Here is a 60,948-nt window from a genome sequence, read left to right as displayed (position 1 = left end):
CCAGGCCACCAAGATTGTACGGCTTGCCAAAGATACATAAAGAAGATACACCTCTTCGTCCCATTGTCTCTACTATCAACTCCCCCACTTACAAACTGGCTCGTTTTGTGTCTGAAATCCTACGGCCTTTCACTGGAAAAACCACCTCTGCGGTACAAAACTCTACTGACCTGGTATCGACAATCAAGGGGATTTCCCTGTCCCCAGACGACCTGCTTGTCAGTTTTGATGTGGTTTCCTTGTTCACCAAGGTTCCTGTGCCTGACACCATCGCAATCATTGAAGACTTGGTTCATCAAGGACTGAATGCTGGGGTACCCCCCCTGGTGAGACACTGCTTAACCAATACATACTTCACCTGGAATGGAACCTTCTACAAGCAAACTGAGGGTACCCCAATGGGCTCCCCCCTATCTCCGGTTGTAGCCAACATTTTCATGGAGAAATTTGAGACTGACGCCATCCAGACTGCCACTCTACACCCGACCTTATGGAAGAGGTACGTAAATGACACTTTTGTCATCTGGCCACATGGCCGGCCTGCTCTAGACAAATTTCTCGACCACATCAATTCCATACACCCAGCCATCAGATTCACCATGGAAGTCGAAAAAGATGGCAAGCTACCCTTTTTGGATGTCATAATTAAAAGGAGACCTGATGGTTCAATGAGCCATTCTGTCTACAGGAAAGCCACCCATACGGATGCCTACCTAAAACCGGATTCCCACCACCATCCATCCCAGAAGAACTCCCTCATCAAGACTCTATACCATAGAGCCCAATGCATCTCCGACCAGGAACACATTGCCAGTGAACTCAAACACGTACGCCAAGCTCTTAAGGCTAATGGTTACTCCGACTACACAATCCGCAAGGCCATCACTCCAACCGTCAAGAAGGATCCTGCTGAGGAGCCTTTCAAAACCATCACCTTACCCTACATTGCTGGGGTCACAAAAAAGATCTCCAAAATCCTGATTAAACACAAGATTCAGGTACGATTCAACACAGTACATAAAATCCGTGATCTGGTTCCGTCTGTAAAAGACGTGGTTCCAGACATACAGTACCCTGGCGTCTACAAACTAAGTTGCCTCTGTGGTAGCAGTTACATTGGAGAAACCAAACGACATGTCTCGGACCGCATCCGTGAACATAAATCTGACCTGAAACACGGTAGGACAAACACCTCAGCCGTGGCAGATCACTGTTACAATTCAGTGGGTTCACATGACATTGACTTCTCCAAGACAGAGGTTCTCTGCAAGCCATCTGGCTACCATGAGAGATTCGTTCATGAGGCGATCCACATATACAAACACAGAGACAATTTCAACCGAGAAGATGGATTCTGGCTCAGCAATCATTGGAAGGACGTAATAAACCACTTCGGATCTTAACTGATTGTTGTTCACGTTTATGGTGACTTTCAGACCGCAGTCCACTCACTGGCATTAACTGTGTATCTTGTGTTCTCCACAGGGAATGCATTATTTGCTCCGCTGCGGATCTCCTGCCACCGTTTTCCCATTCACATGTTTCATTGCTTCTACATACTATTAACATGCCCTTCCTTTGTTAATGCTACCCCCCCCCTCCCTTTGGTGCTGCTGATCCTGCATAATGCATGGGCATAATATGACTTTGAAACCCCCCCGCCCACCTCCTACGCATTTCCCATGAATATGCTAAATTCCTCTTGATATGCGCATTATTTTGTTAAGGCTCTCTTCTTCTTCCACCTCCAACTCAGCTTATATATAAGCTCCTAGCTTGGCAGTGTCTCATTCTTCACCTGAAGACGGCTGCTTGCGTTGTAGCCGAAACGTCGTGAGAATTGTTTTATTATGTTTTATTATTTTATTACTTCCCTTCTACGTGACTTTACCGAAAGAACCAAGAAGATTCATAAAGCATGCTACATTGAACTAAAACTATATTGCTCTAATAGGAATCTTGTAAAGCACGTTATTATATTCATTTTTTCACGAGAAATGTTAATGTGGTGCAAAGCGTGTAGAGCAACAAGCAATGTTCGTCACGATTAAGACAGCACCGTTTTCTTTACAAGCTACAATGTGGAGATGTATTGTGTATTAATTTTAGCTTTCTTAAGAAATTAATGTCGGTTAATTCTGCTTCTATTTTACTAGCACAATTCACGAATTGTGTTTTCCGCCCATCGTGTGACCGCACAAAGAGTACTGTGATGTACACGAGACAAGTCAGCTTTAAGATGTAACATTAAGTTATAAAACGTGAATGCAAAAGGTCTCCGTTGTGTCGAATTTCACGAAAAGAAAAGTGTAGAATGGGCACTTAACATATACACGTTAAGGTCTCAGCCGGTTATTGGGGAGTTAAAGATCGTAGCTATGGTCAGCTGTTGGATTAACCGCTTGCAGACCCCTAAAGCACATTCACTACTTGCAGTCGCTAACTGTACAGGACAACTTAAGAGTTGTGAATATTAAAAACAATTGAAAAATAATCATTTGCGCCGCGGTGGAAATTTTATCTCCCTCGCCTGGTAAGCAGGAGGTCATAAGTTCAACACCGAAGGGTGTATATTTGGAATTTTTATGTTCTCCCCTTGGACGCGTGGATTTTTCTCCGGGTCCTCTGGTTTCTCCCTCCACATTTTAGAAACATGCGTTCAGATGATTTGGTTGCTATACATTTCCACATAAGCAACTTTGAGCTACCATTTGTGGCATCGATCGCTTTTGAAAAAAAGAAACAGAGCAAATATCCCAGTGGGCATTACCTGGTATATCCAAGTTTGGTTTAAGTTTATGTAGTTGTAAGGAATGCCGTCCACCAGCATATGGGCCCCCACAATCACAATTCAGATGTTCTTCTCACCATGTGTAAGAGTACAGTAGTAGTACTCATGGGAGCAGGCACAACTGCCAATGTTTGACACTTCTGAAGTTACATTTCCTCTTAAGTATCATGTGCTGCATCCAGTTACTTGAATTGCAGAATTCTTCTGTAATAAGCAGATTCTGCAGCATCAATTCAACTTTCACAATTTTATTGAAGACATTTTAGCCAGGCAGTACACTTCTACTCCATCATGTCTACACCATAAAATAACAAGTAAAATGCATAAATTAATCAAAAAGGGTAATTAGAAAACATTGGTTTGTTCAAACTAGATTAATTCTTTAAATTATCTCAATATAGCAGTGAAAAAGTGTCAGCGTACGTGTAAAGGTTCAGCATAATACAATGCATAGTCAATCAGGCAGCTCAACGTATGGGTTGTCATCAACAGGAGTTTGAAGCATTCAAAGAAAACATTAAACCGTCCTCCAAAAAAATTAGAGGATTTAAGTTTCATGTAACTGCAAATGGCCTGTGTTGATCTCCATTTAGAATATCACACTACAGGTATGTCCATCTCTTAGACCGGATGTACAATTAAGAAATGCCCAGAGTGCAACTGCCATCGCCATTCTCAAACCAAGTAACACATGGGAAGTCTACCGATAATAAGGGTGTTGCTTTATCGTCACAGGTGTAGATTATATACCAACGCCTACATCACGGGATAATTATAAACATGTAACTGCATGAATTGTATTAGATTACTTTGGATGCATGTGCAACACACACAGACTGTGCAAATTATGGGGGTTGAGGGAAATTAGTTGATTGTCCCAATTTTCTTGGGAAAATGGGGGATTAGAGGGCTGGGTGGAACCCCAGCAAATGGGGATTCACACGAGAGGAGGCCGTGTTATGAAGACTGCTTTTCAGCCTGTTCTTATGTTTTCAATAAACTTTGATATTTAAAAAATTATAGAAGGCAACTATGCTTGGCCACACTACAGTAGCGCCACTACCGAATTCTTTCGTGCAGGCAGGCTACTCCTGAAGCCACCGGCCAACCTCAAAACACTAGAATAAAACCTTGTTAATACATTCTCCTGCAACACCACCTAGCCAGTGAACTGGAACATGTACACCAGGCCCTTAAGATGAATGGATATTCGGACCGCATTATCCGCAAAGCTGTTTCTCCAACCATGGAAAAACAACCCCCTGAGACGCCGATCAAAACCATCACGTTACGATACATAGCAGGCGTTACCAAAAAGATTTCCAAAATCTTAAACAAACACAAGATCCAGGTCCGATTCAGTACAGTACACAAAATCCGTGATCTAATCCCATCTGTGAAGGATGTCATTCCTGACATGCAATATCCTGGAGTCTACAAACCAAGTTGCACCTGTGGTGATTGTTACATTGGGGAAACGAAACGTCATGTCTCGGACCGTGTTTGTGAGCACAAGGCAGATCTGAAACACGGCAGAACTAATACCTTCGCCGTGGCTGACCATTGCTATAACGCTGTGGGCTCTCATTGTTTTTTCCGAGACCAAGGTGCTCTGCAAACCTTCGGGCTACTATCAAAGGTTTGTTCATGAAGCCATCCAGATATATAAACAGACATAACTTCAACCGGGAAGATGGATACAGATTGAGCAATCATTGGAAGGATGTTATTAACCAGGTAAAACCATAACTGCTTTTGGTCTGCCTTCATATCCGCATCTCCAGTTTCCTAACCCTCCCACTCCCAGCCCCGCCCACTTCCCCTCCTCTCCCCGGCATTTTTTGCCGTGCTTGTGTCCTCCACTCCCCCTACCCCACGCTCCCACCACCCCACACTCCAACCCTCCCTGTCTCTCCTCCCTGGCTCCTAACCCTCCCACTCCCAGCCCTGCCCATTTCCCCTCCCCGGCATTTTTTGCCGTGCTTGTGTCTTATTTGCAGCCTCCACTCCCCCTACCCTACACCCCCACCCTCCCTGTCTCTCCTCCCTGGCTCCTCCCCCCCTTCTCTTGCCTATATGGCCTCTTGTTACAGCAGCCCTTTTGCCCACTTCAGCAATTGTTTCTTGCCGTGATTGTCCCACCTGATGACGGATGCTTGTGTTGCACCTGAAACGTCGTGATTTAATTTATATTATTTCATACCTACGTGACTTTACCGAAAGAACCAAAGAGTATAAATGATCCTGCCATACGAAAGAAGATTCCACTGTGAAGCAAACATGCGGCAAAGGCAAGCCCTTTTTTTAAATCAACCTCCACCTCCCACTCATTTAATTAGAGGTTTGATTTTCATGACACTGGACTTCAACGAGTAGGGAGCCACCTTGCTGAACATACGCCATCGCACAAAGGAAGCCCATCCAATGTGGCTGCCCTTGGGATGCCAGTCGCCGTTCAGGTCGGCCGCACCGCAGTTGCTGTACCACCAGCCTGCTTGCGTCCTCTCCCGGCTGCAGCTGTCAACCGCGATGTCTCCAAAGATGCAAGGGTTGCAGGCATCGCTATCACTGTCCATGGTGCTGAACTTCTGACCGTTCTGGTCCTCGCCCTCGCGGTCGCCCTTGAACGAGTCGCCTGAACGCAAAAAGTGCGGACCGTGAGGATGCCTCGATCGGGGAATGTGCCTCCCTCCACACACCTACGCTCAATGTTGGGGAAGGCCTCATCGAATGTTGGCAATTGATGCATTTCATTTTATCTAAACGATTGCTCGCGATTTGGTCACCAGCAATATTTGCTACGTTTTCCATTCCAAAATCAGTTGTCAATTTTGCACATTCATCTTGCCGTTCAGTTCCCCCCTAATGGCTTCCTTTCGTGATTACTTCATTCAGATAGCTCCTGCTACAAGGTTGTATTGCTCTGAAGACCCATTATTGGTCAACTTAAAAACACATTTTCTAAATGATAATGTATCACATTTGCAAAATCATTCACGACAATTTAAATTACAGGAGCTGTCTATTGAGACTGCTTGTCTTCAAAGTGAATTCTGGATGCTCTATAATTATATAAGAGATGTTAAACCCTTCAATATATCATTGACTAACAGAACATTTCTCGTGTAAATGATTAACTTTTAAAATCCCTTCCTAATTTTAATGGAATATCGGCGTCATTAAAATGAATCCATTCAGTAATCTTAGAGCGTACCGAGTCCGAACAAAGATATATTTTGTAGGACTTCCCCAGATAAATCCTTTTACTTGTATATTCTGCATGCAGTAGAGAGTGCAGTCACTTTTCCAACACTCTGCCTAAAAGGCTGTTTCCCAAGTAAAAAATGTCATTCTCAGATCTGGAATTCACTAAAAGAACGGCAAGTCCAAAACAATAATGTGCTCATTGGTGACCCAGGTGAAACCAATCAACTTCCCTACAATTAAAAAACTACTTTAAACAATAAATGGTCAAAATCGAAAAATTTGGATTTCAAGATCGCTCGTGCTCAAGTGACCAGATCTAAACACCCTAGATTCCTAAAAAATGCGTTTTTTTAACCTCAATTTCAGAGGTCAACCTTTTGCATGTAAATAATATATGAAGCTAGCTAGTGAGTACTCTTAGGTTTTTTCGGTAAGGTCACGTGGGTTAATACAGTAAATTTGGCTGTGACGGTCCCATCTGATGACGGAGACTTGTGTTGCCTCCGAAACGTCGTGATTTATTATTTTATTTCTATTATTATTTCTATTTTTTTTATTTTTTTACCTACGTGACCTACCGTAAAAACCTAAGAGTATGAATCCTTGCAGTCACGAAAGCTTCAAATCTAGAATAGCTAGTGAGTAGCGCCAAGAGGCATCAAGCTTCTTGCAGTATGTCTGGATTTGTACGTGTCTGTAGAGATGAGAAGTCTGTTGCCAACAGAGCAACCGCGAGGGCTGAACTGTGGGATTCGTTTTAAACGCTTTAACATTCCGAAACATCTGCAACTTGCAGGGTGGATTCCGTTATCGGAAAGCGCAAGTGGTTCAGCTTTAATTGTATTTAGAGCAGGCAGTGCCGTTGTTTTTAAAGACGTACTCACCACAGATAACTCTAACGACACGACCGGACTCAAGGATACCTGGTATCAAACTGTGCCACACACCCCCTGCATGGCCTTGTGAGATCCTTGGTACCGATTCAGTTATTTTAGTTTTCCTTCTGTTACCGTTCTGATAACTCACCCGTACGTCATCGAAACGAGAAAGGGTTAACTGCCGGATAAAAGCCTCCCTATACCATGTCTGTTATGAGCTTCCAACCGGCTCCTTACCAGCGTCGCCGGAATACGAGCCAACGTGCAGGGCGTAGCCGTCATACTCGCCATCCACGCTGAATGTGGCGTAGTTGGCATTCCGCTTTTCGCCTTCAAAGTCCTCCACCTCGATGCGCAGGGTGTAGCTAATACCCTCCTGGTGGGTGAGCGCGTAAACCTTCTCCAGTCCAAGCCAGTGTTCACCTTCACAAAACCACCGCATTCGCAAACACGAGTCATTTCAAGTCTTTCACCGCGTGGCTTTAACGAGAGTACACTCCAAATGGCCTCCCATACCCTCCCAGCAGCAACATATACAGAGCCAATAGTGTGCGCAGCCAGGAGGAGGTTTACTCTTGGAGATTTGGGATGCTAAGAGCAGAAGCCAGGTGTATGTCAATGGTACAACATGATTCAGTTGCAGGAACCAAGTAATGGGGAGCTATTTTGGTAGTTAGGATATTGACAGGCTAATTCAATATTCGTCAGGTCAATTGACCATGTCACAGCCCAAACCTAAAATGGACTCAATTTTCTACTAAACATGTAATGTCTATGCAAAACAAACAAGTTCTCAAAGATGCTTCTTGACGTAACAATACGAACATTTTTCTTTTTTAAACCAATATTCCCATCAGACAACCTATAGCAGCACAAAGGGGGCAAACCTTCCAAAGAGCCAAAGCCATTCTTGTAATCGCTCCATTTTGTTCCAAAGGAGACGGAGCCATCAAAGCGGCGCTGAAACACTGTCCACGCACCGTCGGCTTCAAATGAGCAGTACACCTGGAAAAAAAAAGAGCAGGACACACCAAACGCAACTTTGCAAGTGCTCTGTTGTGCCGTGTAGCTCCGCTGTGTTTCTGGGTTGTCCCAAGTGACTGCACATGCGAGGAGCTTCTTCAGTCACTAAATTTTGCGGATAATTTTTTTTCCTGCAGGAGAACTCACGTTGAACTTTTTTCGCACTGCAGGTAGCCAACCGTGCTAAATCAGAGATTTGTTATCCGTTAACCCACGACTCCTATTATCTGCAGCACAAACACTCCTATTTTACCGCGCAGGCCAATTCGTATTATCTACGATAAGCTGCTTCCTATTATCTGAGATTTTCTTTGTCAATAAGTGTCAATGTTGCAAATTCATCTCATTGCTCATCCGCGTTTTTGGTTGCAAAAAAACCGTTTATTCTTTAAGCCTTAAAATAATGTTCATAATGCACAGTATTAAAAGATTATTTTGCAATGAACATCAACTACATGACTTTGGTGGGTGGCCAAAGTGCACAAAAACGGGTGTTTGGAGGTGGTTGCAAGGCATTGAAGAAGTCGCCATCTCCTGGTTTGGCCAGGGTATGGCAGTACAGCAAGTAGATTTATTTACATCTAAACATTGACCATTTCCTGCTCCCACCTTAACCGCCCCAACCACTCCCATGTGTAGGTTTTCTCTGGGTACTCTGACGTTCCTTCCACCTGCACAAATTCCAAATCTTTTAGGCAATTATTGTTGCAGATTCTAGCTAATTTCCTGCTTATCTGTCGTTTCTCAAGGTCTTTTGAGCATAAACTAAGCAAGTTACAAAATGTACAATACCGTGCATTGTGATTATACTATTGTACCCGCCGTGATACGCGTTTGAAGCACTCCTAGTATTCGTGCAGGTTCAACAAATTAAAAATTCTGCGATTATTCTCGACATAGGTGGAGTCTCACGGTAAAATTCATGCTATAATCTGCAATTTTACTCCGGATATACGAGGAGAGAAAAATCATGGATAACCTCACGAAAATAAGTCGTGCAACATGGGTACCCCATATTTCCACCGACGGGAGGCGTTCTGCTGTACCAAGTAAATTTTAATTTGGAAATTCTGTTCCGACAGCTGTTCCCAACACATGGAGAAAAAAAAAATAGACATGCCAAACACGCAATACAATATGAACCGCAGAATGTATTATCACAGTCTGTGCATGCATGAAATGTACACAATTGAAACACATCAATATTTAAATGCCCAAAACATTTGTTTAATTCACAAAATGTCAAATCTTTTGAGCAAACACGTTCCGGCATGTTACACAATATACACACAGCGAACCACATGGAATATACAGAGTTTATTGGGTTGGATTGCGTAAATATAAATGCGCCGTTAAACCCGCCACCATCCGACATGGCCAATTAGTAAGGTTTGTCATGTAAACAGAACATGCCAATTCGTTACTAATACAGTACACCACTTGTGTTGGAGAGTAAACCCACAACATTTACAATGTGAGTACGACGTTTTGCCGATAATTACAACCAGCATCATCAGGCCACAGCCATAATTATGCATGGAATTTATTGAAGAAGTCGGATTAAAACTGTTCAATGTGTTTTGTGTATAAGCATGCAGTACTTTCAAGGTGGACACTTCATATATTTCTTAAACATCATTGGTACTGGACTTGATGTTACGTTCGTTTGAAATGCTGACAGATGTGCAATACACACCTCGAATGTAGACTGTGCACCTTGTGGTTGAATCCTATAGACTCCACTTTTGGCAGAGGCGTGCGTCTCCCTCACTTTGCTGCAGTCTTGTACGACTAAAATGTTACAGAACAATTGTTAAAATTGTTAACATGGTCTATCTGCAATAGTAATTTAGAGGAGAACATATGGGGTTCAAGTTTTAAATGGGGCACAACAATGATCAAAAACGCATTGCGGCACGAATACAAGCACTTATACTCGTGTGGAACAAGTCCATAGCATAATCACTGGCGGCACATTAAGATTGATTGCGGCACCAAAAGAAAATCAAGTGACAGTACGACAATGGAGAGAAATCACTCGACAGAAGGATACAAAACACAAATCTGCCTTCTTACCAGTTCCGTCCTCATCACAAGTGGAACCTTTCTCCTGGACACGTGGACAATGCAGAGGCATAGTTAGGGGTACAAGATAATATAAATACGAGAATACTGTTTACATCATGGACATTAACACTATGATATGCACCACATTTTAGCCCCTTTAATACAAACAGGCCGATGTTTACTACGAATGCCCCCCATGCTGCAAGCGACACACGCCGTGGAAAGGAAGGCCTTCATTGGGAATTTTATTTGGGTTTTCAAAAAACATTTCCTGCGATTAAAATAATATATGCTTGAGCCTCTATCCCTATACTCTCGGATAAAAAATAATTTACGGATCCTAACATAATAATCTGACTACATGAAAAAGACTTACCAGGGGTATATATTGTGGAGCACCCTGGCCAAACTTGTTCCGCATGTAGTCAGACACGGCAACCACGTACTTCTCCAGGTGATTATAAGAACACTCAAGTCCTGCCGTGAAAACATCCCACAATTATCCTCATTATGCACGGTATAATGTGCACATTTAAAATCGCAGTTCTTTCGTGACCCACTGCCCCCGTTTGTTCGGGATTTGCCAGTAAAAAGAAAATATTTAGATAGCCAGACATTCCTTCAAAGTCTGGGGCAGAACACCACTAGAGCACCAGTTAAATTTTAACTGCAAAACACATTTGCTGTAAATCGCAAAATCGATGCACACGCATTATCTGCAACTTACCTTGGAAGTGATTCTCATGCTGTTCGAGTCTCTTCTCAAGCCCAGTCGGACCACCGTCAACACCGGGATGCTAGAGAGAAGAGGAATAACAACGTTGCCATTGAGGATATGTAGGGAGGGTATTTCCTTCCAACGGAGGCCATGTCAGCTCAACAATCCGAGCTTGTGCGACAAAATAATTAACCATTGCTTGCAATGCAAGCAAAGCGAACTTGTATGGACATTATTTAGACAGTCTCAACGAATAAAGCGTTTATAGAGTACTTCCACATTTGGCATTACCTGTACATGCCCAGTCTTTGACGAAAAAATGGCAGCTGCAAATAAATGCCACTTGTGAATGTTAATTCACGAAAAAAATGCTCCACTAGGATTTATTGTCCCATTGTTGGCGCGCGATGCACTGTCATCACGTACACCCCCCGTATGCGGGTGTAGTACCAGCCCTAGCGGGGCTTGGTGTGCGCTGGATTAGCGTGGGCACCACGCATAGCGTGTGGTGGAGGCTCCCACAAGGGGGAGTGGGAGAGTGTCCGCCCCGGGGCAGGGTTTCCACGGGCCATGTCACTCTGGTTAACCCTGTAGACACGTGATCCGGAGTGTCCACAGAGAGGCTCCCATGTGGGGGGGGCTAGGGGGCGATCACATATCCGGGGAGAGCTCTCGAGAGGGATCGAGAGAAAGCTGGAACGCTCGAGAAGGCGGGCGGGGCTAAGAGCGGAGCAGCCTGACCCAGGGGGATATAAGGTGGGTCCCTGAGAGGGACCGGGGTCACTGCATCCTAAAAGCTGAAGCTCTACGTCCTACAAGCTGGAAGCTCTACAGGCATCAACACGTGGTCGGGACCCGTGTGAGGGTCAGACCCTTCGTAGCTGTAACTCCTCCGTATAGGGTAGTTAGCTGGGTGGCCACCACCCTAGGCTGTATCTGGTGAAGGGGCAATTACCCCTTTGTGTTACGTGTTGATGTTACAAATAAATGTGTTGCCTCTAAAGAACAACGTCTGCGACTCAGTTGGACTCACTACACATTTAACAGACTGTTGATGTAGTGCTGTTAGTGAGCACCCTATGAAGGCCGGCACGGCACACGAGGGGGTGTGGATAGCCAGCACCACGCTCGGCCGCTTCTGTCTCCCTCGTGGCGTTAAGGCTAAACAACGCACAAAGGGAACTCATTTGAGGCCGAGTCAACTTAGGGGAGACTGAGGACCGGTTTCGATAATCATCACTGATGTTTTCCCAGTATATTTATCCAATCTAGAACATGCACGACACATATGTAGGATGGACAACAGGAAAATTTCAAAGTATGTTGTTCAAACAAATGGAAGGAACCGGAAAAGAGAGGAATACCTAACAGAAAATGGCTTGATGACGACATAAGAGATTGTTGCCAGAGAAAAAGTTAATGCCACGACCTGAGCGTATTGTCACAAGATAGAGGAGAGTGAAAACAAATGAACCTCATGGCGGTAACCCTGGAGCATCATGGTACCACGGCTCTCGCATAATGTCCGTGATGCAGTCATTTTTAGTCTGTTGATGGTCGGCGATGCAGCAATCGACTCATCTCGACGAGGTGTACACGATGCACCACCACGGTGCGTACGAGCGTTCAGGGTTTCAGCGCAATTGTCCTCGCTGCGTTTCGACATCGCGGAGTAGCACCGATTTCGGATTGATTGGTACCCCAGTCGCGGAGTTTAGTACACCCCTGGGAAAAAAAAGTGTTTCCCAGAAATTAAATATTTAATTGCCTCTGCCATTTTGTATCATTTAGTACCCCGGGGTACCGCCATGAGGATCAAATGACGAAATGTGCAGTGAACACCGACGGGCTATCTGCTCGATGGGTCGTTATGATTTTGATAGATATACACATACAATAAACTTTTAACATTACAGGCCTATGAGTAGAGTAATTACCGTATTTTTCCGCATATAACCCGCGGGGTATACCACTTTTTACAAACAAAACAAGACCCTGCGGGGTATATGGAGGTGCAGGCTATCCCAAAAATATTTGACACGTGTGACATGTCATAACTCGTTAAATGTTTTCATGGTAGGACTATTCACTATGCAACACTTACTTTTGACTAAAGCACTGCTGAATAAACCACTCACACTAAAATTGCACGTGTTATCACGTTTTTAATTATTCGAATTGTTTGTACAATGAAACGACAATGTTTGAAGTGGACGCACATTGTTATTCGGCGACGGGAGAGCTGGGAGGAGAGAGAGATGGGGGGGTTGGGGGGTGGGGCAGCTGGGGGGAGAGAGAGGTGGGGGGGTTGGGGGGTGGGGCAGCTGGGGGGAGAGAGAGAGGTGGGGGGGTTGGGGGGTGGGGCAGCTGGGGGGAGAGAGAGGTGGGGGGGTTGGGGGGTGGGGCAGCTGGAGGGAGAGAGAGGTGGGGGGGAGGCAACTGCGTTACCGTAGTGCCGCTATTATCTGCGCAGTGCGCAATCTGCAAGTGCTAAAACTACTTATCTACCAGTTATGTGTTACTTATTTATTGGATATTTACTTTTGTTACTTATTTACTGTTTTACGCTCACTCGTTTCCGGTTAGTTTGTTTTCTTTGCGCACGTTATGATTTTAATGTTAACAATTGATAGTGGAATGTATTACAAATGTAAACTTCGTATTAATATGATGGAATTAAGCTGCGGTAACGCCGTTAAAGATATGAATGCATGCGGGGTATATGGAGGTGCGGGCTATCTGAAATGTGTTTTACACAAAACGCTATTTTTGCGGGGTATATGCGTATGCAGGCTATATGCGGGAAAATACGGTACTAGCATAAACATAAATTTGGTTGCAAACGACCTCCTTTGGTGAAGATGCTGTATCCCAAGGGTAGGTAAATTCTCATTGTCCTCTATGGTACCCTTGAGCAGGACCTATTTTAGCCATAACCACCATGGTTGTGTGTGTTGGCACAATTTAAGCATACCCTGTCAACCCATACAGGTTACCCCGTATTCTTGTACAGGGCAAATTGAGTTTTCAGGTCCATGCGACGTACAGCCGTTTCAATACGGGCAAAAAAAGGTGCATGTTTGTGCTTCTCCCTTGTGATGGGACTTTGTAGGATGAACTTTGAGATGTATAAGGGGCACGGGGTGACCAGTAAGGTCTGAGTTGGTCTGTAATAAGGAACGGCACTGATAAGGGGTTGACAGTGATGCTGAAGGCACTTTCAAAGGAGCACAAACGCACAGACGAGATCGGTAGGCCTCACGAGTTCAACAAGGGGATTGCTGTGAATAACGTCGATAGTTAAATATGCAGAGGATAACGGACGAGTTAACTGAGATCAATTTCGCAAGACTGAGAGGTTAGTAGACCTCCACGACAGACGCATCTGCTAGACATCCAAAGTGCATGTGGACCATAGCATCCTGATGAATGGTACTGCACACGTAAATCATTAGCAAATGGCAAGAAACATTTAAGCGGTGTTTTAACTGAAGTGGTGTTAAACATTAACATACTAACAAACTCGGCTGAAAAAAATGCTCAAGGAGATAAGGCTTTGAAGTCATAACCTTTACACAACATATCTAAAAAAAACAAAGCATGTTTGCGTGCTTGCGTGCTGTTGTTTATATTGCTCGGGTAAAATAAGGGATCAAACTATATTCCAATAGTTTGTGCAATTCTCCATTGTAACCGTAGGTTTTGTGGACAGATGCAGTATGCGGTATTTGTTAAAATTAAACGCTCGAAAAATACAATTCATGAGGAAACGCATTTGGCGCGTTAACGTTAAAACGACGGATAAGATTTGATTGCTAGAGTACAAGGGCTTGTAAAAGGTGGAGAAGTGGTGCATTAGACTACTCTTCTTGATTACACTCAAGGATAACATCGGCAACTGCACTAGCTGTTCAGCCGCTTTAATATAATGTAGTTTGAATGCAACTTTAGGATGAAGTTGGAATAAAGTTGCATTGCCTCTGGGGCGATCGACCCTGTGCAGGGTACAAACATCGGCAGCTAACACGAGCACCGCAGCCTCATAGCGGCCTAACAATCAACAAAATGAACCTTTAACTTTATTGTATTGGTTACCCATAGAAGAATGGGTCCCGTTGATAAAACGGTTTGCCTGCACCTCCAAAAGAAAAACTTCTCTTTTTTACCCTACGTTCTTATAATTATCAACTAACATGGTTGCCTACGTAAATGCCTAATTTTCAGATGGATTTACATTAGCATTGACACAAGCTCGTAATAGCAGACGAAACCACGTGACTCGAAGCGTCACTGCAGTTGGGGAACAATGACAGCTCTGACCGGAGCGCATTAGAAGGTTCAAAAAGTAAATTAGCATAGAGTTTTAGCCTTGTAGGTATAGTGATACAGTAGTACATGTAAAGCAGGGCTTTCCAAAAATATTTTTGTAATAACTAACTACAGGGATTTTTTTTTTTTATAAATAATACATTTCTGCTGAAACACTGCACAACATTTTGTATAGACAGTCATTTTGGTGTCACCCCCTCTGATGGTGTCACCCGGTGCGGTCCGCATGCCCCGCACCCCCCTAGTGACGCCACTGGCAGTAGGTAAGGTGGCTTTGGTTGGTGCGAATGTAATCTCACGGCGTCTTCTGTGCGGTGGTGATGATGGTGGTGTTGGTGTCCTTCCTTGCCCTTCTCTCGACGAGCACACGCCAGCGGCACGAGCAGCAGCAGAAGGACGGTCAATGTTGCCGGACGAGCCATGCCTGCAGTAGGAATTCGTTGTCTCTCACTACAGCACGGAGGTAACTCACACTTGTTGCTGTTCCGACTACTCCGCTGATGCTGGAAGACGTGTGCTGTTCATACCGACCAGCTTTTTATAGAGCCGAATCAACAACCTCCCCCCCCCACCACCACCAACCACCCAGAGTGAGAGGGCATTGGGTGGCAACTTGGGTGTGGCTTGTGGTGGAGCGAATAAACATGAATGAATAATTTTATATATAAGATCGCTCAAATTGTGCCACAAGCAGCAACTTCGGCACGATACTACCGTGTCTCCAAGAGTCGCTTACATAAGACGGGGAGGAAAAATAAAAACCGTAATGCCGTCTAAAATATGATGGCAATCATTAAGATGGCAATAATTTAGTTTTCACGATGGCAACAATGTATTCACATTGTTCATTTTGATGAGTGTGTAAAAAAAAATGGGAACCATTCTTGAACGATAGTTTGGTTTATTATATTCCAGCTAGTCCTGTGGCACGCACAGCTGCACAATGACGTGCATCTGAGGCCCAAGCGATCACATCTGTATCTTTCATGGCTGCCCTAAAGCCACATTGTCAGTTATAATGAAAAAAATGTTCTTCAATTTGCCCTTCGAATATCACCTTCCTTTGGCCACTCCCTGTTCGAGAGGCATTGAGTTACTGGCTGATGCACTGTTGACTGACTTCAAATGTCCTTCCGGGTATGCAGCCCATTTCGAATGCTGCAGGAGGGCAGCCTGAATCAGAGCTATTGATTCCTTCTCTGATTCGAAGTGGTTCACACATCTCACCGTCATTGTCTGAGCTTAGTTTCTGGAAAAATGGAAGTGCTAGTGCCATGAAATTGTGATTTTTCAACGGTCTTACTTAACTTGATTCCTCTGTTTGTCTAGGTCAAATCTTGTAATAAAAATTTCGTCCACTTCTGGTTGTCCAATCAATTCCACATTTTGCACACATACTTAGACCCGGTGACAATGCATGCCTGCATCAAAATCGGCATCAATTAATGCATTAATTCGCTACTTTGAAGCAATTTACATTTTGTATCGACGCCTTATTATTTATATAGAAATGTGTGTAGGTCAAAAACGCCGCGGTCCCTAAACTGTGGAATCGGCTCGCACAAAACGCAGGCGCCGTGTGTCTCAGGCGCCATTTACGTACTTCTCGACCGCGAGTTAAACGAAGTAGTTAATAAAACCATTGTTTAAAAATAACTTTTTTAAACGAGTTTATTATTGCTTCAGTTGTATTATGATCAATGTAAATCCATGGCAAACGATGTAAATCACCGTTTTTCTCAAAGCTGGTGGATGCACTATCCCATCTTCCACATATTTTGTGACCAATGCATCTCCAAGTTATGCTGACATTTCAAGCACACTGTTAGTTTATTGTGAAGCACTCTGTCATAGCAACTTCTGAATCCACTGTCATTGAACATTTTACAAGCTACCAAATTATTGTTTTAGCAAATACAGACATTCCTATATAAACAGGGGAATCGCGTGATCTTTGAAGTGTCCGTATTTCTGTTTCTACTTTGTACCCTGCATAGCAGTTCTAAAGAAAAAGCTGTGCCATAGCCATGTCTGCTTTAGATGCACCAAACCTTAACCCGTGATGTTATATCTGCACCATTGTCAATCACGTTCACAAACTGAAGAGGTGCTGGAGGGATGGCTTCTTCAACATATCCTTCATGGAAAGTTCTGTAGCATGGCCTCGCTCTGCCCCCGGCCACGCCCCCTTTCTGCAACCTACTTGCGAGTTCCTGGTGGGCCCCTTCTGTGACCTTTCTCCCTCTCGTGTCTATCAGGGCCTGCTGATGTCAGGACTGCCGTACGCGGCAGATCCCCTTTTCTGCCAGCAGCCAGCGCTATGCCACTACACTTGTACAGTAAGGGAAAAAAGTATTTGATCCCCTGCTGATTTTATACGTTTGCCCACTGACAAAGAAATTATCAGTCTATAATTTTAATGGTAGGTTTATTTGAACAGTGAGAGACAGAATAACAACAACAAAATTCAGAAAAACGCATGTCAAAAATTGTAAAAATTGATTTGCATTTTAATGAGGGAAATAAGTATTTGAACCCCTCTCAATCAGAAAGATTTCTGGCTCCCATGTGTCTTTTATACAGGTAACGAGCTGAGATTAGGAGCACACTCTTAAAGGGAGTCCTCCTAATCTCAGCTTGTTACCTATATAAAAGACACCTGTTCACAGAAGCAATCAATCAATCAGATTCCAAACTCTCCGCCATGGCCAAGACCAAAGAGCTCTCCAAGGATGTCAGGGACAAGATTGTAGACCTACACAAGGCTGGAATGGGCTACAAGACCAGCTTGGTGAGAAGGTGACAACAGTTGGTGCGATTATTCGCAAATGGAAGAAACACAAAAGACCTGTCAATCTCCCTCGGCCTGGGGCTCCATGCAAGATCTCACCTCGTGGAGTTGCAATGATCATGAGAACGGTGAGGAATCAGCCCAGAACTACACGGGAGAATCTTGTCAATGATCTCAAGGCAGCTGGGACCATAGTCACCAATAAAACAGTTGGTAACACACTACGACGTGAAGGACTGAAATCCTGCAGTGCCCGCAAGGTCCCCCTGCTCAAGAAAGCACATATTATACATGCCCGTCTGAAGTTTGCCAATGAACATCTGACTGATTCAGAGGACAAATGGGTGAAAGTGTTGTGGTCAGATGAGACCAAAATGGAGCTCTTTCGCATCAACTCAACTCGCCGTGTTTGGAGGAGGAATGCTGTCTATGACCCCAAGAACACCATCCCCACCGTCAAACATGGAGGTAGAAACATTATGCTTTGGGGGTGTTTTTCTGCTAAGGGGACAGGACAACTTCACTACATCAAAGGGACGATTGACGGGGCCATGTACCATCAAATCTTGGGTGAGAACCTCCTTCCCTCAGCCAGGGCATTGAAAATGGGTCGTGGATGGGTATTCCAGCATGACAATGACCCAAAGCACACGGCCAAGGCAACACAAGAGTGGCTCAAGAAGAAGCACATTAAGGTCCTGGCGTGGCCTAGCCAGTCTCCAGACCTTAATCCCATAGAAAGTCTGTGGAGGGAGCTGAAGCTTCTAGTTGCCAAACGTCAGCCTTGAAACCTTAATGACTTGGAGAAGATCTGCAAAGAGGAGTGGGACAAAATCCCTTCTGAGATGTGTGCAAACCTGGTGGCCAACTACAAGAAACGTCTGACCTCTGTGATTGCCAACAAGGGTTTTGCACCAAGTACTAAGTCATGTTTTGCAGAGGGGTCAAATACTTATTTCCCTCATTAAAAAGCAAATCAATCTATAGCATTTTTGAAATGCGTTTTTCTGGATTTTGTTGTTATTCTGTCTCTCACTGTTCAAATAAACCTACCATTAAAATTATAGACTGATCATTTCTTTGTCAGTGGGCAAACGTACAAAATCAGCAGGGGATCAAATACTTGTTTTCCTCACTGTATATACTGTAAAATATTGTGGGAATGTTTTACTTCTTGCTTGAAATTGTAATTTACTTCAGAACGAATGTTTTCAAGTTGTATTTGCTGTACAAAATGTTTTAGTTGTCTAGGCTTTTAAGTGTTTGTATGCACCCACCCACAACCAAGTATGTACCTATTATATATGTAAAACTTGCAATGCGCATCAGGACATGGGGGCCGTCCATAAATGATGTCACACACCTAGGGGGGAGAGAGGGGTCAGACATTTGTGACGATGTGTGACGATGTGTGACGAGCGGGGGAGGGGGGGTTTGAGAAATGTAAAAAATGTCAAAATGCGCAACTTTAAATAAATATAAACAATAGAATTGTTATAACAACACTAATTTTGATTAATTTTCATTATTAACTATTTGATTATTTTAATTGACTAAGGTCACCTTTTATTTATTCCATGAAGGAGCATTTTGCTTCTCCATTTTTTAATGATTGTGATTAAACATTTTGATTCGATTGATTCTACCAGGGCTTTTCATTATGTGGAATGAATGTGATTGTTATAATTGTACTCTACAATTTGCTTTGTTCTACTACAAAGTTTCAAGTATTTTGTATAGTTATAATTACTGTACTTTTGATATTTTATAATTGTGAGAGAATTTCAACATGATATTCTGAACATCTGCAGTTTTAGTTAGACATTGAATATTTTCAAGTGAATTTTATGCTAAATTTCAGCTTTCCAAGGCATCATTTTTAATACGTGTGTCGTCGCAGACGCAATCTTGGGAGCAACACTCTTTATTCCACATTAACACGTAACACAACACGATCTACACTCGGGCCTCGAATACCCATCTAACCACACGGCAGAACTCCACACGGTTCACGATCCCGGTCTGGACCACAACCGGGGTCCCGGACCACGTGGCTAGAGGCTTCTCCCCGACGTGGATCTTCCTAACACCGGCACACAAAGAACCTCGAGCTCCTCACGGTGCCCTCGTTATATCCCCCTGAACTAAAACTGACTCCGGCCTTCGCCCCGCCCACCTTCCAGGTCTCTCGAGCTCCTTCTCGAAGGTTCCCGAGAGCTCCATTGGACCACGTGACCGCCCCACGGCCCCTGCCCACCGGTGCCCCCCCTCCAATATCGTCCGGTCACGTGACAGCAGGGCAACCAGCGCATCGTGCCCCAAGGTAACCCTGGCTGGCTGACGCTCCCTCTCGCCCCCGCACCGGGAGCCCGCACCGCACACTGCTCGTGGTGCCTCCGCGCTAACCAGCGCTCACCCAAGCCCTGCTAGGGCTGGTACTGCATCCCATAACCCAGGCTGCCCGTAATGACAATACATTACTGGCCGTGGCTTCGCAAGCCCCGGCACCATACAGTGACAAGCAGTCACTACACGTGTTTTCTCCAACATCAGAGTGCAGCGCCACGTTAAATACGCACTACAATGACAATAGTTTAAAGTGATTTGAAGCATCTTCTTGGTTCTTTCGGTAAATAATAAAAATAAAACATAATAAAATAATTCTCACGACGTTTCGGCCACAACGCAAGCAGCCGTCCTCAGGTCTGTCGGAAAGACAGCGTCAGACGCTGTCTTCCCGATAGACCTGTTCTTCACCGGAGGACGGCTGCTTGCGTTGTGGCCGAAACGTCGTCAGAATTATTTAATGTTTTATTTTTATTATTTTATTATTTCCCTTCTACTTGACTTCCGAAAGAACCAAGATGAATCCCTGCAGTCACGAAAGCTTTAAATCGAAATTTGATTTGAAGCATGTTTTTATTTTCAAAATGGAAATATGGTTGGGGGGGGCAGAGCTTTGTGACATCATATTTGAGGGGGGTCTGACTTTTAGTGACGTCGTGTGACGAGGGGGGGAGGGGTGGTCAAAAATCGGCCAAAATTGCATAAGTCATTTATCGACGGCCCCATGCCTTTTGTTTCAGCGACACGCCAGCAGCAACTTCAAACACAATCATATAATGAAAGCACTGCTGCATCTCTGAAAAATACTGCTGCATCTCTGAAAAATACTGCTGCCACCAAATCTGGTTTTTGGGGGTAATGAGTGTGTTGGCAGCGGGAAAGTGCACTTTGTGCATCTGTCAGCCATCTCGGAAAATTAGCCCATAACACCTGGATTTGTCTTGTCGCCTTGTGCCAGAAAGCTTCTGATACTTCAGGTGGCTGAAACGTGCACCTAACCTGGCGTAGGCATCATCCGTCACTTAAGTGGCAGAATGGCGGCTGTTGTTGCTGTGCAGTAACCATACGTGGGTCAGTTAAGGCTAGAACTACAAATTGGTTAACTATTTTTCAAAGCACCAGTTTTTCCTTACCTTTGCACCAGGACTTTGTGCAGCAGTGTCTGTGTGGCAAAAATGTCAGCCTAAATCATGTCCCAGTCATTTCGAAATAGTTCTACATCTTTCACAACCGAAACTCAAATGTGCAAGAGTCAATATTGATATTTTCCAACAATTTATTATGTTAACAAATACAAATGATACAACCACACTTACCATTACAGCAGTTCATTTATTGTAACTTTGAAAAAACGGGTTCAACAGTTCGGTTTCATTGATGATCATGGCCGTTATATCCCATTAGACAATACTGTAAAATAACATTAAAGCATTTTGTATTTAAAATGAGATGGACCATTCCAGAAAACAGCTGAGATCACAACACAGAATGGGTATGTACAATACATGCATATACTCTTCTGAAATATACTACAACAAATATTCCCAACAATTTACAAAAATTATACCGCATATGAAAAACCTATATTTTTATGTCACTGTATTTATTGATTAAAAGTGCCTGCAAATATACACTCGATCAAGAAAACAGTCTTAATAGCGATAGCATAGAGACACAACTCAGATAATGCTAATAACACTGCAATGTGTACAGTCTTCAATAGGGTAACTCAAAGGTCACATTTTTATCATCACTCGTCCACAGGTCAAGCCGTTTCTCAAAGACTATCGCAAACGAAGTCACTTGATTAGTCTATCTTCACTATTTTTCTGTTAACCCATCCATCTTTTGGTAGATCTACCACAACCGTCCATCCACGTACTACTTTTATTTAGTTGCACCAGATCATTGCCGCATCTCTAAAGGCACAAGCCCTTGTTCCAGCTGTCGTGCTCATCAGACTGCCAGTGAAGAAAGTATTAGGAACATTTTAATTTAGTGGGCATATCCAAAGACAGCACTTTAGTCATATAAGTTTACATGCAACTAAAAGGCAAATACAGGCGTCCCTCGCATAACGTGACATGCGTTCCTGAAAAACAGCGTGCGCAAGTCAAATCGTGCTGTACGAACCCAAAAAAGTATGATTTAATTTCGGAATTTTAGCCATGGGTTTACACAATACGTATAAATCCAATACAGTACTTAATATTAACATTACAAAAATGACCAGTTGAATAATATATCATTATTGAGACATTACTCCTTACAAAGAACACGTAATGAGGAGTAACGTCAGGGCTTCTTGAACGATTCCGTGGGCTGCTTCTAACAGCAGCACGCACGATGGAAATAGAAGCCGGAGATTTATGAGGGCTACACCTAAGCCTGTGACATTGAACGCTGCCATGCCGCGGTGACGGCATCAGATTGTAATTTAAATTGATGAACCTGCAAATTTTTTTTTTACTTGGAGTTTTTATAATTGAAAATATTTTGTTTTACTTTGAAAAATTTTAATGTTACATTTTTTTCAGGGCATAACTGTCAAAATGATTCGCCCAAGTGTGAAGTATGTCCCTAGAACGTGAATGGCGTAGCTGCAAATTCCCGATATGGCAGGGCATTACGCAAGGGACGCCTCTATTGCAGTTTTAATTTCAAGTGTTTAATTTGTCCTCAAGTTTACGGAGTCAACAAAGCCTTCATGTTACATTGCTTTGGCTGCCTTAGCCACCAACATGACAGTCCTTCAAATGAACTTGTGCCTAAATAGTAATATCCATAAAATAACTTTTTAATATATAAGGCAGTAAAGTGCAAGCATTTCGATTTCACAATTAGGTGTAATGAGATCTTCATTTCGAATTTTTATATTAAAAAAAAATAATCTACTAACACTTGTACAACCATAGACAACATAAATGTATGGGTATGCGAATAACAAGTAGTGTATGGCCAGCTTACTACAAAACTTAATGTGATAAAATACTTAAATTGTTTAAAATGACAACTATTAAGGAGAACCAAAGTTTACAGGTTGGTCTTAAGAGGGTAATTTCCTTTAAATAGACAATGTTTAATGTTTAATCCTTGCAGCTTTAAACTAATGATCTTGTTTCCCACCCATTTGAACATTTTCATTTGTTTTCTTCTGTCAAAAGGAAGCACTGACATGAGAGTGCATGAAGTGTGAAAGCAGCAGAAGTGCAGGTCGATATTGGAACTCGTGCTGCCACCTGTGACACCTTTACTAGAAGTGGTCACTGAACAAATTGATAAAAAACATTAAATGTAGACGATAATGTACATACGAATGCATGGAAAAGCTTCAGGTGGTGTATGGAGGATGCTTATTAATGACGGAAATAAATGGCCACAATATGGTAAAATGTGTAGAAAATTATCTGCAGTATTTGGCAAAAATCTAATCAGGCATATTTTGTGTTCTTGATCACAAACTAAATGGATCTTAAGGTCTATCACATTCTTCGAATAACAGACATGACAATTTTCAGTACATGGTATATGCAAATGTTTAACCATATACATATTTAGAATGCATTGCATTTTAAATACTCCATGTGAATTTTTATTTTGCTCTTCACAAGCTGAGATGCTACTAAATTCTCAAGATAAAAAATATATATTATTTATGATTGTATGACATCAGTTTCCTTACCAATGTAACTGACAAACAGTACTATGGAGTTTAATTTAAGGTATTACTTTTTTGTATAATGCTCATTTTTATTATTTAAACACTTTACATAACATACATAAATTTGCCTTTAAATAGCATCCAGTTACATTCATTGCTAATTCGGAGGAATTCTGTTTCACTAAATGTTCCTCCAAAGTATATGCATTCAAGGCTAATATGCACATGCCTAGGCATCTGAAGTCTTCATGACAAAAACATTATATCCAAGTCAGTCCCGAATTTAAATGTATATCTTAAAAACGAGTATGATATCCTTTTGGCTGAAACATAACACACCGTTCGCAAACCAAAAGTGAACACTGAAATCTATGAAGTTAAGGAATTAAAGTTTTTAAAGCAACACCACTATTCTCCTTGCACGAACGAGTGAGCCATTTTCTGCAACTGCCTTGTGCTAACTTTCCTGTAAACGACATACAATAAATTCACGTAGTTGGGATGGTGATTAGCATCCGTTTAAATAAGGTTCAGGCAGCTCAGTTATTAATTGTATGGTCGGCCACTCAAAATGCATGTGTGAACAAGTGTCTACAGTGTACGACTGCACGTGGTTTAGTCACTAAAACGAAATACATGACATATTTAGGGCATAGTGATGCTTTGCTAAAGATGGGATGGTAACTCGGGTAAGCCTATGCTGTCGGCCGGACCATCAAACATAGTTAGTAGGCTAATGTAAACACTAAACATTCAACGGGGGCATTGAAGCAATCGACTGCACATTAACTGAAGCCATTTTCTGGCTAACTAAACTGGACATAAGACTTTTGATGATCCTATTCATCCTTTCATATGCAAGAAGTTTCTGCTGCCTGTAGGCAACCATTTCATAATACATTTTTAGAGATGCATTTTAATTTTCAACAAGTAACATTTACGAGCGAGCTTATTATACCCAGATAACTTGCTCACAGTGTGAAACAGTATTCTCTCCCAAACAATTTGCCACCAAGGAAATATTTTCCAAAGTGTCAACGGTCTACCCTATATGGTGCTTCTAAAGCACAAGTCATTTAAAAATAAAGTACCGTACTAAACACACCATGTAAACACAAACTATAGTTATACCCAATAAAAAAAAAACATCCACGGAGCATATATTTTTTTTTCTTGACTGCTTTATGTTTTTTTCTGATAACACAGGTTTAACTTCAAGGGATTTCTATCAACTCTTTATAATCGAAAGATTGTCTAATGTATTAGTGACACCGACTAGACTTCCAACCCTCCTAAACATGATTCTCCTTTCATAGAGGCAAGTGTATTTTAGTAAAATTAAACCAGTTCAATATAGGAACATTAAATTGGTAAAGACTCTCTCTTCATGCGGAAATATAGCCTTCTACTGAGCTATTATTTCATGCCTGCAAATCTCACCACAACTTAACGTGATAAATTCAACATTTTTTTCTTGTTAACCATTGCCCATACCAAGACAATTTATGTTTCCCTGGCAAGACAGTACACTACACAACGACAATTTCCATATCACAAAGCACACCTACAAATCAAACAATGCTATACATTAGTTTAAAAAAACCTGACGTTTCAGTGATGTTAATTTTTGTACGTGTGTAGTGGCATGATACCCAACTAGTTAAACAAAACATTGCTGACGCCAACACAGGAAAGTACAGACCAAGGAACAATGATTTGGTGCAGACGACAGGGCTGTTTGCTGCTGAGGAAAGCTACTCGTAGCCATAGGGCTCAGCGCTGCCTGGGCTGGAAGTGCGGATGTCTTGGTGAATCTGAATCGACACGCAGCTCAGCCAGCTTCTGCTGGTCGGCATCTCTCCTACAATCTCCCACGTGTCAGTCAGGTCATCATACCTCTCTATCGTGTCGTGGTACCTGTGGAGATAGAATGGCAGAGTACACGTTATAAGTTGATTTGTTTATACCCCCTTTTTGTACGTGTACTTAGCCTGTAACAGTTTGGCCATGGGAAATATAAATCACTGAAGCGTAAAGGAAAGTGCAGCTTTTATGAATTGGTAATTCAAAACAGTTTTTTTATGGATAATAGAAGGAGCAATAATAACGCTTCATTAAACAAGTTAGCCTCATATTATCGGGTTTCCATTCAGGTTATTTGAGCTATTTTATTAGTTTAACCACATATAGTGATTTTTGTTCACCTCAGAGTTTATTGGGCCCTTCCTACTGAAAATTCTAAAATCTATCTCTATCTAACCTGATATGAAATAACCAATTTAGATTAAGAATAAAAATTATATTAACCATGCAAAAAATAAAGGCAAAGAGTCATGCACAGATTTGCTCTCTCAAGCCAATGCAACCGGTACTGCTGGCGAGTGAATGAAGTTGTGTTTGGAGAGGTTATGCTGAAATGTCACCTGTCCCATCCTTCCTCTCCACCAAGTACATAAATCTTGCCGTCCACCACCGCCACGCCAGGTCGGTAGCGCCGCTCAATCATGGGCGCACACATGTGCCACGAGTTCTGGGCCGGGTCGTAGCACTCCACCTTGTTGGTGTTTTCCGTGGATGCATGCCAACCACCTTCAAAACAAGATCACATGTATTGTAAAGAAGTCAAAAAGCCACGGTTTCTATAACCTTTACAAGAAGTGGCAAGCAGATATTTACGAAAATTAATCAATTTATTTTTACCACGTAAGGCCCACTGAGCTATATAGCTCTTTTTCAGAAGCGACCTGGCCACAAATGACAGCTTAATGAAGTGGCTTATGTGGGAATTCATAGCAGCCTAATACTCTAAACACATGTTTCTGAATGTGGAGGGAAAAAAAACCAGAGGACCTGGAGGAAAATACACATTACCAGGGGGAGAACATGCAAACTCCAAATATACAGGCATCAGGGTCAGGATTGAACCAATGACCGCCTGAATACCATGCAAAATAGTGAACATCTTGCCACCGTATCTTGTGGCAGTGTACAACATTTTTTTTTACAAAACACCAAAAACCTCTGAGATAAATAATTTTAGTAATCTTGATAACATGACAAATAGTACCCCATAGTAGTCTTCAAAGTTGATCTGATCTAGCAAACTTTTATCCTGTTCAAAAGCATTAGGCTGTGTAATTAAAACCCTTTGTTTACTTTACACCTTACTATTGTCTGTTGTTAATTTACCATCCCCGAAATCATTAGCAGCCATGAATATGGGGTTCTTTTTAAGATATTGTCACATTCAAATCGGTATTGATGTTTCAATTCTCGAACAATTTATATACAAATAAATGCATATATGACTTGCATTACATACACAAGTGTATATGGTTGTTTTGTTCACGATAATTGGTCACTATGTAGACTACAAATCCACTACAACAGATCCTGGTTTAAACACAGGATCTATACAATACCGAATCACTACTGTTGTTAAGGATATGCTAATGATCTCTATAATGAGAAAATACACTTGTCACTTGAATCCTGCCACATAAAACCACGTAAAAAGACACTTCATCATATATACATGCTGATAAACGATCCTCTGTGTAGGTTGTGTACCTATTACGTAGATTTTGCCCTTGAGCACGCAAGCTGCTGAGCCAGAACGAGCGATCTGCATTGGGGGGACCTCTGACCATGTGTCCATTTTTGGGTTGTAAACCTGTACCAGCTCAATCCCATCACCATCTTCTAACACAGCACCACCTGAAACAACAACAAAAACCCATTCAATGCAAACAAACTATGGATTTATATAACCTCCAAACTTGACCATATCTCAAGCTGCTGTAGAGAAACTGCAGTTGGGTTTATTTATAATAGAGGCCAAGTCACATGCAGAGAAAAATATGTCTTGAGAATGTCTTTGAAGAGGGGCAGGAAGTCAAGAACACAGATAGCTTGGGGCAAGAGAATTCCAGGCGATTGGGGCAGCAGAGGTTGACCCGGGGCTTTGATGTAAAGCCTTGGTTGCTGGAGTGGAGAATATGTGGAGGTGAGTCGAGTGTGATGACAGGGGAGAAGTAGGCAGGAACAAGTGCATGGTGAACCTTGAAAATAGTGAACCTTGAAAACGGTGACTATGAAATTGATCTGAGATTGAATTGAGAGTCAGTGGAGCGATTGCAGTATGGGGGTAATGTGGTCACGTTGATGTGTGAAGTTTATGAGTCTGGCAGCAGAATTTTGGATCATCATTCAACAACACTGTAGAATTGCAATGGCAATCTTTCAGGGCAAGGTGTTCACAAGACTTACCAGTGACATATAGAAGTCCATCAAGAGCCACCACGGCCGGACTGGTCACAGCCATGCGCATCGGTGCCACAAACTGCCAACAGTTGGTGCTGGGATCGTAGCCCTCCACCGAGTCGAGGCGGGACGAGCCCTCCCACCCACCCACGGCGAACACGAACCCATCCAGCATCGCCAGGCCTACAGACGACAATGCCATTTTAACACGTAGGCTTTCGCGACCAATATTATTCATAGTAAAGGTTTTTGGGTTAGATCACGTTATTTATAAATGTGTTGCAACCCCCCACCACCTGACATGGCCAATCAGTAAAAAATGTGTCACGTTCTGGCAAATTCGCCGATGATGCTGGATGTAATTACCAGCGAAACGTCATACTCAATTGTAAATATTGTGGTTTCATGCTTCAACACACCGGTGGGCTAAAGTAGTGAACTATTTGTCTTTTGTCAACATGACACATTTTTTACTGATTGGCCGTGTCGGGTGGTGGAGAGTTGCGACACATTCATAAATAACGCGATCTAACCCAAAAACCTTTATTATGGACAATGCCATTGCTAATTCTCTGCAATGTGCAGCCCTGAAATTTCTTTTTCATGCCACTGCTGCCGGAAAGGCCTCCACTACAGCCCCTCTAGAGGTAATATGGTGTACTCGTCCACAGTGGCAAAACGTCTAGGAAGGGGTGGGAAGTACCTACACTTTAACCCCACAACATGCGGCCTGCCAATCGACAAACTATAATGCACCCATTAATACTGCGGTACCAGGAGTTCAAAACAGCGACCTCTGGATAGTAAGTCCAGTGTGATAACCATTACACCATGGCAACATTGCCTCTCTGCAATGTAAACCTCTTCAATCAACATTCCTGAGACACAATGTATCTTCGAGCAGCAAGATGAAAGTTGTGATACCATACCGAATTATGACTGTCCCCATCTCAATTTTTCTTTAACTAAATAAATACTGACAAAATTCCGTATTCTCTGTGCAGACATGAAGTAGAATTATTTACAAAGTAAACTCCTACCTTTTCCAGATTTACAGAAATAATTATCCACATCTGGGTCAATCAGTCTGTTCTCGGGCAATCATCCTAGCTAATGTGTTTGGTTTCAAACATGCAACGTGAAATGAGTCTGGCAAGTTGAACACAATGTGCAACTTTAGGTAAACTTTCAATGACTGCATTGACAATGGTGTAGAATACTGACACTTTTATTATACAGGACACTTAATGTTGACTGTACGGGGCAGTTAGCACAACGTTTGTATGACCGTTACATTTTAATTGTGTATGGCTTTGAGTTTACTAGGACTTGGCTTACAGTTTGTCAAGTTAAAAGTGAAATTGTCCCCATGCATAAACGAACATTGGAGATTCGTTCTCATCTCTGTTTTATAGTACTAACCTGGTGGTTGAAATTGCACATTCCTATGGTAAGGACCAGTGTCTGGAAATAATAACCACTGTTCACCTTCTAAAAATGTGTATTTTATTGACGACATTAATGTTGGGCTAAGCTAACACCCAACCTTCCAATTGTGAGTCAAGCCAAAATGCCACATAGCCGGAAATTTGCGACGGCGATCATACCTAGTTCAGAGCGTGCCACGTTCATCTGGGCCATCTCCTGCCACGTGTCAAAGCTGGGGTCGTAACGCCACGTATCCCGGCTGGCAAGGCCATCCGGAAACTCCCCACCCGCCATGTACAATGTGTTTCCTATGGGCAGTGTCACATGAGAAAATTGTATGTATCATTGTCATAACCACCATCATTGGTGAGCCATACATTAAGTACAATATCATCCAGTTGAAAATGCGACCCAAAGATATTTCAACATATTTCACATTAGATAATTATCAAAAAGTATTCATGAACATTTCATTTTAATAAACAAGACTTCAATTAAGTGATACAGTTGACTGTATCCAGTGATATAGTTGATACAGTAATTTTGCTGTGACGGTTCCACCTGAAGACGGAAGCTTGTGTTGCCTCCGAAACGTCGTGATTTGATTTATCAAATTTTTTTACCTATGTGACTTTACCGAAAAAAACAAAGTGTATTTATTATGTTTAACACGTAGTATTTATTATCTTCTTTTTTTACCTTCGTGACTTTACTGAAAGAACCAGAGTGTGGGATTTACATTTATTTAAAAAAATAAGTGTATTTACATATAAACGTATTAGAATTACAATGGGCTAAACTCTTTCATAGAAATGTACAGCCCTTCATCAATCCACTGCTGGATTAAGGCTTCCCCACGTCATGTTGGTCATGAGGCTTGTTTGACCATATTTCGCCACGTTGGTTAACGTGGGTTGGTAAATGGGGTAGTGATGCCAGTTATCGCTTGTCAATAACGTTTAGTCATGGCCACTAATCTAATATAGATTACAACTATAAGATATCTTCTTTCAATTCAGACCAGAGGGAGATACTTAATAGTTACGGCCGTGGGTGCTGCCAAGCTCTACACAACTGTACTTTAACGGAACATGAAACCTGATGAGTATTTCGATCAATTGTATGGCCAGAAGCACGCCAGAAGCATGAAGTGCCTGGGGAAAGAGAATGGCTAACAAAGGTGATGACGAGAACGTGCTCAATACCACGATTATTTAAAAATGGGAGTAAGGGGGCTATTTCAACAGTTGGCAGTGACTCACCTGAGACGACGAGACCATGCTTGCTGACTGCAAAGGGCAAGCAGGCAAGGGCCTTCCACTGTCCGCTCTGTGGCCCATAACATTCGACGCTACGGAGCACCACCTTATCGTCCTCGCCACCCACAGCGATGATCACCTCCGTGATTCCTACACGGCAGTTTCAGAAAAAGAAGTGAGCAATATATAGAGGTCCCTTTCCGGTTGAGATAATTTTCTTCATATGCTACAGTGGCTGTGAAACAAAACATTGGCAATAAGGTATTTCTTTGACAGTGTATCCACGAATCTGGGCCACGAATAAACTTGCCAAGTATGAACGGGAAATAAAACCACACGACCGAAGCTGCAGTAAACTAGCAACCATAATCACAATTATTAATATGATTTACATACCCCGGTGATCTCTTATCTTATTACCGGTGTTAGCAAACATCAAGATCGCTCTATGTAACAAAATGGCTTAATTTTTTAACCATTTAGTAGTTATAACACATTACAGCTATAATTATAACACGTAGTAGTTATCGCAATACAATGGAACTCCATTAATCAAGTGGTGATTATCTCTGATGCTGAAAAGCCATGCCAGTTGCCCCCCATTTTTTATTCACTGAAAATAAAAGCAATCATATATGCATGGAAGCACTGTGCAAAGTAAGGTATGCCACAACACACACATCATGCAGTATGCGCGGGCAGAAATTGGGAGCCAGAACTGACAGCACATGAAAAGAGGCATGTGTAGGGCTAATGCACAACCGTACCGTGCCAACTCTTCAACTGCTTCAATACCTATGGCACAAGGAGTGTGTGGGAGGGGGGGGGGGGTGTGGGCAGGACTAGAGAGCCAACCCACCGGAGGAGTAGCGGGGGCGTGTGCGGGGGCTCACGAGCTCCCCGCGACGGTCCTGCAGCAGCATGAAGTCCTTGGCCTCGGAGACGAGACGCTGGCAGATGGCAGACTCGGAGATCAAGCTCTGCTTCTCCACCACGTCGTGGATGTAGTACGGGCTCATGAGCGGGAAGCGCACGAGCTCAAACACCTGCGCACGCACGCCAAATCGGCAACCGCTCAGTCCATCAAGAGATTTGTATTCCACAAATACACCCTTCTCAAGAGACATCTCTGAACTGCATGAGCAGACGTACTGTGACCACTTGTAATTATGTGCTCCGAATAAACGGCTCACAGTCACTAAATAAAGGAGATCCCTATGTTATTACAAAGACAGGCTTCTTTTTTAAATGGTGGGGGGCACTGACACCTTACCCCAACACAGTCTGCAGTTGACTTAATGCAACGCATCCAATTTAACCTCTGCAATTGACCTATTGAAATGCAATACAATAAAAACTAATATTGATGCGAGTTTTGAATCCATAATCATAGTAGCTCGTGATCTGAAATGGTTTGGATAAAAAGAGGTCAGTTTTCACACTTACAATATCGCATTCCCACTATATTTTGCAGTGCAACATATCAGTAACTTACTCTTCCAAAAACGGCATGCATTTTTATCCCTTGATGATCTTATGCAAGGCAGATACGTAGCATAACATTACGTATGTACCTATTGTGGAAAATATAAGTTTGAGTCAATTGATATATTTCACAGTCACAATTGTACAAGGTCAACCGCAGTTCCATCTCCAAGATTTAGAAAAGTAGTGCAATACTCTGGCTCTGTTCTCACGAAGCCAGTTTTATAATCGCTGTAGATGTTGTTGCATTCAATACAGAGGCTGGCATGCTGATCATTTCGATTTTAAAATATTCATCGCCAGGTAGACCTTTCCATCATAAAAGAAAAGCCTCAAAATAACAGCCACTGAAATATAACATAAAAATGTGATTAAAAATAACAAAGGACAGCTCAAAGGTATACTGTACAGCTAAGGATTGAGAAAGAATGTTAGGGTTTCGAGTATAACATTTTTTGGCCTTGATGTCTCCAGATTTGAATGTCCTGGTGCCTTTGATGATGTGGGCTTTAAACTATGTATTGACAAACTCTCCATATTATGCTCTCTGGGGAAACACCAGGTCAATGTGAAAATCCGCTAGCGATTTGAAAGCTAAGCAGACTTAAATGTGCAAGTTACCAATGTCACTTTTTTATGCAGCACATAACGTACATGTGGATGGACACAGATTCAGCATATAACAGGAAGCAGATATACACATTTCTTTTATCAAATTGAGTCAATTAAGCTTTATATATTTTATTACATTATTAAGGCACAGAGATTGCAGATTCAAATAAACCACATGGTGAGGTTACTAAGTTGGTCAGGGGCTTGAGTACATAAAATACTCGTAAAACTTGTCACAAGTCTGGTCGGCGGCGATTGTAGCAATATCTAAAATGGAACAAAATTCAACGGATATAGAGGTGTTCGCGTAAGATTGTAACGCTGTGGGCGTAATAGCAGTTTCTAGAGATATTATCACTCCCATTGCACCTGCCAAACATCTTCCAGAAAGACAACTCCATGCAACATTACTAGCAGAGGTCTCCCATGCAACATGATGTCATCACTCAGTGTGCTTCAGCCGGTTTGCGGCTGTATTTGTTATTCACGTTATTATTAATTTTGTTATGTAACTTATTAATAGGGGTGGAATCTCTCTTATATTTGGACTTTGGCAATGAACTTGAAAGTGGTCCGGACAACCCCTAAGTTATCTCCTACTATACCTCACTTAATTGTTTTAACTCCCTTATAGAATTGCAATTCTTATCTTTGATGAGACTTCCACCATTTCTATATTTGCATAAGTCGTTCTTTATTCAGGCCCCAGGAGCCTAATGCCTGCATTCGCAGCCAGTCATCGCTACTGCTAGACTGGGTTCAAAACCAGCAAGCCAACCATGGATAAACCAAGATGTATTGGTGACACTGCATTGCCAGTGGTACTCAAAACAAACTTACACTCTTCAAAAAGGAAAACAAATATTAAAGTCACGTTTAGGGCAATGACCTTTCTTCATAGCAGACAGAGGCCTGAGCGATTGAGGGAATAATATTTGTGAAAGTCAAAGTGATTTCACTGGTCTACAATTGTTTAGACGTCGTCTGCTTCAGAGATGAAATGTGCTGTTAATTATGGATTTTGATGTGCTGAATTCAAATATGACAATGAAAACCGATTGGCTACTGTTCCCAAGATATTTAAGTTTTTACATTTTACGTCCATGTATATTGTGTAGGTAGAAGAGTTTTACTCATACATTGTAAACCTAGGTCTTTTCACGTGTTTATGGTTGCTTTACATGATAATATGTCACCTGTCCTGTTGATGTAACACTTTAAATATCAGCAAAAGGGTTATATGAATACAATTTCTTATGATACAAAAGTTTGGTGGGAAAAAATCTTAATATGAGTGCAAAAAAGTGTATCTCTAGTGACATGTTGCCAACAAGGCTTTTGTATGCCTTGAGGAGATTTTCCACTAACTCCCTGGAGTTGTCTGCCTTGTTGTTTCCAAGAAAATGTGTTGCCACTAACTGGAAGGCTTTCCATGCCGTCTTTTCCTTGCCACACAGCGCACTGTCAAATGCATCATCTCGAAGAAGTTCACAAATCTGAGGACCAACAAAGACACCATCCTTCATCTTAGCTTCACTTAACCTTGGACATTTTCCACGGAGGTACTTGAAAGCTGCTTGTGTTTTGTCCCTGGCTTTGACAAAGTTCTTCATCAGACTCAGCTTGATGTGCAAGGGTGGTAACACAATCGTCCTTGATTCAATAATTGGTGGATGCTGAACACTTTTCCTCCCAGGCTCCAATGAATGTCTGAGTGGCCAATCTATCTTGATGTAGTGGGAAACTCCCGCGTGATTATCCCATTCGTATAAAAAAACAGCAGTACTTTGTGTATCCAGTCTGCAGACCAAGCAAGAGTGCAACAACCTTAAAATTGGCACAAAGCTGCCACTGATATTGGTCATAGTTTATGCACCTCAAAAGTTGTTTCATGTTGTCATAGGTTTCCTTCATATGGACTGCATGACCAACTGGAATTGATGGCAAAACATTTCCATTCGGCAGCAAAATAGCTTTAAGACTCATCTTCGATGAATCAATGAACAGTCTCCACTCACCTGGATCAAGAACGATGTTGAGGGCTGCCATCACACCATCGATGTTGTTGCAGGCTACAAGATCACCTCCCATGAAGAAGAATTGGACAAGATCCTTTTGACGGTTATGGAACATGGAAACCCTAACATCACCTGCCAGGAGCCGAACTCCTGGGTAGTTCCAAATCCCTGACAATGTCTTTCAGTTCACCTTGTGTTATTAGGTGTGGTTCAGAGGAGGAGGAGAAAATCCTCTTCCTCGTCTGACTCAAGTAAAAATGATTCTGGAGCATCAGGAACTGGCAGTCCTTTTCCGTGGGGTACGGGGCGTATAGCTGATGGAATGTTTGGATAATGCAGTCCACTTTTTATTCTTTGACACCTTTCTCAACTGGAGGCGCCATGCAGAAGTAACAATTTCTGATATGATCTGTTGGCTCTCTCCAAATCATTGGTACTGCAAAAGGCATAGATTCCTTTTCCTGTTCAACCACTGGCCAAGATTTGTTGAACAAGTTATGCAGCATATGTGTGGGGCCCACATCTTGTCCTGGTCTCCAATTTTGCAGCCATAATAAAGGTGATAGGTTTTCTTAACCATAGTGGTTATACTGCACTTGTGATGCAAAAGTCACTTCACCACAAACATAGTAGAAGTTATCTGTATTCTTGGTTCTTTCGGTAAAGTCACGTAGAAGGGAAATAATAAAATAATAAACATATTAAACAATAAAATTCTCACGACGTTTCGACTGCAACACAAGCAATCATCATCAGGTGTGAAATCCACAGCAATAAAATGTTCTTGCTGTGGATTCGAAACGTCGTGAGAATTTTATTGTTTAATATTTTTATTATTTTATTATTTCCCTTCTACGTGACTTTACCGAAAGCACCAAGAATATGAATCCCTGCATTCACCAAAGCTTTAAATCAGAAGTTATCTGCTTTGCTCACACAAGTACGAGGCATCTCTACTCACTTTGGCTAAACAGAAATGTGTCCCTTTGCAAAATCAAACACTAACAAATAAGAGAGCACGACACTGTATTATTTCTTGAGCTGATATAGGACAATTTATTCAGCAGAGGGATGTAAGCCTAGTTATGATTGCACAATCCATGACTTCAAGGAATAACATGATGCAATTCATATAATCTATGACGCAATACCAGGTTCAGATTGCATCATTCATTGTTTTGCTCAAAAAGCAAGTCCTGTCCAAACCCTGTCATAGATTTATTCATAGATCCAGTCAAAGATGTATTTTAGTCATTTCCAATTGAGATCCCTTGCCTTTATAACTCACTTATCCTCCGCCTATACCAAGTCAAGGGTCGTATATACTGACCTAGTAGCATATCTTGAAAACTAGAGCCATGATCCCTTCCCTTTATAACTCACTTATCCTCTGCCTATACCAAGTCAAGGGTCGTATATACTGACCTAGTAGCATATCTTGAAAAGTAGAGCCATGATCCCTTCCCTTTATAACTCACTTATCCTCTGCCTATACCAAGTCAAGGGTCGTATATACTGACCTAGTAGCATATCTTGAAAACTAGAGCGAATCAATAATTTTAAGCATCATTTCATTTTCAGTGACCCAGAATTAATAAAGTTGGACTACATTTATTTTGGAAGCATTTTGGCTGTAGACCAGTGTTTCCTGCTCAAATAAGCGTTAAGGCAGTGTTCATCTCCTGTTAACATCCATTAGCCATTGGTGGAAATTACACTTTCCTATGACGGGGGTGAGTCTATCTATAGAATATTAAATTAACTCATAACCTTCCAATGGTGAGCCACTCGCTCTACCACTAAGCCACCTGGCCAGTTGTATTTATACACCATGGGACCCTTTATAATTGCATTGCAACAAAGCACCTTGTCGGCGTATTGCCGGCGGTCAGCGGTGCGGTTGAGCCAGGCGAGTGATGCCTGGAAGACGGTCTCCTCACGAGGCGCGTTGAGCCGGTCACTGGCCAACAGCTCGAGTAGCTTGTCGGAGGTGAGCGCACCGAACTCCTCCTGCTGCCACACGGACGCAAAGTGCTGCAGTGCAAAGTCCAGGCTCGCCCTCTGCAGCTCCGGGCAGGCGTGCGCCTCCGCGAAGCAGTGCATGCCCAGGCAGTTGGACACGTCCAGCTGTGACTGCGGCCAAACGGTCAAAGACGCAAGCAGACACGAATACACACAAAGCACAGACAGCACAGAAGCATGTCAAAAGTAAACCCGCGCTGTAAAGTTTTTTTCCCCAATCACATTCAACCAACTGGTTATGAATAGTTTTGCTACGTAGGTTTTAGAAGTTGTGCTATAGAGCTCTCTGAACGGCATGTTATTTGGTGTGATGTCTGACATTTTTCTCCACGTGCTGGGAGTTTCTTCAGGAACTGAATGGAGCAATTAATTTTCTCCCTCCAATATAAAGAATTGCCAACTCCTTCTTGTATTGGTGTAAGCCAGCGAAAGTTGTTGTACCCTATGCAGATGGATGGCTGCATTGAATTTTGTGAGCGCTGACAGATGTACCATATGGGAGAAATTATGGCAACTGCACACTTAAAATAGAGATGCAATTAACTTATCATTTCAAGGCATGACGATTAAACAGATAAGAGAACTTTAACATAAGGCTATACTTTAATGCTCCTAAAGTACTAATGGCAGTGAAAGTAGAATTATCAATAACTGTACAATATTTCTGATTCTCTCCAGCATGACTGTCATAAATATCATGACCAAAAATCTGAAATTAGAAAGTTACTCCACAAGGATTTATTAAAAAAACTGACACCTTTGCTTGGTTTTCATGATTAAGAATCCTTCATCCTGAAGACTGGACATTACTGGTGGCCTAAAGTGCTACAAGAAGTGATTTATACAAAGATTAAACAAATGTGTAGTTCCCCACACATCATGCATGTATATATGATATTCTTATACAGTTACCATGAAACAGGCATAATGTAATACTGTTTATTTCACTTAAAGGGAATCTAAACAATGTACAGACAGTGCGCATATTGATTTCATAGGCACAGGCAAAAAAGGTCCTGAGGCAAGTTGAACATGGGCAGGGAAGCAACCGCACGGATGGCGAGGGGAATGGAGTTCAAACAACTCAAGACGGATTCGAGCTAAATCAAACGTAAGCAGGAATGTATTAATGTACAACAGTAAAAGAACCCCGTGCTTAGCCGAGCCGCTCATCCTAACCTGCAAGAAGCGGGCACAGGCCTGGCGCACGGGCGGCACGTCCAGCAGGTCAGCGGCCGCCAGCAGCGCCTGAACGTTGGCGCGGCAGATGCGCACCTCCCCAGTGTAGGCGTACGACAGCAGCAGGCCGAGTGAGGAGGCATCAACGCCGGCAAGCGTCACGCGCTCCTGCCGGCTCTCGGCTAGGCCTGCCGAGAACATGGCGCGGAAGTAGGGGCTGCACGCGGCCAGCAGCAGCCGGTGGCACGGGAACTCGGACGTGCCGCAGCACAGCGTCACGTCGCAGAGGGCGCCCGCCTCGCGCAGTGCGCGCACGCCCAGCAGGACAGCGCTCGGGTGCGACGGCTCCGAGAACACCACGCCGGGGTCGTCGTCCTCCTCGTCGGCTGCCACCGACACCGCCGCTGCCACCGTCGTCAAGGAGGCAGCGGCAGCGGCGGCGGCAGCACCGTCGTTGGCTCTGACCGGGTCGCCCGTGCCCGGGTCCACCGCCCCCGATGCCAGGCCCACTGCAACGCAGCTCGCGGTAAAGCGCCTTGCTCGATACCGGCGATACGGTTTGTCTTAAAAACATTCCCTTTGTTATTGCCCTTCTTTTTGTTCGTCATTTTTTGTATTATTAATAAAAAGCTATAGTCCAATGTGTTCTATCAGTGACATGTCCTGAGGAGACACTCACGGCACGCTAACATCAGGTTACAATAATTATTCTGGATTAACTTACATTGGCCCATCCTTATATTTCCTGCCGTGTTTATTGCAAGAAAAATCTATGTTCTAGTAATCAAGGAAAAACTTTTATTTTTTCAATAACACTGCCTTAAAAAAAACAAAAATATGTAATAGGAAAATTTTATGGCAGTGTTATTGAGGAATGTGTTGAGTTTTTGTTATTTATGTTTATTCACCACTGCCAATGCAGTATCATCACGCGATGTATTCAATTTATATGTTTAAGTGATTGGGGAACAGGTTTAGACCCTCAAACCACATTAGAGAATGTGTTTAATGTGCAATGATGGGAATTTGGGTTAAAATCTGGTATCTAAGCAGTGTCCTTTGACTGTTATTAACCCCACTGACTCACATTACCATATCCAAATACCTCCGTTTAATGTTAATATAATGCTGTATTTTTTAAACCTGAAGATTGCTCAGAAACATTATTTTGTGCTCTGTACAAACTGCCTCACTGGCAAGGGAACGAATTACTAGCCTAAAAATAACAGAATCATATTAAAACGTGACATCTTCATCCTTTTAAAAGTTTTTGAAAATGCTTTTCTACTTCTACATGCACTCACGCTGAAATCCCTGTGCCTCATAGTATGCATGCTGAAAGCCACAGTGATAACTAGAGAGCACTAGAAGCCACATCCCAAAAACTGTAATTTAGTTTTCACAAAAATAATGCTGTGCACAGAATATAACCAATAACTAAAGTGAGGCACAATTGATGTCTTCCGAAATATTATATATCAATATTGCTGTTACAGTGGGTTCTGCTGGCATGCACTCAATATATTAATTGCTGAGATACAGCAAAACTAAATATGAAGGTATATTCAACAGGGTACATTTTGCAACCGCTTAGGACTCTTATTCCCTCGCCAATCATAAAAGCTTTTGTTTCAGCTCTTGTAGTCCCAGCGCTGTTATAAGATAGCATAATGGGACATATATTTCTCTTATTGTACATGGTGTGATTATTTTAAGCGAATCCAGGGGCCAAAGTCATGTAACATTTGTAGAATATTGACTATTACTGTATAGCTCATTCCTTCTGTGAATGAGTTTCTGCTTTACTGGTAAGACCCTGAAAACATGAAACTTGTACAAACTAAGCCACTGAAATCATAATTTTGATATACCTTTAGTTAGGGCACATTATTCAGTCTTTTTTTTTTTTATAAACCATCAAAAGCGCAACGAGTTTGAATCATCATCTGTTGTTTAGTACTGTTAACAGAAAAACAGCAACACCTTGATGCACATATAAATTTCACAGCAGCTCAAGAGTGGAAATGTGAATTTTAGTCCCGTAATAAAGTATGCGAATAAATGACAGAAAAAAGGAATCTTATGTTCGAATTAAGATCAGCTGAATAATGCAGAGGTGGCTTCACTCTTTAACTGGTGCTGAGAGTACAGTGGTAGAAAAACGAACTTATGCATTGTTATTTCAGCAAATGTTTAAAAACTTAAATTGTACAGTGAGGGAAAAAAGTATTTGATCCCCTGCTGATTTTGTACGTTTGCCCACTGACAAAGAAATGATCAGTCTATAATTTTAATGGTAGGTTTATTTGAAGAGTGAGAGACAGAATAACAACAACAAAATCCAGAATAACGCATGTCAAAAATGTTATAAATTGCGTTTTTCTGGATTTTTTTGTTGTTATTCTGTCTCTCACTGTTCAAATAAACCTACCATTAAAATTATAGACTGATAATTTATTTGTCAGTGGGCAAACGTATAAAATCAGCAGGGGATCAAATACTTTTTTCCCTCGCTGTATATCAATAAGGAAACAAGCAAATGCATAAACAGCAAAAGCACACAGACAAAAGATAAACAATTAAATCACATTACAATGAAATACGAATGAACCACAGAAACCAGAAACCCCTATTAACTGCTTCCTGACCTGTCGGCATATGGCGATGTAATCGCAGAACACGTCTTTCACCTCGGGAAGGGGCGTTAGCGGGATCGAGTGCGGCCGCGTTCCCTCCGGACATGCTGCCAGCGAGGCAGGCGTGGGGCACTGCGAGGGCTGGGTCGGCCACCGCGCGGCAGCACAGCCCTGCACAGCCATCACACACCTGCGATTAGCACGGTGGTGCAAAAGAGGTTCAACGTACATGCATACACACGGTGGTTAGCATTGTCGCTGCAGCTGGGTCAATGAAGAGGTTAGGTAAATACCTCCCCAAAGAATGAAAGTCTATGCTTGCTTGCATAAACATATGCAGCTTGATAATATCGGTCTGGAAAGCAATTAGGGTGATGGGACTCAAAAACTTTTTATTTATGTATCAAGAAACAAAATGGAGTTCTGCTTTTTATGGTTATAAAGAAGTCGGCGTTTTCCAAATTACAATTCTTACAAACCACCATAATCTTCATTTCCATGGTTATACACTGCTTATTGGTAAATACGACCTATGTGACAAGGCGTTGATTAAATGTAGGAGTGCTCTCATAGTCATACACCCACAATATCATTATTTTATTCGAATCAGCACTCAGTCAAGCAAACACAACATGTTGGGTAAACATTAAAAGGCCTACTCTGGTAGTTCAGGATGATTGGTGTTAAAAAGTAACTTATATTGTAGAAAGTAATTCGCAGTGTATATAGAGTTCAGATGAAATCTGCTAAGAGCAATACATATTACAGAAGTCAGTGGCAGGCCATTTAAATAAATGCAATTATTTCACAATTTTCTGCCAACGGGTAGCAAGTAGCAAGAAGCTGTCTTGTCTGAGTAGAAGCACATACAATCAATGAATTGTGCTGTACAATGGAAAACCACTATACTAACTAAATACTTCAAAGATCCACTAGTTTATCTTTTGAGTACCTATAAAAAGATATTATATTTAAACATTTAATAATCAAATACTTAAATACCCGGGGTTATAGTGACAGACACTGTATGGCGAAGTTATTCTTGTATATTCTACATAATAATTGAGGCGGTAATAATTACTTGTTTAAAGTAAATAGCTAAAACCATTGACATAAGGGATTACTCACTTGGATACCAATCACTCACTAGTGCTGTCAATTTATAACCCGGCCTTTCATTGTTCATTGACTGCCATGCTAGTGCAGTGCGGATAATAGTGACTTAATTTCTATCCATTTTCTTAATTTCTGAACCTCCGTGTTCATCATGAGCCAACTATATACATGAAAGTGATTGCATTGAAAAATATAGCCATGGAATCTGGTCAGAAAATGTGCCTTTCAGCATTTTACATACATCTCTTGTCTTAATAAATCATATACAGTCTTAAATTACACATTTACTGTAACAAATACTTGTGTGAACAGTGAGTAAAACACATCGATACTTACTTATGCCATTATCAAGTTAATGAAAATGTAAGCTCAGTGCCTGGACATATGCCACTGTTGACCAATGTGCCAGTACTTTAATATAGTTTTGTAAATTAATGATAACAATAACATATAAATGTACAGCCCTTTGCCTATCCACTGATGAATGAAGACATGCCCGCACCATCCCACACTGTGCTATGAACCTGACTTCAGTATTATACCCGATCACAGCTAACAGAAGTGGAAATTTATATCTTCCCACTCCATCAACCCACAATGACCAACATGATGAAGTATGCTACATCATGGGACCTCCTTTGCCAGTACCAAAATATGAGAATAGGTTTTCCCCTTTTTTTCTGGCAACAAAACAGGGGTTAAGATGTGAAAACACCAAACTGAAACCTTTTTACAAGGAATCATGTCTGCATTAACCACAATACTTGTGGTCAGAATGCAAACAAAAAACACACTGATAATATATGCATTGTCTTTGAAACTGATTGGTCCACACCAGAGACAGCTTTCTTTTGAGCCAAAAGGCGTCTGGTCTAACACCATTTGAGACTAGGCTCCAAAGAAAGCTGTCTCTGGTGTGGACCAATGAGTTTCAAAGACAATGCATATGAAGTACCGTTGATGACTCTTGGACACCGTTGGTGAGGCACACGTATTTATTCCGTACAAGTAGTCACAACTGTGGACATACAATACTAGAGGGGGTATCGGCCCCCTCACCCGGCTAGCTGGGAATACACTGCTAGCTATCTCTGACCTACCTCCTAGTCCTCCACTAACGGGCTAGGGGAGGCTGTCTGGCCCGACACTGGTAAGTCGGGCTACGGTACCCGGAGTCCCAGAGCACTAGCTCTGGTTCTCGGGACCACGCCGCTGGCTCGGTCCTGCGAGGCCCTGACAAGGGCGGCGTCCCAGGGGAGTCCAGGGCTCTAGCTAGACGATCTTCGGTCTTCACTGGTTTAGCTTTAACATTCTGCCCCGAGCCCTCTGACACATCCCCCTTTATACGGGAAAATGTCAAAACTGGGTGGTTTTTAACTTTTGCCGACAAAACTGGATCCCAAATGTCAAAACTGGGTGCACCCTGGGTGGCCAAAAACTTGAGTTTTGGACACTCAGGGTGCACCCAGTTTTGACATTTGTCAAATACACTTGATAATTGTATACTAGCACAGTGTGCCAGCACCCCATTCATCCAAACACTTGGTATTTGTATACTGGCACACTGCGCCAGCACCCCATTCATCTAAACACGTGGTATTAGTATGCTGGCACAGTGTGCCAGCACCATATAACTACACACACTTGATATTTGTACGCTGGCACAGTGTGCCAGCACCCCAACGACCAACATTTCAAGCTACGGCTCGGACTCGGAAGTGAGCTCGGGGCGGGCTTGCGACCAGGCGGGCGCACTGCCACCTTGCTCACATTCGAATGGCAACCCTCCACCCCAAGAAGACTTTTACCACGTGCCGCGAGGCCATCCACGGCATCCAAGACTTTGCTTTGCAACAAGGCAAGCGCGCGGTCCTTGACCTCAAGCGAAGCGGCGGACGGCACGTTGCCATCGTCTGCTCTAGTTCAACACCTTGTTCCTTCAAGGTGAAGCTGACGAAGCTCACGGGGGAACGACGCGGCTTCCGCGTCTCGGCGCTGTGCACGGATCACCACGGCTGCACGGGCACTACCAAGATCACGCAGCGCCAAGTGGAGGCGAACACGACAGCCCGTTCGGCCTTTCGCGCCAACCCCCGTACCTCCGCACCGACTGTCATTGCCCAGGTCGCCGACGTTGCTCGCGTCATTGTCCCGACCCGGATGATGTACCGCGCCAAGGACACGTGCATCGCGGCGAACGAGAGTGCGGCCCATGCAGGCTTCGAGTTCATCAACTCGCTGGTGGAGACGTTCGGCAAGCTCAACGCGACGACCTGCAGTGTGCGAGAAGACGCGGGCATCTTCTGGGGTGCGTTCATCTGCAACCCGATCGCACGCTCGTTGCAGCCAAGTCTTCAACGCGTCGTCGGCATCGACGGGTCGCACATGAAGGCGCGCGCCTACAATGGAACCATGCTCGTCCTCGTTGGGCGCGACGGCAACAACCGCAACGTCCTTCTCGCCGTGGCGCTGGTGCCGTCCGAGACGGCAGCGGCCTACGACTGGTTTCTCAACTGCTGCACGACCAACGACATCGAGCTCGACGGCACGCCGGTCTTCTGCGATCGTGGCACGGGCATCCTAGCCTCCGACTGGAAGGACCTCATGCTCATCCACTGCACGCGGCATTTGATCTGCAACGGCGTGGACAACATCGGCTCCGCGTTCACGCCCGACCTCCAAGGCATCATCTACGATGCCCAAGGGTGCGCCTCCGAGGCCGCGTTCCGCAGCTCCTTGGGCTGCTTGGGCGTAGCTCTGCCTGCGGCGGCCACGTACTACAACAAGATCGACCCCACACGTGGGCGCTCTACCTGCACCTGCACACGACGCCATTGTACGGCTGGCGCACGACGAACTTTGTGGAGTCCACGAACAGCGAGGCCCTGCCGGCTCGCGAGATGGACCCCTTCCACTTCCTCATGCACCACATGGAAGACATGATGACGACGGCCTTTGCCCACCGCAGCGACGCCGAGAAGTGGGCCGCTCAAGGGCGTGTCATTACGCCGTACGCTCAAGGACTCATCGACGCTCAGCAGGCGTTGGCCCCGAGGTACAAGGTCTACGAGAGTACCTCGACGCGTGCATACGTCAAGGATCCAGACGCCTACGCCTCTGCCAAGCGCCGAGTCGATCTCAGCTCTCGGTCGTGCACGTGCGGGTACATGAAGCAGATGGGCTTGCCGTGTCGGCACTACATTCGTGCCCTCATGGCGTTTGGGCGGATGCCCGAGCTCTACGACGCATGTGCGGTGTGTTACCAAGTCTCTGCCATCAACACGACATGGACCTCGGTTGCCGGTATCGAGCTGCCCATTGCCGAGGAGCTGCAACGCGACAACACCATGATGCCACCTCCTCGCCAGAAGAAGGCTGGCCGCCCGAAGAAGCGTCGGATTCGCAACCGTGGCGAAGGTGGCCCATTGGGCCTCACGCGGTGCTCCTTCTGTCGCGCCAAGGGCCACAGCAAGCGCTCTTGCCCGTCGAAGTAGTTATATATATGTAACAAACATGTTTTGTTCTAAGTGTGCAGCACCATACTTCTCGACGCAAACACTATCTACCGTTGTTCTACTGTAGTAGGTGTAGCATGCAAGCTGGCACACTGTACCAGTATACAAATGGCAAGTTCGTGTATGTTCGCGAGCTGAAAGTGTTACTGTAGTTGCAAGCTGGCACACTGTGCCAGTATACATATTGCAAGTAAGTGTTACTGTAGTAGCGAGCTGGCACACTGTGCCAGTATGCAAACGGGAAGTTTGTGGTGCAAGGTATGGAACATGAGCCACGAGAAACATCATTTGGAACGCTCTAAATCTGTGGCGACATATGGATGAATAACGCAAGGACCTAAACGTGTACAAAATGATACATTAAATCGTACACCTTCTTCACCCAGTTTTGACATTTGTCCACATTGAACATCACCCAGTTTTGTCATATCAAAAAGCACCACCCTGTTTTGCCTGTCGTTTTCCAAGACCACCCAGTTTTGACATTTGGGATCCAGTTTTGTCGGCAAAAGTTAAAAACCACCCAGTTTTGACATTTCCCCCCCTTTATACTCCACCCCCGCTGAGGGGTGGGGCCCCGGCCTGCCTGGTGCGGACGTCGTTGAGAGCACCCCCCCCCCGTGCACTCACGTAGCCCCGCCCACTGTGTTTGTTTCCCATAAGCTGCCATGCATAACGGCTCTCTCTCTAACACCCCTACATCACCCCCCCCCCGCATAGCTTGCAGCCGTCCCGGCTGCCAACATACAAAAAAACTACAATAAAAGCGCATTTACCCCCTGACCGCGCGTGTGCCTCACTATTTTTCAACATAACGCGAAGAGAACAACAACAAGAACCAGAAAACCCCGAAGGGAAAACAACCCAACGCACCCCCCCCGAATAAATACGAATTCCGAAAAAGCAACGTATATACAAATCGCAAGGAACCCCCAACGCACACACAACACAATGTGCCAGGAGCACACCACCGACGCAGTGCACAGTAACCATACATGTGAAAATAAAAAATAAAAAAAAATTCTTCTTTTTGTGCATCACAAGAGTCTGCGCATTCTTGCGCGCGTCCTTGCCGCAGGCCCGTCACACGGGGCAACCCCGGATGGCGGACCATCCGGTGGCAGCTGTCCATTTCGAAGTGAGTCTGCGCTTGATGTCGCGAGACCCTCGGCATCCCCCGTAGGGGTTGTTGGGCGGGAGCCTGTCATTCCTGGTGCACCTGGGGGCGGGACAGCCGGCAACACGTCAGGCGAGAGCAGCAGAGACGGACCCTTTGAGTCGGCCGACCCCCCACATGTTTGGCCACGCGTGTGTGGAGTGGGGCCTCGCACCGCAACGAAGGGTTTCAGCCTAGAGGGGTGCACAAACCACCGGCGCTTCCCCCATTTGATGCGAACGCACTGAGGCCGCAAAACCTCGACCACCTCGACGGGGCCCCGCCACAGCCGCACCAGTTTTGAGGAGGTCGCGAGTGGTACCTGGGGGACAGTGCAGCCATGCCCTGTCCCCCGGCTTCCACTGTAGCACGTGCGCGCGACCCAGTCTGAGGCGCTCATTCGCTTTCTGACGCCTGTCGGAATTTAGCATGGCAGCATCCCATGCCTCAGTCAATTTCGCAAGGTTAAATTTAACATGGTCGGCCAATTTAGTTTTTCCCAGCGGCGCGGGGATCTGCAGCTGTGCCCGAATAGGTGGGTCAGGTTCGCGGCCATACATGAGGAAGAAGGGTGAAAATCCCGTCGCAGCATGGGGGGCCAATCTGTATGCTGCCAGGACCCCTTGAATTTGCAAGTCCCAATCGGTCTGTGAGTCAGAAACCTGCTGCGACAACATAGACGTGATGGTTCGATGCAGACGCTCGACCATCCCGTCAGTTTGCGGGTGATAGGGAGAGGTACGAATTTTTTTTGTTCCCAGGAGCTCACAGATCTGTTGGAGGAGTTTGCCGGAAAAACATTTTCCCTGGTCGGTCAGCAGCCGCTCCGGAGCACCTTTGTCCATGACGTAACCTTGGACAAAGGCCTCCACGATGGCTGCTGCCGACTGGTTGGCCAGGGGCCAGGCCATAGGCCAGCGCGTAAAGTATTCCACCCCGGTCAACAAATATCTATTGCCCCTAGGGGTGGCGGGAAATGGCCCCAGAATATCCAGCGCGACAAGTTCGTTCACTCTGGAGACTCTGATAGACTGCAAAGGCGGGCTTGACTCCCGTGCTGGTGGTTTTCGCTGCGCACACCGAGGGCATGATGCCAACAGATCTGCGACATCCCTCGTCATGCCTGGCCAAAAAAAATCAAGCTGGAGCAAGGCGAGGGTCTTTTGGGTACCCAGGTGGAGGAGGCGCTCATGAGCAGCCCACACCACCCTACCCCGTAACCCAGAAGGGACCACCAGCCGGTGTCGATGGGATTTCCCGTCCCAATGCATCAGCAACCCCGCGTGCATTTCCCATGCGTCGTCATCACCCGTCCCCCGCCCCGCCTTCCCGGCGCGACGACGCGACGCGAGGAGGGAGGTATCCTCCATCTGGAGGCGCCCCCATTCATTAACAGGCAAACCCAGCAGGGAATCTTTTCCCTGTTGTGCGATAGAATTTGGAAGCAATGTTTCGTCGTCGGCGGCGGCCGCCAGGACCGGAACCGGCATGTCCCCTGCTGGCTTGCAACGTCCCGACCCCAGGAGGCATGCACATTCGGAGGTGGTTGGCATGCGCGACAGAGCGTCCGCGTTGGTGTGGCGAACGCCCTTACGGTAGGTGGTTTCGAAATCAAAATCCTGGAGGATCTCCAACCATCGGGACAATTGTCCCGATGGCTGTTGAACTCGCAGGGCGTACTGCAGTGCCGCATGATCTGTGCGGACGGTGAAATGCCGACCGTACAGATATGGGCGATACTGTTGGATGAAATAGACAATTGCCAACAGTTCCCTACGGGTGACACAATATCTTTGCTCCGCTGGAGACAACACCCGACTGCCGTACGCAACCACCCGTTCCACGCCGTCAACCACCTGGGAAAGCACGCCCCCAATACCCGTGTTGCTCGCATCGGTGTCGAGCAAAAATGGTTCCGAAAAATCGGGGTAAATCAAGGGAGGAGCTTTTACCAGGGCGTCCCGAAGGGAGCAGAAAGCAGCCTCCTCCTCCTGACCCCAGTGGAACCGAACCCCTTTTGATGTTAAAGCGTGTAGGGGTTTGGCAATCGTCGCTAAATCAGCGACGAACCGTCGGTAATACGACGCGAAGCCAATGAAACTCCTGACCTCTCCCACCGAGGTGGGAGTCGGCCAGGAGCTGACACACTGCGTTTTGGCGGGATCGGTAGCAATACCTGAGCGCCCCACGATGTGCCCCAAATAACGCACCGAATCGCGTAACAAATGACATTTTTGGGGTTTGAATTTCAAATTAGCAGCCCGCATCTTTAGGAAAACCGCCCGCAACCTCTGGAGATGTTCGTCAAAAGTTTTACTAAAGACGATAACGTCATCCAAATAAATCAGGCACGACTCCCATTGCAATCCAGCCAAAACCAATTCCATCAAACGCTGGAAAGTTGCCGGCGCTGAGTGTAAGCCCATCGGCAACCGGTTGAATTGGAACAGGCCGTGCGGTGTACGGAAAGCAGTTTTAGGCTGTGAATCATCGTCCAGAGGAAGCTGCCATAATCCCGAAAGTAAATCTAGTGTGGAGAAGAATCGCGCTCCCGCCAAGGCGTCCAGCGATTCGTCCATCCGTGGGAGCGGGTATGCGTCGGCAACCGAAATTTTGTTAAGGCGCCGAAAATCAACGCAAAACCGCAACGAGCCGTCCTGCTTTTTAACCAGGACGATCGGCGCTCCCCAAGGGCTGGTGGAAGGAGAAATGATGTCGGCGGCTAACATGTCATCAATAGCCGATTTGACATGGTCCTTTTCGGCGGGACTTAACCGAAACGGATTCTGGCGTATTGGTGCGCTGTCACCCGTGTCAATATGGTGACGCAGCAGATGAGTGCAACCCAAATCGTATTTGTCCCGACTGAAAACGTCGGAAAATTCCCGCAGTAGCGTTCTAAGCTGTTGGCGCTCTGAATTTGACAGGTCCGTCGATCCCGCACAAAGCGCATCGAGCCACCCTCCATCGCTGTCCGAATGTGGGTGCGGTCGGGGAGCAGTGCCGACGTGATTCGCAACAGGTTCCTCGCAGGGCACCGGCGTCGCGTGAGCAAGCACCGTCCCTTGAGGAACTACCACTGTCTGCGACCCCACATTGAGGACCGCGATGAAAGGGTCCCCGTCCCCTCTTACGACGGTCTGGGCCGGAATCAAATGAGGTCCACTAACCCCGGCCCTAGATGGTCCCAGCAGAATTCCCTGGTTCCCAATGCCCTCAGCGAAGGGCCGACGAAGTTTTAGAGGCACCAACATTTGAGCTCCCGGCGGCACACGAACTGTTTTAACGACGAACGCTGGTACTGTTACGAACGCCGTCCGAGCCGCAGTAGGGGAAGGCAGGAACGCCATGCGTCGTCCCGACGGGAGCTCAATGCATCCCTGGTCTATTAAAATACGAATCGGCATTTTGCCCAAGAAGTCCGTCCCCAGCAGGCACGGAACCGCCAGCGAGGAGGAAACAAAAATCGGGCCCGACAATTTGATATCCCCGATACAAATTTGCGCTCGAATCTGTCCAATGATGCCAAGAGAGCCCATGTTAGCAGCATAGAATGGGACGTTAACCGGCAGTAAAGGACGGCTCTGGACAGGTAGAATATTGTAAATGAGTTCGGAAATGATGGTCGCCGATGCCCCCGTATCGACCAGGATGCGTACCTCCACCCCGTCAATGTGTCCCACCACGGCCGACGACGCGGCCACAACGCGATGGGCCAACATGGACCACTGCCTGGGTTCGATTTGAGTCCCCATAGTGGTGCGTGTTGGCCCGTCGCAGCGCAATGTCGGCCCCCCGTTCGTTGCGGTGTGCGAGTGTGTGACGAGTGTGTGCTTGGGCCAAACATGAGGGGTGCCGCGACTCGCCGGATTATGTTGATGGAGCTTGGGAGGAGGAGGGCCGGCGTCCTGTCGAGGCGTCGTCCCGCGCTGCCGAGGAGAGCGGCACCCCGAGGCGACATGGCCCCGGACGCCGCAGTTGAAGCAACGCGGGAGCGCCGGCGGCGATGACGGACGGTCGAAGCGGCTCGACCCATCCCGGCCCGACCGTGCTCCCGTCCCCTGCTGCCGTCGACGGTCGACGGCGTAAACCTTCTCCGCCGGGAGGGTGGCTGCAGCCACCGCACGCCCGGCCGCTGCCCTGCTGGCTTTCCGACGCTGTGACAGCAGGTTGGCGTGGAGGAGCCGCGCAGCCTGGAGGGAACTCATCTCCGTGTCCTCCTGTGCAACGACGGCGATGTCCAGGTCGTCTGCCAGCAGGAGGATTTTTTCTGTGACCATGGCGTCCACGCCGTCGTCGTCCATTCGAGGGAAGGCCGTCTTCGCCAGTGCCAGGAGACTCGTCCTGTACGCCAGGGGCGACTCCTTTGCACCCCGCTGGCGATCGTAAAACTGCTGCCTGCATTCCGCTGAAGGTCCGTAGACCCCGGCCAGCAACTGCAGCGCCATCTGTAGCGTGGAGCGCTTCTCCCTCGGCGCCGATGTAAGGGCGGCGAGTGCATCGCTGTCGAGGAGCGCCGGCAGCGCGCAGAGAGCCTCAGCATCCGACCACCGTGCCATTTCTTGGTGGGCGAGGAAGCGTCGCTGGAAGCCGCCCCAGTCGCCCTCCGCGCCAACAAACTCTTTGAGCGGAGGCAGCCGTTGGTGCAGCGCAGCGGTCGCCATGGAAGCTCGCAGGCTGCTGTCCCCGTAACTCGGCTGCGCTTCGGCGCGAACGGCAGATGGTATCGCCTGTCGCAGCTGTGATGACGCTCCCTCCGCTGGCGGTGACGCGGCAGCCCCAGCGAGAGCGATGTTGGACCCGAGGTTCAGGCCGCCACGCCCTCAGCAGCTGCTGCGGCGATGGCGGGAGATTCAAAGTTTGAATCCGTTGAGATGGCGGGAAGGCGCATCGGACGTCGGTTCTCCTCGCCCCGTGGTGGTCCACCAGCCCCCAGCCGCGTGATGTGTTCGAGTGTGGCGGCAGCGGCGTAACGCAGCTCCGCCAGCCTCGCGTGAGCCAGCCTCAGCCCTTCTGATGGCGGCTCCTCTTCATCCTGATGCCCCGGTAAGAATGCGTCCGGCCCCGGCTGCACGATGTCTTGTTGAGCCGTCTCGGGCTCGACAATTTCAGCGGTGTCCTCCACCTGCGGTACTCCGGCTCGAGCTGTCCGGCGCGTGTCCATGTTCGTAGTTGTTCTGACACCAGATGAAGTACCGTTGATGACTCTTGGACACCGTTGGTGAGGCACACGTATTTATTCCGTACAAGTAGTCACAACTGTGGACATACAATACTAGAGGGGGTATCGGCCCCCTCACCCGGCTAGCTGGGAATACACTGCTAGCTATCTCTGACCTACCTCCTAGTCCTCCACTAACGGGCTAGGGGAGGCTGTCTGGCCCGACACTGGTAAGTCGGGCTACGGTACCCGGAGTCCCAGAGCACTAGCTCTGGTTCTCGGGACCACGCCGCTGGCTCGGTCCTGCGCGGCCCTGACAAGGGCGGCGTCCCAGGGGAGTCCAGGGCTCTAGCTAGACGATCTTCGGTCTTCACTGGTTTAGCTTTAACATTCTGCCCCGAGCCCTCTGACACATCCCCCTTTATACTCCACCCCCGCCGAGGGGTGGGGCCCCGGGCTGCCTGGTGCGGACGTCGTTGAGAGCACCCCCCCCCGTGCACTCACGTAGCCCCGCCCATTGTGTTTGTTTCCCATAAGCTGCCATGCATAACGGCTCTCTCTCTAACACCCCTACACATATATTATCAAAGTATGTTTTTTGTTTGCATTCTGACCACAAGTATTGTGGTTAATGCAGACATGATTCCTTGTAAAAGGTTTCAGTTTGGTATTTTAACATCTTAACACCTGTTTTGTTGCCAGAAAAAAGGGGAAAATCTATTCTCATTATGAAGTATGGCCAAACAAACCCCATATCTGACATGGAATAACCAAATGGGCTAAATATTTTTTTTTAAGAATGCAAGTACTGTAACTAAATAATATTAATTATACAAAATATTGCATAACATGGTTATATGCACTGAGCACAAAAATATTTTAATACTTTTTACTACTTTTACTCTTAAACTTCGTATAAGAATAACTCTGTAACGCATGGGTTAACTCTGACATGAGTGATCTCAAGCAGATAACCAATTAACATGTTTTTCATATAATTACATTTGCATATCTAATCTGGTCCTTGACCTCCACCCAACCTGCACTGCTCAGCGTGAAGAGCGGATAAAAAAAACCACCATGCCCAATTTCGTACTGGGCAGCCTTTATCCAGTAGTGGATTGACAAAGAGCTTTAATGTCTAACTGTATTCCAGTTACATGCTAATTTCTCACATTAACACACATTAACATCATGGTAAACTCCCATATTAACATATCCACTTCCGTGCCCTCTTAATTTCTCACATTAATATCATGCTAATTTCTCACATTAACATAGCCACTTCCGTGCCCTCTTAATTTCTCACATTAATATCATGCTAATCTCTCACATTAACATAGCCACTTCCGTGCCCTCTTAATTTCTCACATTAATATCATGCTAATCTCTCACATTAACATAGCCACTTCCGTGCCCTCGTCAAGGAGGCCCGCTTTCCTTCTTTTCCAGTTACATGCTAAATTCTCACATTATCATCACTAGCCCCGGCCACTTCTTTATGACCCTTGGGCTACACCCATTTAAAACCTTTTAAAACAGTCTGCCTCAGCAGCAGACCATGCTTTCCCACCTGATGACCGATGCTTGTGTTGCTTCCGAAACGTCGTGATTTATTTTATTTTCTACCTACGTGACTTTACCGAAAGAACCAGAGTATGGATTCCTGCAGTCACGAAAGCTTCAAATCAAGATTGTATTATTTACATTGACTTGAAACAAAAATGTAACTCATGTTGTTAAAATATTTATCTTCAGTAAGTATTATTTACATTGACTTAAAACAACATGTAACTTATGTTGTTAAAACATTGATCTTCAGTATACAGTGTTATTGGTACAACAAAGGTCAAATATTCCCCTGACAACCTATAGTTTTGAGAACCACCTTTCTCTGAAATAATTCTACCTCACATGAATATCCAGACCGCCACATTACCTTGGATTTCTCTGATTAGGAATTTCACACTTGCAGCCAGGTGGGATGCGTCAGGGAGAGGCAGGCGGGCTCTTCAGTCCGCTCCAAATCTGCCAATAATGACACAAAAGTTTGTATCTTAATCCCCAGTCTTAATTATGGACACCAAACAAGGTTGTCCATAGACTGAGTATTTGAACTGAGTATGAGAGTCTGACTGGACTGTCCCTGTTTGGCCTCTTATCCAAATACAAGTTAAGCCTCTTATCCAAATATCTAGATGGGTTTAAACTGAGTAACTATGCAATGCTAGTCTTATACAGAAAAAGGTTATTAGTACATGAAATATTCTCCATTGGGTACGGTTTAATCAGCAAGTTTTCAATGTTGTATGATAATGTTATAGCATGAAGCAAAACCTCCCTTCTTGTTTGGGCCCATTACTGGACATTAGTTTAAGTGGACTTGTTATTTAACTAGCCACAGCTGAAACAGATAAAGAATAATGTTATCACTTGCGAATGGCAGTTGGAATACAAAGCCAGTAGCAATACATACGTTTACTGAAAAAAAATATCACGTGTGCTTTTAAAATAGTCTCCTAGTTTGGCAAATGTGTTAAACATTAGGCATGCAGATTAACCACTAAAATAAATACTGTAGGTAACATTTTATCCATCAGCCCAAAGCCTTTACATGTTTGGTTATTCGCATTTGCTTAAAAAGCCAAACTCAGCCATTATTAAGCTTTAATGGGTATCATCAGAAAGGTGGGGTCTGGTTAACACATATCACTAGTCACCCTGATGTAACCAACTTGAGGCTTGGATCAGTATGATTTAAGAGTCCATTCAGCAAGGTAGGGCCCTATCCAAACAATGGCACTGTGTGCCCTGACACTGAGTAGCCGCAGGCACCTGCAATGCAAGTCAAAAGTAGTTTCAGCAGCGGTGTGCCAAATTATGAAAACATAGTGTATTATCGGAGACCTGTCAAGACAAATGTGTCTCCTGAAATCCCTGTGAGCAGAGCTTCATACCCTGTCAGGGGAACATGACTTCAAGATGTGACACAACTAAATTACAGCTGGTGTCACTTCAGTAATCGGATTTACTGTGCTTACATATTTTAGCCCTTTGAGCTGTGCTGCATTAAATTAAATATCAATTAACGTCATTTCAGTTTGTACAATCGTGACAACTTCAACTGAAGCCATTTGCAGAGTACTGTACTGGCTCATCTTAACAATAAGCAAGACGACGACCATGGTCACCACTTACTACCGATGATATTGCCAAGAGGTGGCTGGAACTCAGATTCAATTCCCTGTATCCCAGCAGTGCTGGTTCGATGTACCAACATGGCCATAATGACCACACTATTGCAGCGGTGAATATTCCACGTGCTTAAGGTGTGGGCCAAAATCTCCATGCCTCCCAGTATGTCTGTGCTTCCCACAAAGCGGCACTCATTTTATCGACTCCCCGAGTGGATGATGGGCTCAGGTGACTGCGAGTCAGCTGCTGTGCCACAACGCCACCTCGCTGTTTTTTTGCACCGTTTTTAAATCGCATAACGCAGATGAACACAATTTCAGAACTAAACAAAAAACACATTTGTAATACTACGTTGGCAATGGTGCACAGGCACAACCAACACCTATTAGGGAAGTGTCGATAACACAGTGTCAATAACACTTCCCTAATAGGTTAACAATTCTATATAATAGACAACGTTCCGGGCAACGACCCTTTCTCGCCAGTGGTATACACGCGGCCATCTTGGTGATACATTGAATCAGTCATTGTTTATAGTGGAGGAATCCGATGAGCTATAAAGCTCTTGCACAGACGTACAGAAGAGGCGGGTCAGAAAGTTCCAAGCAAAATAAAAAACACACGATAGATGTGCAAAATCACAAAAAGGTTTCATTTTACAAGGTAAAGCCCACCGAGCTATTAGCTTATTTTTCAGAAGCGACCTGGCCATACATTATAGCTCAACGAAGTGGCTTATCACGTGGACAATTTATAGCAGCCAAATAATCTAAATAATAATATTGTAAACGCGTGTTTCTACATGACCACCAGCATGGCGGTCCTGACAACACACGTGTGAGATGAGAGGAGGGGGGGTGGGGGACATTGATATTAAAACATTGCACAGATTAAAAATGTATAATAAACCGAATGCACATTAGAGCAGCAACACAAACGCAAACAAATAACCCTACACTTATCACCGTTCAATCGTTTACGCCGTGAGCTTGCACGGCAATCATGCGCATTACGTCACCGCAGTGCCTGTATTACAGTACAACATAAAAAAAACACATCCTCGGTAACATTTGTGAATGTTCGCACGTAGTAGGGGGCGTTGGGGGTATTGAAATGACCCCCCCCCCAACCACCACCATCCATCGACTTTGCAGTTGTGAGTGCGAGATCGAAGCGATATTTGTGGGTACTCACTCGGACCCAACGCTGGGCATCCCAGGCCTAGTTTAGCTCCCGAGCGCCGCCGCCTCCGCTCGCATAACGGGATCGTGACAAAGAGACGAGTTCGAGCGACATAAAACCACGACTTCGCGCTAAGCGATGGACAAAAGTGGGCTACGGTGCATAGTTTAGTTTTGTTGTTTAAAGCGATGTAGGTTTATTAAAAAAAAACACACGAAAACACACAAACACGGCTAAGGAAATCCTAGCCCGGCGAGAGACCAGGGCGAGTAAACACAGGCCCTGGGCACTGGCACGTCCAGGTTATAGGATTTCCCTTCAGATTCCTCTCAGTGTCAGAGGAGGTGTTCAGGCTAGAGGATTTCCCTCTAGATTCTTCTCAGTGTCGAAGGAGGTGTTCATACTAGAGGATTTCCCTCCAGATTCCTCTCAGTGTCAGAGGGTTTCCCTCCAAATTCTCAGTTTCAGAGGAAGTGTTCAGGCTAGAGGATTTCCCTCCAGATTCCTCTCAGTTTGAGAGGGTTTCCCTCCAAATTCTCAGTTTCAGAGGAGGTGTTCAGGCTGGAGGATTTCCCTCCAGATTCCTGTCAGTGTAAAAGGAGGTGTTCATGCTAGAGGATTTCCCTCCAGATTCCTCTCAGTGTCAAAGGAGGTGTTCAGGCTAGAGGGTTTCCCTCCAGATTCCTGTCAGTGTAAAAGGAGGTGTTCATGCTAGAGGATTTCCCTCCAGATTCCTCTCAGTGTCAAAGGAGGTGTTCAGGCTAGAGGGTTTCCCTCCAGATTCCTGTCAGTGTCAGAGGAGGTGTTCATGCTAGAGGATTTCCCTACAAATTCCTCTCAAATCATACGAAGTGTTCAGGCTAGAGGATTTCCCTCCAAATTTATCTCGATGCCAGAGGTGTTCAGGTTGAAGGATTTATCTCAATTGTTGTTTAATTTATTACATCGGAATTTTTAAATACAACCATTGAGCTATCAACCCGAGTTCATTATTATTGTTGCTGTTAAACGTGCATTGTCTCTTGTGCGTCACAAATGTCTGACCCCCCCCTAGGTGCGTGACGTCATTTATGGACGGCCCCTTTTCTGTCAACGCATGAATCAAGTGCAACGCGTGCTTTTCAATGAGCACCTTTCATTGTGTCCTTGATTTAATAATAATGATGACTATTCACCCCTTTCCAGAGGTGTGGACTCGAGTCATGTGACTTGGACTCGAGTCAGACTCAGAGTCATGAATTTGATGACTTGCGACTCGACTTGGACTTGCATAACAATGACTTTGTCCCACCTATGAGATGTGGACTCGAGTCATGTGACTTGGACTCGAGTCAGACTCGAGTCATGAATTTGATGACTTGCGACTCGACTTGGACTTGCATAACAATGACTTTGTCCCACCTCTGCCCCTTTCACAGCGCTGTGTCCTGTAAAAAAAAACACTCGGTCCGAAATATGCCCATTCGCAGAATAGATACACAATTAACAACGCTGCGATTGCCACGTTGGGCAATGGGGCCGTCCATAAATGACGTCACGCACCTAGGGGGGGAGGGTCAGACATTTGTGACGAGGGGGGGGGTGAGAAATGTGACGTCACATCAAAATGCGCAACTTTAAATAAATATAGACAACACGTTCTACTTAATCAAATAGACTTTTTAATAAATGTTTTCTCCTACATCAGAGTGCAGCGCCAGATTAAATACGCACTACAATGACAAGAGTTTAAAACGTTTTGAAGCATGTTTTATATTTTTTTTCGGGGGGCAGAGCTTTGTGACGTCATATTTGAGGGGGGGGGGGGTCTGACTTTTGTGACGTCGTGCGACGATAGGGGGGGGGGTCAAAAATCGCGTGACGTCATTTATGGACCTTGATTTGTGCCCTTGATTTAATAATGATGACTTCACCCTTTGCATAGCGCTGTGTCACGTGAAAAAAAACACTCGGCCCGAAATATGTCCATTCGCAAAATAGATGCACAATTAACAACGCTGCGATTGCCACGTTGGGCAACGTTTTACCACAGCGTGTGCCAACATTTCGTGACGGTGCCCAGGCACCCCACGAGGCAAAGCAGGGCGTTGGTACAATCCACTCATTGCATTCCACTCAGCTCTCTCTTTTGCCTTGACGTTTTCAAAGTTTATGCCGCGACCGAGCGAGTTGCAGAAAGAAAAGAAGCAAATAACTTCGCAAAACCTCACAGCCCGGTTGGCTTTGAGTGCTACTCTGGGGGAGAGCAAAGGTCGTGTATTTTTTTGGCTTTTAACGAAACGTTTTAAAATCTCTGCGTGTAAGCGTCTACGCAACGAGTGTGTTGTTTTTGTTGTTTGTTTGCAGGCAGACAGACAGAAGAAGCCTGTGTAAAGGGCCCAAGATTATTATGTCTGGCACGTTATACGTGTAGGGTTGTAAATAAAGGCGGAAGACTTCTTGTCTTGTTCCCGGGCCACTTTATTACAGTTTGTTTATATAACACTTGTTTTAGTCAAGCCGATGACCGCCGTCCATCGCTCGTTCGCTGCCTCACTCGCCGTGTCCCTATCCTATTCTCTACTCTCCTTTCCTCACCCCTCTCGGCTTCCGTGTCTCGCTGTCTCAGCGGGTCGACACCACCGCAGCCCCGGGGGGTCAAACGTGCCGACGTACGGACTGTTGCTTGCCCCTAGCGACCCTATCCTAGCCTACCCAGGTCCACACAGAATACTCTTAACTAGCTTGGCGAGTCCGGCTTCAGCTTCTCTTGTCTTCTGTCTTCAGCATACTGCCCCTCGGGCTCGTTTTGCCCGACTTATATATCCCTCGCGACCCCTTCCAGAACATTATCCAGAAGATCCCTCGATGATTGGCAGATACCGGTCTTTTTGAATTCCGGACCACCTCCCCCCTTGTTTACCCCAACGGAATTACCCCAAAGGTCACCCTGACCCTGGCTGCTCTCGACATTACCATGATGATGCTCACCAATCGCCTTCTTCTGGCTGCCGAGCGCGGACATGCAGCCGTTCTCGAATATGCGCGCGTTGAGCCACTACATATGCAGTACTTAACATGGACGAGTGATAATTGTTTTTTTAACCTTTTATCTGGCAACAAAACTGACACCTTTTTTTACAAGGAGTCATGTTTGCATAGACGACAATACCTGCAGTCATAATGCTAACAAAAAACATAACTCTGATAATGTATGCACTGTCCTTATCAGAGTTATGTTTTTTGTTGGCAAATGAGGTTCCAATGACGGACGAGTGAGTTTTCCACTGGCCTTTCGGATTTGAAACTACATACCACGAATGCTTACAACTGTATTGAGTTTCTGGCCAATGTGGGGTGAACGAATTTTCCCTATGTTTGGCGATGTATGTGTGCGAACCGGGGACTGTACTTATACTGTTTCATGATTGTAAACGTGTCATCAATCTGTAAGATTGCAAAATTGCTTGCACACTCTAACGTGGCCAGTGTAACGTTATGATTGCATCTTTGGGTGCAACGGGTGGCGCAGTGGTTAGCGCACCAAACTATGAACCTTGCAACCTAAATTGGATTTTCCGGCTACATCTATAACAAGTGGCAATTAACGTCTGCACCGGTCATTGCCCACCCCCTTCAACTCACATTGGCCTGCATGGAGAAGTATGGTCAAGCAAGACGGGTGGATCTCGCATGCAGGATGGACGAGTATCGCTTTAGGCTGCCAGAGGGCATTATCCAATAAGACTGAGCATAAAGACTCATTGACTCTCACGGAGACTGATGAAGATTCATAACTCAATTTCGGGACACATGGCTTGATAGGAATGAGAAGGTAGTGTTTACACAGCGCTCCGTAGACATCCGTGACACTTCTGGTTGTATGGAGGCAGTGTAAAACAGCCTTGAGATCAGACTGAATGTCGGATGCTGACTGAATCTGTGAGATCGAGCAGAATGAAGCGATAGCGAAATGTCGTGGCATCAGTGGCTTTGGCTGTGAAGACGTCCTAACCTTGTCAGAGAGTTTTGGATTCCTATCCTCCCCACCCCTACTTCAGTCTCGGCAGATTCTTTCATGACACTGCCCTCCAGAAAATATATAATTGACCTTTTGCCCAGTAGCCCTTCTTAATCTCAGTGCTACGAAGGGACATTTAACCAAAATATCGCATATTACAGTATTATACTATTCTACGGTACATTCTATTCCTTTGAAGGCAATGTTATTGATGGACGTAATAACTCAATGTTATTCGTACTTGGCTCCACGCCTCTGAGTTGAAATATTGTGTGCGTTACAGATTATATTTTTATTCACCCCCCCCTCACCCCACTCCCTGCCTTCCCAACAGTTTGTGCTGTTCTGGGTCTTTTAAAACTACACTGATTGCATGACTTTCCTCTGGTCTGACACCGTTTTGAGACGAGGCTCAAAAGAAAGCTGTCTCTGGTGTGGACCAATCAGTTTCAAAGACAATGCATATATTATCAGAGTATGTTTTTTGTTTGCATTCTGACCACAAGTATTGTGGTTAATGCAGACATGATTTATTGTAAAAGGTTTCAGTTTGGTGTTTGCACATCTTATCACCTTTTTTGTTGCCAGAAAAAAGGGGAAAACCTATTCTCATGCATTCAAGAAGTTGTCATGTAATAATACGTCGAAATGTAATGAAACTAGATAAGGTATTGATTCTAGCATATTATAATGAAACTAAACAATGCATTGATTCTAGCATACTATAATTAAACTAAACGATGCGTTCATTCTTAGAATTTGTTGATATAAATATATTACCGAATTCGTCACCTTGATATAAATAATGGGTTTAAACTAAATTGTAATTTTAGGTGATGAAACGAATTGCATTTGACAGAAACCTTCAGGCAGTTTAGTTTCTGAATGCAGAGCTCTATAGCAAATAAAA

The 60,948-nt window shown here is 44.7% G+C and overlaps 3 protein-coding genes across 12 annotated transcripts in view; 1 reads left to right on the top strand and 2 right to left on the bottom strand.

Moving 5' to 3' along the window:
- Positions 1–4,853: 4,853 nt before the first annotated feature.
- LOC144944665 (microfibril-associated glycoprotein 4-like) lies at positions 4,854–15,516 on the bottom strand. Its single transcript, XM_078873023.1, has 8 exons — positions 15,313–15,516; positions 10,694–10,763; positions 10,343–10,443; positions 9,976–10,009; positions 9,596–9,690; positions 7,764–7,881; positions 7,114–7,299; positions 4,854–5,426 (listed from the first exon to the last, which is right to left on the bottom strand). The coding sequence occupies exons 1-8, from the start codon at positions 15,433–15,435 to the stop codon at positions 5,119–5,121; spliced, it is 1,035 nt and encodes a 344-aa protein (XP_078729149.1). The 5' UTR covers positions 15,436–15,516; the 3' UTR covers positions 4,854–5,118.
- Positions 15,517–24,992: 9,476 nt separating this feature from the next.
- On the bottom strand, positions 24,993–56,347 carry LOC144944592 (kelch-like protein 24). 8 transcript variants are annotated; one of them, XM_078872878.1, is made up of 12 exons: positions 56,051–56,347; positions 53,601–53,689; positions 40,726–40,884; positions 38,078–38,586; positions 36,743–37,009; positions 31,621–31,807; positions 30,765–30,911; positions 29,682–29,810; positions 28,081–28,257; positions 27,382–27,528; positions 26,235–26,400; positions 24,993–25,728 (listed from the first exon to the last, which is right to left on the bottom strand). In XM_078872878.1, exons 3-12 carry the CDS (start codon positions 40,817–40,819, stop codon positions 25,566–25,568), a joined length of 1,986 nt encoding a protein of 661 aa, XP_078729004.1. In that variant the 5' UTR covers positions 40,820–40,884; positions 53,601–53,689; positions 56,051–56,347; the 3' UTR covers positions 24,993–25,565. The 8 variants fall into 8 exon arrangements, with proteins under 8 accessions (XP_078729004.1, XP_078729006.1, XP_078729009.1 ...); XM_078872880.1 differs by having other exon boundaries at positions 36,743–37,003; XM_078872883.1 differs by having other exon boundaries at positions 36,743–36,889.
- Positions 56,348–58,129: 1,782 nt separating this feature from the next.
- CRYM (crystallin mu) overlaps positions 58,130–60,948 on the top strand; it is a 24,676-nt gene continuing 21,857 nt past the window's right edge. For 2 of the 3 annotated variants that reach the window (XM_078872875.1, XM_078872874.1), the window contains exon 1: positions 58,154–58,289. Coding sequence is in view for 1 of the 3 variants with exons in the window: in XM_078872876.1 (XP_078729002.1) it covers positions 58,190–58,254 (65 nt within the window). In the remaining 2 variants the exon portion in view is untranslated. Of the gene's footprint in view, positions 58,290–60,948 lie in introns of all 3 variants that reach the window. The other variant, XM_078872876.1, reaches the window with a different exon arrangement.

Source organism: Lampetra fluviatilis, chromosome 35, assembly GCF_964198595.1.
Source record: "Lampetra fluviatilis chromosome 35, kcLamFluv1.1, whole genome shotgun sequence".
Taxonomy (NCBI): domain Eukaryota; kingdom Metazoa; phylum Chordata; class Hyperoartia; order Petromyzontiformes; family Petromyzontidae; genus Lampetra; species Lampetra fluviatilis.
This window is presented reverse-complemented; position numbering and strand designations above follow the sequence as displayed.

Bases quoted from the DNA above. Each gene is read 5' to 3' on its own strand.
- LOC144944665 (XM_078873023.1), bottom strand. From the start codon at position 15,435: ATGGCTCGTCCGGCAACATTGACCGTCCTTCTGCTGCTGCTCGTGCCG. The intron at 10,444-10,693 runs GTAAGTTGCAGA...TTTTCACGGCAG, and splicing joins GCATGAGAATCACTTCCAAG to GACTTGAGTGTTCTTATAAT. The intron at 7,300-7,763 runs GTTTGCCCCCTT...GGTTTTGTGAAG, and splicing joins TGGCTTTGGCTCTTTGGAAG to GTGAACACTGGCTTGGACTG.
- LOC144944592 (XM_078872878.1), bottom strand. From the start codon at position 40,819: ATGTCCGGAGGGAACGCGGCCGCACTCGATCCCGCTAACGCCCCTTCC. The intron at 38,587-40,725 runs GTCAGGAAGCAG...GCTGCGTTGCAG, and splicing joins ACATCGCCATATGCCGACAG to TGGGCCTGGCATCGGGGGCG. The intron at 28,258-29,681 runs GTATGATCGCCG...TGTCGTCTGTAG, and splicing joins CGTGGCACGCTCTGAACTAG to GCCTGGCGATGCTGGATGGG.